Source organism: Solanum stenotomum, chromosome 7, assembly GCF_019186545.1.
Source record: "Solanum stenotomum isolate F172 chromosome 7, ASM1918654v1, whole genome shotgun sequence".
In the NCBI taxonomy this organism is placed as follows: domain Eukaryota; kingdom Viridiplantae; phylum Streptophyta; class Magnoliopsida; order Solanales; family Solanaceae; genus Solanum; species Solanum stenotomum.
In genome coordinates this window covers 20,736,427-20,808,515 of record NC_064288.1, presented here as the reverse complement: position 1 = coordinate 20,808,515, position 72,089 = coordinate 20,736,427, and the positions used below count along the sequence as shown (strand labels likewise).

At 35.1% G+C, this 72,089-nt stretch overlaps 2 protein-coding genes across 4 annotated transcripts; one reads left to right on the top strand and one right to left on the bottom strand.

Moving 5' to 3' along the window:
* The first annotated feature begins 20,407 nt into the window (after nucleotides 1-20,407).
* LOC125870764 (vacuolar-sorting receptor 1-like) lies at nucleotides 20,408-26,377 on the top strand. Of its 2 annotated transcripts, XM_049551269.1 has the most exons (12): nucleotides 20,409-20,929; nucleotides 21,384-22,076; nucleotides 22,769-22,857; nucleotides 22,954-23,023; nucleotides 23,108-23,191; nucleotides 23,661-23,737; nucleotides 23,848-23,929; nucleotides 24,053-24,135; nucleotides 24,362-24,428; nucleotides 24,871-24,999; nucleotides 25,293-25,399; nucleotides 26,022-26,377. In XM_049551269.1, the coding sequence occupies exons 1-12, from the start codon at nucleotides 20,641-20,643 to the stop codon at nucleotides 26,115-26,117; spliced, it is 1,866 nt and encodes a 621-aa protein (XP_049407226.1). In that variant the 5' UTR covers nucleotides 20,409-20,640; the 3' UTR covers nucleotides 26,118-26,377. The 2 variants fall into 2 exon arrangements, with proteins under 2 accessions (XP_049407227.1, XP_049407226.1); XM_049551270.1 differs by lacking the exon at nucleotides 24,871-24,999 and having other exon boundaries at nucleotides 20,408-20,929.
* An 8,251-nt stretch (nucleotides 26,378-34,628) lies between these two features.
* Nucleotides 34,629-45,250, bottom strand: LOC125870767 (transcription factor GTE6-like). 2 transcript variants are annotated; one of them, XM_049551277.1, is made up of 9 exons: nucleotides 45,049-45,250; nucleotides 44,401-44,517; nucleotides 40,401-40,616; nucleotides 40,224-40,301; nucleotides 39,695-39,919; nucleotides 39,456-39,554; nucleotides 39,241-39,299; nucleotides 35,111-35,261; nucleotides 34,629-35,018 (listed from the first exon to the last, which is right to left on the bottom strand). In XM_049551277.1, exons 2-9 carry the CDS (start codon nucleotides 44,515-44,517, stop codon nucleotides 34,812-34,814), a joined length of 1,152 nt encoding a protein of 383 aa, XP_049407234.1. In that variant the 5' UTR covers nucleotides 45,049-45,250; the 3' UTR covers nucleotides 34,629-34,811. The 2 variants fall into 2 exon arrangements, with proteins under 2 accessions (XP_049407234.1, XP_049407233.1); XM_049551276.1 differs by lacking the exon at nucleotides 45,049-45,250 and adding an exon at nucleotides 44,973-45,024.
* Between the last annotated feature and the right edge of the window lie 26,839 nt (nucleotides 45,251-72,089).

Sequence of the window (72,089 nt, the reverse complement as noted above, 5' to 3'; positions counted from 1 at the left end):
TTAAGCTTGTTTTAATTTTCTCTTGATATTTTGCAGATATGGCTAGACCTAAGGTTGCAGGAAGAAACATGTCACCCCGAAACAAGGCTAAAGGGATTAAACTCAATAAAGGTGCAGCCGTATCAAAGAGCAAATCTACTAAACTTTCCACAACTGGTGGGAAAGGCAAGGGTAAAGACAAAGCACCTGCGTCACCAGAGGCAAGCTCTGACAGTGAAGGCATTCATGCCACTTACCTCGCCCCATCTTAGGGTGAGGATGAGCATCAGGAGCCTCAAACTATAGAGTCTGAGGATGATGAGTTTGTCATAGCACAGAGGGCGGAGTTACAATCTAAAAAGATGAATGATCCATCTAGGATCAGGAATCCTCAGCCTACCGCTCCTACTCCTCCATTCCCAGAACAGGCATGGTGCTGGCACCCACAATACAAGGTCCTCGGAGCAAGTCAATCAACAGAATAAAGACTGAGGGTCTGAAGACTATCCTTGAGAAATAGCGTCTATCCACAGATGGGGTCATCGACAGGTACTCGGAAATAATGAATTGCTTGAAATTGCACAAGTTCCAGATCTTCACAAAACCACGTGGCCCGTATATTCCAAATTGGATTAGGGAGTTCTATGCCTCTTATGGAGCCTTGATACCACAGAGAAAGAAGCAGGCAGCTGCTTTCAAACCAGTAGCCCACGTGGTCGTTTGAGGTAAAAGAGTGAAGTGTGATGCTGGTGCAAGCAATGCAGTTCTGGAGTTCTCAACGGACATTGAAGACAACTATCAGCAAATGATTAGAACAAAGACTCTAGAGAACATGAAGAAGTGGTTAGCCCCGTTAATATGAGACAGTGCTCCAAAGTGGCTAGATATTGGGGCACCTATTAAGAAGAAGGATTTGAACATCACTGCACGATTATGGTTTGGCTTCATCAGCAGTACCATTATGCCATCCCAGAATGAGTCCATACTCTTCCATGCCAAAACAGCTTGTCTGGGTTGCATCATTGATGAGACAAGACTAAATCTGGGGATGATCATTGTTTCAGAGATTCTCATGTGTGCCAAGCAGTGCCAGACCTCTCTTTCCTTCCCGGTATTGATCACCAAGTTGTGCAGACGGGCTCGGGTGCCAAAAGATACCAAGAAAGATGTGGAAGTGATTCCCATATCTTCTACCGATATCCGGAGGATCGAGGCAGAATATTTAAAGGATTAGGCGAAGAAGAAGAAGGCAGCCTCGGTGGACCCTTCCTCGACTGTAGACACACTACATACAGAGGCATCTTTGCCTACTCCAGCCCACGAGCATTTAGGTACATCTAATGACACTGCTACTCTTGCTGAGACTCCAGGTTCTTTTGTTGTTGCACTGCCTCCCAGATCCACTGTTGTTACTGTCTCCCGGGTTCCTATCACTAAGGTGTCATTACTTCAGATGGGACAGCTTGCCTATTATGTGGATCGTAGGGCAGTCAGGCTCGAGACCTCCATTTCTGACATGATTTAGGCTTTTTTGAGTGATGTTGTACACCATTGAGTGTTGCCATTAATACCCTTGCGGCAAGGATAGCGGTGTGTGAGCATGGTTAAGGAGCCACTGAAGAGGTGACGGCTTTAAAAGCTACCATTGTTGAGCTGAGAAAAAATGTGGACTACCTGAAGTCCACTGATATGTTCATGGTCTTTGGAATAGTGGAGATTCCAGATGTGCCCGAGGTGCCTCCAACTACCACCGGACATGAGGATATAATGGAGTAGACAGCCAATCCTGAGTCAGAGGCAGAGACTGATGAGGAGATGCTTGAGGAGACTAAGGGAGATACAGATGAGGACCTGACTGAGACTGAAGCAACCATGATAGATGCAGTTGTGCAGGCTTCCCTGGAAAATACATTATTTGTTGTCTCTAGTGGAGTTGGCTCTTCTGGGGTGACTCCGAGTATTAAGACCCAAGTATAGACGGATACACCGGGCACTGATGCCCAAACAGATGGAGCGACTGCTTAGAGAGGATCGCCTCTTACCTCCCTCTCTGTCTTTATTTCTTTTCACTTTTGGATATTTTTATTTGCATTTGAGGACAAATGTTTTTATTTGTGGTAAGGTGAGGCCCACCTTTGTGTGTTGATTATGACTCTTGTTTTGTTTATCTATTTGGGTTTTGTGCTAAATTTGTGTTGTACTACTTTTTGTGGAAGGTTTGAGCTTGTGGCTCCTTGTTTTTAATTAAAAATTATTTTTGACCCTTCCAAAAAAAAATTCCCACCTCTTGTATGTGTTGAATGTGGTTGTTCTTTGGCAAATTTGAGTATCGATTTTGATCAATATCGATGACTTGAATAGTTCTCATAATCGAATAAACATGAATGTGCAGCTACGATAAGGCCAAATAAAGTTGCATAGACAATATGTGAACTCTTTGCATCTCGCTTTGACTAGACAATTATCGAATCGAGTCTCTTGTGATGAGCGTTGCACACTAGCAAAAGTGTGGAGTCTTGTTTGACCTTGGTGTCAATGCCTTGTGTGATGAGCTTACTGTGAACCATGCATGATAACACCTAGAATTTGCACCGTTGGTACGGTCGACTAAGTAAGGTTATCTCTTGATATGATCTTAGGCAACTTCGAAGAGTATGAGCCAATTTGACATATACCTCTTTTGTGACCTACCTTGTGAGTGTGTGAACCTCATTTGAACACCCCTTAACCCTTACCTTTCTTTGGAAGAAACTTGATGTAAACATAACCTTTCTTAAATCCACTACCCATACCCTCTTGATTTGTAGTTGATTGAATAGCCAACTTAGGCCAAAAGCCTAAGTTGGGGGTGTGGTGAAAAGAGAAGGCAAGTCAAGAAGTGCAAGAAAAGTCTCTTTTAACCCATGGTTTTGAGAAAAATAAAACCCCTCCATATAAAAAAAAAGAGAGAAAATAATGAAAAAGAAAAAGAAAGAAAAAGTTGTGGAATAAAGTACAAAATAAATGGGGTTTCCGAACAATCCATGGAAAGTGAATAATGGAATGACTTATGAGCACTAAAGAAAATGATGAAAGAAAAGGAAAGGAAGTGTTGTGAGCACCACATTTCATGAGGATGAAAGTCACTGAGCCTAAATAACCATACCTTTGCACTCAGCCCCATTACAAGCCTTGAAAAGACCTTTTGATCTTGAGTGAGCTGAAGCAATTGTCAATTGGAAAATACGGGCAAACCTATGGATGAAAGCATGCATTGTGTTCTTCTTTGTGAGTGTGAGCGTTGCATTTGATTCCGGAACTTTAAATTGTTGAACCATTGTGTGGGAATATGGAATCATTCTTTGTGTGAGGGCATTTGAACACTTTAGTGGAGCTTGAACTTGCATTTGAAGCAAGTATAGTGAGCTTGAGATTGTTTGATAATGGTGTGTCACAACTTGAAACTTTGAGTGCACATTTGATCTTCGCATGAGTAAATTGAGTCTTTTGTGTGCATTCATGATTGAGTCTTGTGCAGCACTATTCGAGACATGCTTTTTGAATTGCCGAACTTGAGTTTTACTTGAGGACAAGCAAAAGTTTAAGTTGGGGGTGTTTATGAGTCCATAATTTGGACTCATTTAGGGCTTCATTTTAATAGAATTAGTGTCCTCAAATGCATATTTTGCGTAAATCCTTAAGTTTCAGGTATTTGGAGTTTGACGCAAAGCATGGACACTACTTGGCAAAAAGGAACAAAACGGCTGAAAAGATGAAGAAACGAAGGCATGAGGATCGCCTAAACCATTGGTTGGGTTATATTACTATTGTACAATCATAGACACTTGAATTGGAAGTTGTGTCTGGATTACGCAAACAACATGAAGTCGGCGTAGGCACTCCCCATTCTCTTTCGGACAGCCTCCAGATCCTCTTCGACCCGTGCACTTGAGAGTGGGTCATCATCGTCTGAATTCACGGCCACTTTACTACTGCTAGCCCTGCCCGTCCTCCTCCTCTTGTTCCTAGAAGTAGAGCCATGTCTAACCAAAAGAGGGTGAAAGGTAGGATCCATAGGAAGTACCTCATCGGTGTCAAAAAATGGCACTCCCGCCCGCTTGCACAGCGCAGTAATATGCCTCGATAGGAAAAAAGGCTTCTTGTTGCCTCGGTAAAACATCTTCCATTCTGAGATGATCTACGCCCACACATTTAACGGTATGCCCTGTATAGCACACGCCGCCACCGGAGCCCAAGGAAAGGTCACGTCTCTGCGGTTGCCCGACGGGCGGATCCTCTTAGTCACCAAGTGTAGCCACCTATTAGCATCGGGTGACCAATTTGTGCTACTAATACCCTACGCAGTAGCCCAGTATACCTGATCCCTACGCGCGGGCTCAACCAGAATGTCTCTCAGCCACTCTAGATCCATCTCCCATATCTTGGCCTCGAATTCCGTATTTGGGACATTGGAAAACATTAATACTTCATTAATAGTAGTGGCATTCAAGGGGATGTCAACTCCCCAGACACGGATGACAGGGTAAGAGTCATCCCAACGGACAGTAGGAAGAATGGCATAAAACTCCCTCACCCAAGTAGAACGTCCATTTGGGGGAGCCTCAGTCAATGGAGCCCATCTGAACTCCATCAGGCGAGTATAAAATGCAGGCACCTTAACCTCTAGCTTGTGCAACACAAAACCTCTCTCGCAACAGAACCCTGTTTTACGGTTGTCGTGATGTCTCTCCCGACTGGCGGCATCAGGAAACGGGATGAAAGGTAAGTGTTCATCATTTTGTCCTGCCATTAGAGAGCCTGCAATAAGTTGGAAATCAGTTAGAAATGCAATAGGATAGTCGGTGTAAGGCTGGAAAATTAAGAAAGAAATATTTTGTGTTAAGGGTGCAGGCCACTGGTCTGGCGCATCCCGCCACAGTGTCCAAAATCCCACCCTAGCGGGATTATGATGGCTGTCATAGTGGGATGAAGGCCTACAGAGCAGACTTCATCTGGGACGAACAGCAGACACAATTATGGCATCTTTTGGTCCCAAAAGCCCCGTTTTCGATAGAATTCCAGTAGATCAGAGTATTATAACTATCCTAGAATGTAGATATGCAATCATTTTAGCAAATAAACCCCTAAAACAGGGCCAAATTCGAGTTTATTCCAAAAAGACCTTTTAACTTCCCCCACCCATCTTTGTACCGATTTACTCGTATTTTTGCAAAATTCTTATGCCCAGGACGTTGTGGGAACGTTTGGGACGTAAGGGAAGTACCCATGCTACGTTTATTATATCAATCTACCAACCTAGTTAAAATTCAAAATAAACAACCCCAAAAACCATCTTGTTCGATCAATTAATCAGCATGCAATCGTCATTAGTTAAGTAATTAAGTAAGGGGTGAAGGGAAACGAGAATTACCTTGTTTTCGACGTCGGAGCAAGGGGTTTGAGAGGATTTTTGGGAGGATTTAGTGAGAAGAGGGTGAAAATGAGGAAACCTTTCCTTTTTCCCTTTATTGCATCCGATTTCCCGATACAGCGGGAGATATCACGCCACAGCATCCCCGCTATAGCGGGAGATATCGCGCCATAGTGGCCCCTCCACAGCGACCCCGCCCCAGCGGGAGGGCTATCGCTCTGGCGGGCCAAACTGTGTAGTTAACCACTTTCGTTTCCTCGTGTGTTGTCTCAGTCTTCTTTCAATCTTTGAGTATAGTACCTTACTAGTATCAGCTATTTGAAAAGTCACCATTTGTGGTGGTGGTATCATGATGACGTTACCCATTAGTTTGGAAGTACTCTGCAAATTAGGGCATGTGATTACCCGAGCACTAGTCGTTCGGGGACGAATGAGGGGTAAATTGGTATCTATTGTAACGACCCGAACCATCATTATTTAGGAGGAACAAAAATCTGGGAAAATTCTGGGCCACTGTCCCGTCACAGCGGGCCTGATGCCGCTAGGGCAGGATAAGTTGGCGCCATAAAGGGATAGGCGAGGCAGAACATAAATTACGAGAAATCTTATTTTCTCCATCTTCCTAAAATACGTAAACAAGTCGTAAAACACCCTAAAAACCTAAGAAAAGCTGCTCTAATCTTGGAAAGAAAGAAGAAGGAGATTATAGGCGTAAGGATGGTGAAATCTTCCGGATTCTTGGACAAATCCACTGTCACAGAGCTCGAAAAACCCGGATCGAAGTCAAAAACTCCGTGCAACTGCTTGGTGCCTATGTAGGCTAGGTTTTATGAATTTAGTAGTTTAAATATATGCTCCCCACATAATATATGTAAATCAATGGTAGGGTTTATGTGTAGACCTTCGTGCACTTAGTGAATTCCCTGGGTAATTTCTAGAAATCAAAGTAATTGGGTTTATGCCTTGAGAAGAGAAATTGATGACTTGTTAGGGCTTCTAGAATTGCTATCTTGGATAGAATTGTTTTCAAGAATAAGAATATGGAATCATAATGGAACTAGGATTATGAACGTATACTAGACCATAAATTGGGGTGATTGATTGAGGAATTATATAAATTGTGATTAAACCCTAGAAAGAAGTCTTAGATGATGAACTAGGGGTAAGCATGACAAATTGCGTATGTTGATAATGTTGCAGTGTTGATCACACTTGTTGTGAATAAGATGGGGTGAATTATCATTGACATGAAATCATGATTTAAATGTATGATCTTGAGGATATACTTGTGTTTTGTGATTGTGATGTGTTGAATGGATCGGTTGCCATGTTCCGACATAAGTAACTTGGATTGGTTGCCACGTTCCAGCATAACTATTGGATCGGTTGCCACATTCCGGCATAACTATGGGATCGGTTGCCACGTTCTGGCATAAATAACTTGGATAGGTTGCCACGTTCCGGCATAACTAACTGTTTGGGTTTGGGTTCCATGAGAGGACCAATGATGTGGCTTAATTGTGTGACTTGAGAAAGGTGTTAGTCGTTCGTAAATGTTGATGATATCGTATATGTTCATTATACATGTGATTATATTGTTCTTTGACTTATACATGTTAGACTTGTTGGGTATAGTGGAAGGGTTAAGTGCCTAAGGGGCGAGTAATAGATAGTAATGGTTGTTCGTGTGTTGTAATGGCGAGAAGTAGAGGAAGCATGGGTGATGAAATATGCTTAGGTGGATTTCACCATGGGGGAAAGAGATTGGGTTTAGTGTTAAGGGAGCTTGTTGTAATGTATTAGGTGACTATGGTTGGGTAAGGTGACTAGGAAGTAGGGGTATGACGTCAACGGTTAGTTGAAATGTTGGTGGTTGTAATTGGGGAATTTCTCTATGTGTTAGAATGGTTAGGCTATGATCAAGTACTTGGTAGGTAGGTTGATTGAGAAGAATGTTAGTGGTCAGAATACTAGTGTATATTGGAAGTACTTCAAGAGAGAGTAAAGGTGGAGAAGCGAGTGGTCTATCATATATTTGTACTAGTTGGTTTCTTATGTTATGTGATGGGCGTCGGGTTGACCAATGATGCCTACCAGTACGTGTGTTTTGTACTGATACTACTCTTTCTATGTCTTTTAACATAGTCTGGATGCAGGATTGGGGACATTTCATTAGTTGAAGACAAAGAACTCTCCAGCAGCTTATATTCTTCCTTCCGCATGGTGGGAGTTGTGTCTTTATTTATCTTGTCCAGATGTACTCTTAATAGCTTTTGTACCTGTTTAGACTAGATTCATGGGAGTTGTTTAAATTACTTACAACTTAAACCAAAAAGTGTGTCTAAGGATATTATTTATAAAAGAGAAAAGACATAAAGTGACACCTGAAGTTGTTTCGAATTTTCAAAAAGACACTTTAACTATCAGAGTGTCCTATTACCCCACAAAAGTATTAAATACCTTTATAAACAGAGCATTTTGAACCATTTTCTCATCTATGAACAAGTGCGTGATTCTTACCCCTTTTAAGTAATAAATTTAATCTAAAAAGCAGATTAACTTGATCCGAATCGTTTCATAAACAAAAATTCTTGGTAATACTTAAAAATAGAAAAACCCATAAAATTTTCCTTCAAACTTCCAATTTTTAATCAACAACCCACAAAATTCTAACTCAAATTCCTCAACCCACAAAATTCTAACTCAAATTCATCAACCCACTTCACAATTTTACTCCTTAGATCGATTAAATTGACTCAAAAATATCTAACTATTGCTCCTACAATATACAACAATGACGGCTATTTCCCTTTTTCCCTCTGTGGAACAACTTTTCAATGTCACCATAGCTACCTAACTGGTTCTTCTTCTCTTATTACTATTTCTCCAACTTTGTTATCAAATGGCTTCTAATTAATTTTTTGGATTGAAAATTAAATCGAATTCTTATCTTTTTTAGCCGATTTCACCAGAGGGAGAGTGTTAGTTTTTTCTATTAAAACCTTCAACCAAAGGCTCTCTTGAAATTTTGGGGAAGATGGTGCATTTAAAAATTAATTAATTAATTAATGGACAAAATAACTAAAATGTGTCGCTTTTTAATTGGTTTTTGGAAGTAAAGTGATACATTCACGTGTTGTCATCAGCGTGTTCACAAACATAGGGAGAAAATTGATCTATTTACAAAGATATTTAATACTTTTGGGGGGTAATAGGACGCTTGCATAGTTACGGTGTCTTTTTGAAAATTCGAGACAACTTCAGGTGTCACTTTATGTCTTTTCTCTTTATAAAATCTTAAGTATTATATGTATTTCTATTTTCTTTAAATATCCACATGTTTTTACTATTGGGATATGAAGGTTCTCCTACTTAGGTGTTAGAGTGGGTGCCCACATGATCCGATGGGTTGGGTTGGGTCGTGACACTTATTTCACATTTATTTATTTATTTTTACAAATAAAATTAATACATGATTATTAATGCAATTAATGTCTAATAAAATTCATAACTCATGTCTCTTCTACTTACTTGTAACCTCTACTTTTAAATATTATTATAACTTTTTCATGTTTCTTTTTCATAATTTTTATAAATATTTAATTAATGTTTAAAAAATTATAATAAATAAATTTAATAATAAAGACACAAGGAAGAACTTCAAAAGTTTATTTTAGGAAATCAGAATTTGTATAGAGGATCATAAAAAATATGTAATACAATATATTTTTATTTCAAAATATGATCTCTTATTTCATTTACTTCACCATGGTAAATATTTTATTCTACTATATACATATGAATAGTTTGCACTTAAAAGATGCAAAAAAATTCTATTTTATATGCTTAAAAAAGATGAAAAAATGTATCATATTACAGATGAAGAGAATATCAATATTGTCTATATATTTGCTACTAACATGAATATAAATATTAGAGCTTATTGTCCAATAAATATTTCTTATAGCAGCGCGAAGCACATACAATTTCACTAGTATGACATTAATCCATTTGAGATCATGGATGAGAGATGGGAGTAAAACCTATAATTAATATAATTAGTGGGAGTTTTATATATATATATATATATATCTATATTCTATATTACCATAAAAGCATGAACTCCTAACTTGAATGTTAAATTACTATAATATCCCTAACTTAGGTTGTGACATTTTTGATGAGTTGTGACTTTTCTGATAAGTTGTGACTTTTTTCAAAGGGTTGTGAGTTTTCGATGAGTTGTGACTTTTTCAAAGAGTTGTAACTTTTTCAATAAGTTGTGACTTTTCCAAAGGGATATGACTTCTCGGAAAGGTCATGACTTTTAAGATAAGACACAAAATACACTTGTTCATACTACCCTTTGTTGACTATAAATAGAGGAGTTTCCTCTCATTTTTCAACCACTACTTTTTTTAATCTTCTACTCTTCTTCTGCTTCTTTTATTTTTAAAAATTACCCTTTTGTTTTACTAATTTACTATTTCTTAATTTTTATCATTTCTTAATAGCTAATTTTTATGACATAAATTGTGATATAATAATTCTGATGATATAACAATTATTTTTTTGCTTAGTATATACATTAGTATGTAATGTTCCAATATATGAAGTTAACATGATTAGTCTAAATTCATTTCTTTTTTTTTAACAATTTCTCTTGTGCTGTAGTTATATGCTTCTGAATATCTTTTTAAAAAATTACTAAACTTCTCAAGTGTTGGAGAATTGTCACAATTTGTTATTTTGATGCTCAAGATAAAAGAATGACTTAATTTATCATTATTACTTATGTGATTAAGATTGTCAAGAAGTTTGCTTCAAAATAGTTCTTACTATATAAACATTGCCCTTTTGTTTTACTGATTTAATATTTCTTAATATTTAAGTATTTTTCGACGAAGAAAAGTTTATATGACTTGTAATAACGCCAGTTGAAGTTTGTATTAGTTTAATTTTTGTTGTAGTCTAAATTCATTTGCTTTTGTTAACAATTTCTCTTGTGATGTAGATATACGCTTCTGAATATCTTTTTCCAAAATTATTAAACTTATCAAGAGTTAGAGAATTGTCATGATTTGTTTTTTGATGCCCAAGACAAAAGAAGGATTTTATTTATCAATGTTACTCATGTGATTTAGATTGTTAGGAAGTTTGCTTCAAAATAGTTATTACTATATAAACATTGCCCTTTTGTTTTACTGATTTACTATTTCTTAATATTTCAATATTTTCGACGAAGAAAGTTCATATGACTTGTAATAATGCCAATTGAAGTTTGTATTATTTTAATTTGTAGTGTGATGTAGATACATGTTTCTGAATCTTTTTCCAAAATTATTACACTTTTCAAGAGTTAGAGAACTGTCATGATTTTTTTTTTGCTCAATAAAAAAGAATGACTTTATTTATCAATGCTACTTATATGATTTATATTGTCAGGAAGTTTGCTTCAAAATAGTTACTTACTAATTTTTGTTTTACTAATTTTCTAAAGGGTTGTGAGTTTTCGATGAGTTGTGACTTTTCCAAAAAGTTGTAACTTTTTCAATAAGTTGTGACTTTTTCAAAGGAATATGACTTCTCGGAAAGGTCATGACTTTTAAGATAAGACATAAAATACACTTGTTCATACTACCCTTTGTTGATATAAATAGAGGGGTTTCCTTTCATTTTTCAACCACAACTTTTTTTAATCTTCTACTCTTCTTCTGCTTCTTTTATTTTAAAATTTTCGTGTGATTTATTATCCTTGCGTGAGTTCGAAGTTTAGTAGAATATGAGGTACCACTATTCTGATGAAGTAAATTGTTCTATCCTAAGAGGATATATTCCTTAACCTCCAGTACTTGAGGAAAATAATTTTGATGATACAATAATTATTTTTTTGCTTAGTATATACATTAGGTATGTAATTTTCCAATATATGAAGTTAACATGATGTAGTCTAAATTCATTTCTTTTTTCTAACAATTTCTCTTATGATGTAGCTATATGCTTCTGAATATCTTTTTCAAAAATTATTAAACTTCTCAAGAGTTGGAGAATTGTCACAATTTGTTATTTTGATGATCAAGATAAAAGAATGACTTTATTTATCAATGTTACTTATGTGATTTAGATTGTCAAAAAGTTTACTTCAAAATAATTATTACTATATAAACATTGCCCTTTTGTTTTACTGATTTACTATTTCCTAATATATAAGTATTTTTCGACGAAAAACAGTTTATATGTGACTTGTAATAACGCCAACTGAAGTTTGTATTAGTTTATTTTTTATTGTAGTCTAAATTTATTTGTTTTTGGTAACAATTTCTCTTGTGATGTAGATATATACCTCTGAATATCTTTTTCCAAAATTATTAAACTTCTCAAGAGTTAGAGAATTGTCATGATTTGTTTTTTGATGCCCAAGACAAAAGAAGGACTTTATTTATCAATGTTACTCATGTGATTTAGATTGTTAGGAAAATTGCTTCAAAATAGTTATTAATATATAAACATTGCCCTTTTGTTTTACTGATTTACTATTTCTTAATATTTCAGTATTTTCGACGAAGAAAGTTCATATGACTTGTAATAACACCAGTTGGAGATTGTATTAGTTTAATTGTTATTATAGTCTAAATTCATTTGTTTTTGTTAACAATTTTTCTTGTGATGTAGATATATATTTCTGAATATCTTTTTCTAAAATTATTAAAATTTTCAAGAGTTAGAGAATTGTCATGATTTATTTTTATGATCAATAAAAAAGAATGACTTTATTTATCATGCTACTTATGTGATTTATATTGTCAGGAAGTTTGCTTCAAAATAGTTATTACTATGTAAATATTGCCCTTTTATTTTACTAATTTATCATTTCTTAATAGCTCATTTTTATGAGATAAATCGTGATATACTAATTTTGATGATATAATAATTATTTTTTTGCTTAGTATATACATCAGTATGTAATGTTCCAATATATGAAGTTAACATGATGTAGTCTAAATTCATTTCTTTTTTTTTAACTATTTTCTCTTGTGATACAGATATATGCTTCTGAATATCTTTTTCAAAAGTTATTTAACTTTTCAAGAGTTAAAGAATTGTCACGATTAATCTCATAAAAATTAGCTATTAAATAAATAATAAAAATTAGCTAATTATCAAATCTTATTATTCAAATCTTTGCTTAAATTTTATGAACTGATAATCACGTGCAACGCACAAGTCAAAAAACTAGTGTGTGTGTGTGTGTGTGTATATATATATATATATATATATTCTTTTTGTGAAGTGCAAACATAACCATTCATTTTTCCAATTGGAAAATGAAAAAAACAAAAAAAAATCATGAATTCCTCCAACATGGAATTAATACAAAGAATAGATATTCAATCGTGTACTAATATGATGATTTGCTATTTAATATTCAGAGAAAGGCCTAAAATGTCCCTCAACTATTTGAATTGGTACAAAACTATCCTCCATCCACCTTTCGGCCCCAAATACCCCTAATGTCAACCTATTGGCTCAAGAATACCCTTATTTCTAACGGCTCACACGCATAATGAGGATGAAGGGTAAATGTATACCAAATCTCATAGTTTAAGGACATTTTAGGCCCTTCTCCATTAATATAATTTGATTTTTTTTAATTAAATGTGGTATTTTATTAATGAACTAGAAAGAGAAAATTACACCACCATACACCTCCTCGGGCAAAGCCCAATCCCATCACAAGCCCAACTACAAATAACGAAAACAAATAAACTCTAATCCTCTTTTCCTAAAGTCCAAACCCAACTTAGTTCAGTCAAAAAAAAACTAGGTAGGTTTCCTAAATCAGAAATCCGCATCATTCTCCTTGTCTTTCTTCCTTCATTTCTTCCACTTTCCCCTAGGATGATGTTCCCTCTTTGGATGAACAGTAGTCTTCGGTTCCTTCTGTTGTGGATCATCAATAAGCTGAGGTTTCCCTGTCCCCTTATCCCTTTATTGGTGAAACTCTTAAGTATGGGCATTTTAGTTTATCACTGTTGATGATCTTTCTTCCCTGCACTTCCATGCTATTAAAGTTTGTATATTTGAAATTTCCATGATCAATGGCTTTATTAGCTAGATAGTCTGCTAGCTTGTTTCCCTCTCTCATTATATGCTGAAAAACATGATGTTTACCCTGCATGCATGATTTGATTTCATTCCATTCACCATATCTGAAATTAACCACGGAACAACCCATGTACCTTCTAGTACCTTGCACAATAGCAATGAGTCCGTCTGAATGATTATGTTGTTATACTGTGACTTCTTGCTATGGTTACATGCTTCTAGAATCGCTTTAGTTTCCGCAACTGTGTTAGTAGTGTTCTCCAAAGTAGCTCCTTCTGCATAGTGAATGTCTCCTCTGTCATCTCTTAAACAGAAAGCATAGGAGCTCAGACCTGGGTTTCCCCATCTGTGTTGTATTTTACCCATCCTTCTGGTGGAAATTCCCATAGTACCTTCTTGACTTTCATTTTAGGACAGTATGTTTCCATTCCTCTTATCATCCCTGGCCAGTCACTGGATCTTGTCATATTTGGCTTTCTTAACTGCAACATCACGAATAAGCATCTGGTGACATTGTGTATAATTCTTGCCACTGAAATCCTTTTTTCCTCATGCTTCATTTTATTCCTTCTTCTCCACAGCTCCCAAATGATAAAGCTGGGCAAAGCTCTATAGTATGGTCTCATAGCGTTTTTAACTTCTGCTCCCCACCACAACATTATAACTTCTCTCAAGTTAAGTCCTTCCGTGCTATAACCTGCAAAAGAATAGAAATAGGACCAAGTCCTGTTAGCAGCAAAGGATCTTAGAAACACATGTGATAGTGTTTCTTGTGCAAGCCTATCACAACACCAACATTTAGATGGACCTTCCAATCCCCATCTCCTCACTCTATCATCCACCGGAATTTTGAATTTCCATAGTCTCCACATTGTAATACTTGATGCATGAGCTCATATGATTGCCCTAATTTTTTATTCTATAGTGAATTTTAAAAAGAAGATTAATCCTCTACTATCTACACTCCCCCGTCCCCCAACTTCCTCTCTCTTCCACTTTTTTATTCTTCTTGAATCTTGTCCAGCATTTTAAAATTATTTTTTTTCAACTAATGACAAATTAAACAAAATGATTTACTAGTAAAAGAATCTAAATGTTATTTCAGCTTTGGTCAACTAGTCTGTATCGGCTACAATCCGTGTTTATGAATCATCAAGCTCTAGTTAACTCAGGCTATATCAATCTTTATATAATAAATAGTGTACACATCCGCACTTCGCGCGAAATTAAATATATTTTTTAAATAATTGATATTCTTAATTGAGTATTTCTCTTTAAAATAGTGTATAAGAAAAAAAAAAAAACTACAAATCGAGTCACGACCTTGTTGTTGTTTGTTCAAAAAATTGCTAGAGAGATATTTTCAAACTGTAATTTTCACTTAATATTATCGATAAAAAGAAGAAGAAAAATGTTAATCTGAAAATTTTTGGTAAATTGATTATCATAGTTTCTTATTAAATTCAATGAATTTTATAACAATAATATTAGTTCAATCAAAGTAACATTAAATTTAATTCATTATAAATTACATGACTTTATTCATGTATAAACCACTTAATAAAAATAATTTAAAATATATTTGTGACGCATAAAAGTAAGAAAAATACTTGAACTATGATTCAACATAGTTATACATGAAATTAAGAAGTTAGTGACTTTTAAGCTTTTATAATATGAAACTGAGAATTTTTTCTTTATTCTTTCATTATATAATTTGTTTATTGATTAAAAGTTTTAAAAATACTAAAAATATAATTTATTATTTACTTATTTATGTTGTGACTGTTTTTTAATATGATAAATCATATCATGTATTTTTAGAGGCAACAATATGCAATAGCCATGATAAACGTATCATGGGTAATATAATATCTTTCAACCGCGACAACTGATAAGTCCGAGATTTGGACTCATTTAGGGCTTTATTTACAATGACTTAGTGTCCTCAAATGCTTACTTTGTGTCAACAACTGATGTAAAACCCTTGATTTCCAGGTATATGGATTGATGAACAAAGCAAGGACACTAATTTGCAAAAAGGACTGAAGCGAGCTGAAAGAATGAAGAAAAGCAAATCTGGTGATCGCCGAGTCCACTTGGCGAGTCGTCGAACAGCTACTTGACCGCCTAAAGTTCCAGTGTGCCAAGCCCTGAAGGAAAGAACCAAGTAGACGAGAGAAAGGAGCAGTCAGTGGATCGCCGAGTGGTTCCGCGATGCAATGTTGAATCGCCCAAAGTTACAGACCTTAAGGATGCTGAAGGCCAAGGTAGAAAGGCGATGGAAATGACCAAAGGGCGGATCGTCGAGTGGTTCGACTAGCCTGACTTACTGCGCCGAGTGGCTCTTTGCAACACATTTTTGGCGATTATAAATACATCTTTGAACATTTAGTTTAGTATCATTATTCATTCTGAATAGTATCTGAAATCATAATTTTAGTCTATTATTAAGTTTTGAACTGAGACACAAGTTTTCTTTACTTTTTCTTAGTTTTAAAGAATTGAAGTTTTTCAGTTTTGAGAAATTGGAAGTGGGTCTTTGAGATTCTTCAACTTAGACCATTGTAACGACGAAAACAATCTTACCTAGTTGATGGAAACTCAATTTGGTAACAATTTTTATCTTTTTATAATGTCTAAATAAAACCCCAATTCTTGGGTTGTGATTATGTGATTATGGGCTGATTTAGTTTATGGATATTGCTAATTGTTAGTTTAAATATTGTTTAGAAGTGAGCTCAATCATTAATTGTGGTTTAATTTAAGAATTGTAGTTGCAAATGCAGTTCTACCCTTGTGTTTTTGGCTTGCTCGCGAGAGAGGTTTTAAAACTAAGATTATTGATTGATTGTCTCTGGGTATTGGGTTGTCATGGGTTCAGCTCGAGAGAGTGAATCCTAAACCCAATTCCACACATCAGCTCGAGAGAGTGAATGGACTAAGGTGTGGGTTGTTCTTATTTTGCATGTTTGTCGATGTTCGAGAGAAATCGACTTGATTCGGGGTAAATTGTTCGAGAGAAAGCTAACCACTTCTATAGTCTAGCTTACTCACTAATATCTACCTATTTTCTAATAGTTGCAATTACCTATTTGTCTATATTTGCCTATAATCGAATCACATCCCAAGAACCCGTCTCACTATTGTTATTTCGTATTGTTTGTTATTGTTGTAGTTGATAATTTCAAATCAAAACCCCCCATTTGACATTCGTGTCACCCCCTGATTTGAATAATATTTTTATTCGATAATTTCTATTCCTATGACTGATTTGACCATGTTCTCACTTTCCTACTGAATTTTAAACACGTATCGCTCCCTGAGGAATTCGACCCCAACTCATTTAGTTGGGTTTTATACTGACTAGCGATTGTTGACACTTAGAATTGGATGAAGTGTCTTTGAAACGTTTAATCAAAACGACGTCGTTGCCGGGGAGTGGTGTTGGTTAAGATTCTTTTGGTGAAGTTGAATTTTGTGTTATAGTTGAATCCACTTATTTTTAGTTTTGGTTTGTATGTTGCTTGTTTAGAACAGAAGAAAGGAGCATGTCTTGTAGCAACGCTAACCACGTGGACCACCCTCTTTCAAAAATTATGATTCTTAGGGATAACATCCTAAATTTCAGGCAATTTAAGAGTGAGTCAATTCATGAGTTGTCGCTGAGATTTAATACAATAATGCTACAATGTCCAATTCATGGAATCTCAGATAAAATGTTACTGGACTGCTACTATAGAGGTCTTGGTCCTGAGAACAGAGGAGTGGATGACCAAATTTCTCCAGGTGGTCTCACACGACTACCCTATGCAATAGCAACCCAACTCCTTGATCACATGACCAAGATCAACAAGGAGACAAAGAAGGACCAAGAATTGGCCACATTGTTGAATCAACTGGATCTCTTGGCCAAAAAGATCATGAAACTAAAAGTAATGTACAAGAAAAATGATAGGTACATTCCCCCTCACGAGCGTAGAATACCCAAGGAGTATGAGGATGGGCAAATAGAAGAGGTGCTCTTACTCATTCATCACAAAGTCAAAGAACACGATAGAGTATTGAAAGAGATAAAAGAGAATGTCTCGATGCTAAATCAGATGACTGCCTCTCATTCCATGTCGATTCAGCTACTGGAGACCCAAATGGGTCATATGCTATCTCATCTCTACTCGAGACAAAAAAGGGGTTGCCTAGTGGTCCTAGGGCAAACCCCAAAAATGAAGCTTGAATGAGGACTTACGTCATGCCACGACGTTAACTAAGGCGCTTCTTGGGAGGCAACCCAAGTTTTATTGCTTTCTTTGTGTTCATAGAATAATCGTGTGTTAATTGTGCAGGTAAAAAAGTGGAATGTGTTTGAAATATGCAGGTTGACGAGCAAAATGTCTAGTCAGCGACTCATCGAAGAGGTCGGCGAGCCCGACTTGAACTGTTGTTGAACTCAAGAAATTATGAAGTTAGAGTCTGTAAAACTCGTCGAGCCATGGACTAGTCGGCGGATCGCCGAACAGGTCGGCGATCCCGACTTAGTCTGTCGTTTAGACCCCCACATTAACTGGAGGTCTTGTAAAACTCGGTGAGAAAAGTACCCACTCGGCGTGTCGCCGAGTGGTTCAGCGAAGAAAATTAATGTCGCTGAAAGGGAGAGAACTAGACGGTTTTTAAAAAACCAAAGGTTTAAAAGTTCAAACTCTTTCACATTCCCTCACTTTTTTACTTCCTATAATCACACCCGAAATCTATATTGCCTACTTTTCCCACATTTTCTTGCTTTTTGGTTGTTGATCTTGTGTTTGGAGTTGGACACTTTGCCGCCTAGTGTTTCAAATTCTTATATTTGGCATTAAGGATTGGTTTTCTGAACCTCGAACTCGCATTTAGCGGTTATACTCATTTTCAATTGTATTGTTTTTAATTATGTGTGTTGGGCCTCTCTGAATCCTTGTTTGTGTGCTGATTTAATTTCAATATCATGCCTAAAATGCTTAATTGATGATTCCCAAATTTTGTGCTTTAAAATTGATCTAAATTGTTGGGTTGTGCTTAATTGTTGTTGGGTCTAGTCAGGTGAAGTCTGAGTAACCCATATTTGTGCTAAATGATATGCTTAGCCCAATGATGGAGCGTTTGACGTCATTCCTAAGGGCTTAAGTCGTCAAATGGCCAATTTTGGCCAAATCGGAAAAAGTCTGAGTACCCTAGTGGCATGGGTCTTATGGGTCTGAGCCTAATGGGAAAAGTCTGAGTACCCCTCATTTGACATTCGTGTCACCCCTGATTTGAATAATGTTTTTATTCGATAATTTCTATTCCTATGACTGATTTGACTATGTTCACACTTTCCTATTGAATCTTAAACACGTACCGCTCCCTGTGGGATTTGACCCCAACTCATTTAGTTGGGTTTTATACTGACTAGCGATCGTTGACACTTAGAATTGAATGAAGTGTCTTTGAAACGTTTAATCAACAACAATTTTGAAATATTAATTAAAAATTGACAAATAGATATACACAAAAATAAACCGTATAACTTTTCATCTTCAAAGTTAAATGAGTAAAAGAAATGCTAATTGAGCTTTCTTAAGTTTGTTAGGAGAGTTTCATAATTTAATTTTTTGTTCAAATTTAATTTTTTCTGAACAAAAGGAATTCAAAATATTTGGAAACCATTCAAAATCTTGTACTGATGTGATTATCTCTCTTGATGAAATCTTTCAAGATAATTAACCTTCCTTCTTCATTTTGATGAACTTGTACCAAACTAATGTGAACATCCATGTGATGAATCTTGCAAAAATATATCTATAATCTATGTGATGAATTTTTGAAGAATATATGTATGATCTTTATCAAAATAAAGACCATGTGATGACATTATTAAGTACATGATGATGAAAAAGATGAAAAAAAAATTAAAAAGAGAAAAAAAAACTATTCTTATAAAAAAGAAAGAATGAGAAAATGAATATGAACATTCAACATATCTATATATAATTGTTATTTGTAGATGGTGTAAATCATAAGAATAGTTAGAAAGGAGTTTAAGAGACATGTTACTTAAGTAGGGAATGTAAATAGATGGAGGTTATTTTGTAACTTATTAGATATAATTAGAATAGTAAATATGATTGAATTTTTTAATTAATAAACAAATTATTTAATGAAAAAATGAAGAAAAAAACCAAAAAAAAGAGAGAAAAAAAAACAAATAGAAATGGAAGCCATAGAGAGGTGTCACATCACCTTATATATATGTGTGTATGTGTGTGTTTGTGTGTGTGTGTGATTGCTTAATTTTTCCTCTTCATTTTCAGCATTATTCTTTTATTTTGTTGCTTCAGACGAATTCGATTATATTATCCTCAAAACCTTACTTGTAAATAAACAAGCTTAATATCACAAATTAAAAAGAAATAGTAGTATGATGCTAAATTGAAAATGACATCCTTAAAATTATTCCTATATTTTTACAACACGTGTAAAATTGAAAATAATATCTCTAAAATTATTAACACATATTTTACTACATATTCACTCCAATCTAATTCAAAGATCGTAGAAAAAAAAATTTGTTGGGAGTGTCACCCTAAATGGGTCCTATAATGTAATATTCGAATTTAGTTGAAGCTTCAACTTGGATATATAAACATAAAATGAGAAATTTCAAAAAAATAAAAATTAAAAATTCAATAATTATAATCTTAGTATAACGGTTTATTTCTTGTGGACGTAACTAATTATGACTCCAATCTTGAACGACTATTTTCATCCACATCCAAACGTTAATTACTGCGAAAGCGAAAACTTTAAATATAGACAAAAGCAAATATCTGTGTCTGTGATGATATTTTCTTATATATATTAAAAAAAAAAATTATATACATGTAGCTTTCCTCAGTTTAGCACATTTTACACGTCTCAGAGTGCTTTGGTCATTACCATTACATCCCTTTTGTAATTTCTTCCCTTTACTTGTTCAAAGACTGGAGCTTTTTCATAGTATTAATTAATTATTCACCTGAATGCTTTGATCTGGGTGACATCAAGATTTGATTTTTCATGTAAATTTGCAGTTTTTAGGGGTTTAGCTGATCTGGGTCATCTTTATTTTTCTCCATCTGGGGGAGGAAGTGAAGATGAAGGTAGGGTTTTTAGTGTGTATATGGTTTGTGTTGTGTGGTTGTTGTATGGGAAGATTTGTGGTGGAGAAGAACAGCTTGAGAGTAACATCACCAGACTCAATCAAAGAGGTGTATGAGTGTGCAATTGGCAACTTTGGGGTACCACAGTATGGAGGAACCATGGTTGGTAATGTTATGTACCCAAAAACTAATCAAAAATCATGCAAGAATTTCTCAGATTTTGATATCTTCTACAAATCTAAGCCTGGTGGCATGCCTGTTTTCCTTCTTGTTGATAGAGGAGGTAAACTTTTGATGACATTCCTACTTCCTTTTAAATCACATTTCTGCCTACATAATTGGATGTTAATAGAACATGACAAATTTATGCTGCCTGTTTTAGGGAAGAATTGCCTCTACTTTTTTTTCTTTTCTAAAAATTGCCTAACCCCAAAAGAGAAAAAGGAGACTAGTGCTCAGAGAAACATAAATCAGAGGTCTTTTGAAGCTAAATAGTGTAATGCAGCTGTGAGCATGTATTTGTTTGGCTCTTGCACTGAACAATCGGGGAGTATTATTTATGCCTGTTTTTTTGTATTTGGAATGGTTTTGCTTGTTAACTTATTATAACTTGAAACAAATTTACACAATGTATCCACTTACATAAACATATAAGAGTATATACTATTTATCCTCTTACATTTCACTTGTGTTTTCTTGTTCTTTGTTGGTGCCTATGGTTTTTCCTGTATTGGCAGATTGCTTTTTCACACTGAAGGCTTGGAATGCTCAGCAAGCTGGAGCAGGTGCTATTCTTGTTGCTGATGACCGTGTTGAACCTTTAATTACCATGGACACCCCTGAGGAAGAGGATGCAAAGGCAGATTATTTGCAAGATATAACTATTCCATCGGCTTTAATTAGCAAATCACTTGGGGATAGCATTAAGAAGGAACTATCTAAAGGAGAAATGGTTAACATTAACCTCGATTGGAGAGAGGCTCTTCCACATCCTGACGATCGAGTGGAGTACGAATTTTGGACCAATAGTAACGATGAGTGTGGCCCCAAGTGTGAAAGCCAGAGAAAGTTTGTCAAAACCTTCAAGGGGGCTGCCCAGATACTTGAGCAGAAAGGTTATACACAGTTTAGTCCCCATTATATAACTTGGTATTGCCCGGAAGCGTTTATTTTGAGCAAGCAATGCAAGTCTCAGTGCATCAACCATGGAAGATACTGTGCTCCAGACCCTGAGCAGGACTTCAGTAAAGGTTATGATGGAAAGGATGTTGTTTTGCAAAATTTACATCAAGCTTGCTTTTTTAAGGTTGCAAATGAAAGTGGAAAACCCTGGTTGTGGTGGGATTATGTCACTGACTTTGCAATACGGTGTCCAATGAAAGAGAAGAAATACACAAAAGAATGTGCTGATCAAGTAATCAAGTCACTTGGTAGGTCGGAGTTTCTTTCCTTTCATATTTCTGTTGGTGTTTTTCACTTGATGCATCATTGCTTTACTGTTGTACATTTAGAGTTGATGAAGCCATAAGTTTAGCACAATCCATATTTCCTCTCTCTTGTAAGGTTGTGGTGCTGATCATTCATTGCTACTGGTGGTGTTTCTGTCTTTCCATCCTTCTGTATGAGCTGTGAGAGCTAGAAAATATCATTATTATTGTGCACTGTTTATAATATATTCTACAGATCTTAGTTTTGTTGAACTTGGTCTCATATATTTTTTATCTTGCTTGAACTTAGATGGATTTTTTTGAGTGCAATAAAAAAAGTATACACAGTTGAATAATTGTTCTTTCTTGCATGCTATTTTTGATTTCATATTAATAGTTCAATTGACAATAGTATACCGAAAAGTTATGTATGATAATAAGAGATCACGATAGCACGTGATAGTTTTTCTATGCACTTTTAATACTAATTCCTTTACTTAACCATTCAAGTATCAAAAATGGGCCACATGTTCACCCTCCATTTTTTCTCTCTGGGCTAAGGTCAATGTTGTGATGACTTTACATTTTTTTTTCCTTGTTATGTGGTTCTTCTGCATTAATTAATATTCTTTGCTCTTTATAGGAACTTGAAATGATGTCTTGAATTTTCCTTTTTGTTTTAATGGACTCTGCAGGCTTTGACGTCAAACAGATTGAAAATTGTGTTGGAGATCCTGAAGCAGATACTGACAACCCTGTTCTAAAGGCTGAACAGGACACCCAGGTGTGTGTCCTACAGAAGTGATAGAGCAGATCTTCTATATTGCCTCTTGAGACTATGTTGAGTTGAATTTTCACTTTTCATATTGCTTCTTTCCAGATAGGTAAGGGCTCTCGTGGAGATGTGACTATCTTGCCAACTCTCGTTATAAACAATAGACAGTACAGAGGTATACCTTGTTTGATTTAGAGGGAAATTGTGTTTTGACTTAAATAGAAAGATTCTTATTTTGGCATATTTGTCTTCATCTTAGGTAAGCTGGACAAGGGAGCAGTCCTCAAGGCAATTTGTTCAGGTTTTGAGGAGACAACCGAGCCTGCAATTTGTTTAACTGAAGGTCATTTTCCTTGATCTTTTCTCTGTCTTGAAGGCTAGCAATTATTTGGTATCAGCTTGTTGCTGTTTGTGACTTTTCTTTAAGATGGGACAGAAGTCCGAAAGAGATATCTCTTACTGGTGGAATCTTCCTCGGTTCTTTTTAATCTCCAATGGTGTTGAATCGTTTTCTTGGTTGCAAAGACTAGTGAAATTATAATATATGAGAAACATTGCCGGTATAAATACTAGTGAAATTATAATATATGAGAAACATTGCCGGTATAAATTCTTGCAGATGTGCTTGCCTACCCGACATATTTCAACTTTTAACCTGATGAGACAAAAACTACATTAGCTACTTTGCTACATAAAACTCAGATTACCTGATAAAAAAAAATAAAGAACAGTCTTAAGGACCAGCTAGTCTGTAGTTTATGCGTTCTTCCAACAAGGTGATTCAAAAGTTGATTTTAATACTTGTTTTGCAGAAATAGAAACAAATGAATGCTTAGAATCAAATGGTGGGTGCTGGCAGGACAAGACTGCTAACATTACAGCATGCCAGGTAGAGTTATTTGTCTAAAGACTGTTTATACGATAAGCCTCATTTTGTGAAGTTCCAGATTTATTTGCTTCTAGTTCAATTTCCAATCCATGTACAAAATTGTGATGCAGGATACTTTCCGTGGTAGAGTATGTGAATGCCCAGTAGTTCAGGGAGTAAAATTTGTTGGTGATGGTTATACTCACTGTGAAGGTAAGCTTTTCATCCACTAATTGTCATCTTTTTTTCTCACACACAAATTGGTGTTGTTGTGATGCATGCATGTTGTCTTTATAGACTAATCTTTTGAGCTTGTGGTTTGACATGGTTTGACAGCATCTGGAGCATTGCGGTGTGAAATAAACAATGGAGGCTGTTGGAAGGGAACCCAAAATGGCAGGGCATATTCTGCTTGCATTGTAAGAGTTTTTTATTAAAGCACGATTAGTGTTACCTTTTGAACTGTCCTCCATAGCAGCTCTCATTCTTTTGTGGGAGGCCCTAACCCTTTCCTTTCTTTTTTGTTTTTTACTTGAGCAGTGCTCCAAAGTTAAAGATGTTTTTTTTTCTTGGGTTCATTAGGCATTTATCTCAAATGACTTTCTGTAGACAGAGGCATTATTTGTCATATCCTTGTCTTGTCAGGACGATCACACAAAGGGTTGCAAATGTCCACCAGGATTCAAAGGGGATGGAGTTAACAGTTGTGAGGGTATGTAGAATTGTTCATTATGTATCAATCTGTCGACATATATTGTTCCTGGAAACATTTCAGCGTTTAATTCTTTATTTCTTTGGATTTTGTCTGTGTCTGTTTAATTGCCCCAAAAATATTTGCACCTTTTTCTTTCTAAGAGACCAAATCTTTCAACTTCCTGTCTATGTTGCTCGGACTCTTCACCAAAATGTCAGCGGGTGCGTGTTGGATTCCTAAAGAGATTCTCCAAAAGTAATGTATTGTTGGAGAATCTGACACTGGTCCAGTATCAAAAGTGAAGAGTCCACACAACTTAGCTTCCTGGCATAGGAACATATTAATCAATATAAGTGATCGAGGTGGAGTTTGAGTAGTTTTGCTCTCTGTTTTATAGCACTTCTGTTGAACAATTATCTTGTTATTCTTAAAGTTCATTTCAATTTTGGCCCTTCTTCAGATATTGATGAATGCAAGGAGAAGTTGGCTTGCCAGTGTGCTGACTGCAAATGCAAGAACACTTGGGGTAGTTATGATTGCAGTTGCAACGCCAATTTGTTGTACATGCATGAACATGACACGTGTATAAGTAAGTTTAGAAGCTGTCAATGTAATGATCAATGTAATGAAAATATACTTGTAATGGTAGACATAGGGTTTCTTATATACTTGGCTTTAGTGAAGGTAGTTAAGTTTCATAATATGATGTTTCTTTAAAATAGGTTAGTTTTTATATGTGATGTTTCTGATATTAGCATGATTTAGCTTATTTAAATGTAATAGAATTTTGCCAACTGCATACCGAAGAATTTGATCTACTTTTTTCCAAAGTTGCATGTCTGTCGATATCTTCTGCGACTAAGTTTGTTGGAGAAATTGCAGGCAAAGATGCCAAGTCAGAGTTCAGCTGGGGCCTTGTTTGGACTATCATCTTGGGTTTGGCTGTTGCAGGGGTTTCGGCATATGCTGTGTACAAGTATAGAATCCGGGTATGTCATTGTACAATGTTCTTAATTTCATCAAAGACAGACAACTGTTACCTGTTGAAAACACAGAAGTAAAAGCATTTGAAATGTTATGCTGGTGCTAATTAACCAGTTTTTCCATAGTAATTAACGTATGATCTTCAGAACTAATGATGTTAGAAAGTGATTTGGGAATTTATAAATACTTAGACAAGACAAATCTTCTAGGATTTTGCATTTGAGTTACCTGTTGAAGTCGTTTGATCCTTAAATATACATGGTTGATGGGAAGGCCAGCAAATTCCTTTTGTTCTACCACAAATACCAGTTATAATCTTTCACTCAAGTCTAGTGAAAATATCCCCAGAATGAGATGTGCCTCCAAATCCCACCACATAATAAAAGCAAGAAAGAACTTTTTGAGTAAATATCAAGTTTTTGGAGTGGGGTTTCTTTCTTTGATTCTCAGAGAGGTGTTTAAAGGTTTCTTTCTTATGTCGTATTTCTCCCCGATCACCATCTTTGGGACAGATTCATCTTTTCTGTTCAAGCAGTTTTTTCCTTTCTTGGAATTAGCATGATATCCATTTTCTTGTTCAATGTTGCTTTCACCTTTTCATTAAATCCTGGAACCTTGTATGTGCAGAGATACATGGACTCAGAGATTCGTGCCATCATGGCACAATATATGCCTTTGGATCAAGGAGAGGGGGCAACTAATGTTCCCCACGGGAACGTCTAATGATAGACCATTACTGAGGAGTGATGATGGCTTGGGTAGAATGCAGCCTCCACTGGATGTCTGCCACCAGTTAGTCAGCCTAAAGTTCTTTGTACCAATCATCATCGAAACAAATTACATCTTATTTATGTACATGTATGTCCCAACAATGCACATAAACCCAATAAAAGGAATTGTCCTTGAATTGGATTTGCGCATGATGTTTGACTTCTAATAATAAGGAAATGCGCAATATCAGTTTGTATTCCACTTGAAAGCATCATTTTGCATTGCACAATATGGTATGAATGGATGGTAAGGTGTCATATTATGCCATCACTTCCTGTTTTGGAGTGAGGCATGATTAATTAATTGATTGATATCTTCTCTTTTGCTCTTGTAAAAGATCAATTTTGATTTTCCAACAACAGAATTTTATATACCAGTTGTCAGATATGGCCACTGCCACAATGTTCTCAAGCGGCACGCTGAAGATTTGATGGGTGATTACACTTGAACTTTTGACCTCTGCATGATAAGTTTTGAAATCTAACAAGTTGACTTTAAACCTTTTCTTTTTTGGTTTTCCATTCGGTGTTCGGTATTCGTATTGAATCCTGACTATTCTGATTTGCGCTGCGTAGGGTCCCATTTAGAGGAAGCACTCCATACCAAGAATTTTTTTATATTTAGGGTTCAAATAGTATACTTCTGATTGCACCACATCCTTTCTTTGGTGGTCATTTAAGTGTAGTTTCCTGAGATTTGATTGGTCAATGTTGTTAAAACATTTTAGCCAATATCGATTACTGTTAGAAAAATAATAGGAAGTATAAATTGAAGAAGATAACTTTGAGGCATGAAGAATCATTTTCTTTAAAGAGATATTGCTTATATACATATTGGGGTAACTTCAAATAAATTCCTTCTGGATACAGCAAAGCCTTTAAATTTACTTGCAGATTTTTCTATTGGCCACTTCTAGAGAGTCTTTATATTTATAGAACTTAATAATTGACTTTTCATAATACAGTCTTGTTCTTTCATGAACATATGACTTTTCATAATAGTCATATTTTTTCATGAACATATGACTTCATAATAGTCATATTCTTTTATGAACAAATTTGTTTGTTCAATTCAAGACTCTATATATTACAAATTATCCAACAATCTCCCACTAGTTTCTAATATTTCTCATATATCATGCATATTTGAGATTATCTTATAATAGATTTGAACTTTCCGGTAGTGCAGGTACTTTAAAGTTCTGACGAAATTATTGGTATCTTAAAAGATTTGAACCACTGCTCCATGTACCAAAATCAAAAATATGTAATGACCCGATCGATTATTTTTGGAAAGTTTCATGAATTTACCTTTTTGCCCCTCCCAATCGTGACCCCGAGTCTTTTATGTTTAAGTTTTGAAAATTCGCTTTCGAAATTTGAGTAATAAATTGAGAACTTGAGTTAGTTTGTGATTTTGAAAGGCTGAATTACTTAAAAGTGATTTTGCAGTCTTTTGGAGTTTCGAGTGTTGGAATGGAATTTCGTCGATTTCATTAATTCTTGAATATGGGATATGGTCGGTGAGAGTTTTCGGTTTCAGATTCAGAGTCTTTTTGAGAATTTGAGGTCCTAAGTTATGAAATTTTGGAAATTTAGCCTTTTACTTGACTTTGGTCAACATTTGGGGTTCAGATGCTTGGATCGAAATTTCGAGTGTTCCGTTGGATTCGGGGGATGATTTTAGTCCTAGGCAGGGGCGGACCCACCTTATATCAAGGGGGGTCAGTCGACACGGCTTCGTTGAATTTTTTTAGTAGTTATATATATATATATATATATATATATATATATATATATATATATATATCTGAAAAAATTAAAACAAAACTGTAAATATTATAAATGACACTCCTTGAACAAGGAAGCGCCTTGGCTCGTTGGTTCACACCGCGAACGAAGTTGTCATGTCATTCAACACACCCGAGTTCGAATCTCATTAGGTGCTTTTTTTGCTTTTAATTTTTGAGCGTTTTTTCAGAGAAAAAGAGAAAAGTTTAAGAAGGATTCCAACCTCCAACCTCCATATTCCTACTCAAATTAGGCTAAAACAACCTAGTTAAACTAGAATACTACATATAACCCACTATAGAAATTTTATTACTTATTCAAATCAGAATTGGATACAATAATAAGTTATAAAGTAAAATTTAAGTTGAAAAGAAACCTTCAAATTTAAGTGTTGTTGCGGTCTGCGTTGATAGCTTGATGCTACTGTCGTTTTTTCTTTAATTGTAAGTTCTCTTTTCTTTTTATCTCCCATCTTTTTACTTTTCATTGAAATTTCTTGAAATATCAACTTTTATAGATTTAATTTCTTGAAATTGTTTAGAGTTATCTAATTTATTTAAATTTGTAATTCAGACCAATTCAATGGAGAGATATTATTCTAAAGTATCTTGCAATCTTTCAAAATCAAGTTCAACACCTCAAAATTCTGTTAACTTAGAAGAAGAAAACGGTAATGAGGAACAAGGTCGACAAAGTGAAAGAGTTGATTTAACTTCCTTAAAATTTGACCCGGAGAAAGGTTACCAATTTGAAAGTATCATCCGAATGAGCGTGATGCAGTAAGAAGAATGTATCTTCAAAATGGTCCTTTTCAACCAAAAAATCATCAATTTCCTCAGTAGGATTTTTATGGTGACTTATGTCGTTTTAATGCTGAATGGTTTCATGAGTATGATTGGATGGAGTATAGTGTAACAAAAGATGCAGCATTTTGTCTCTATTGTTATTTGTTTCAAGATGAAAGCATTAATCAAGGAGGAGGCGATGTATTTTCAACCATAGGGTTTACAAGTTGGAATAAGAATCACAATCTTGATGTGCATATTGGTAAGCCAAACAGTGTTCATAATCAATCAAGACGAAATTGTGAAGATTTATTGAGACAAAAGCAATCCATTCAAAGTGCATTTGCTAAAAAATCTTATCAGGAAAAGTTAGAATATCGTACTCGTTTGGAAGATGCAATTAATGTGATAAGATATCTTTTGAAGCAAGGATTTTCATTTCGGGGCCATCGTGAAGATGTATCCTCTTCTAATAGAGGTAATTATATTGAGATCCTTACTTGGTATGCGAAGCTATGTGATAATATTGACAATGCATTTAAAAAAGCTCCAAAGAATAATCAACTAACTTCTCCATATATTCAAAAAGATATTATCAATGCATGTAAGATTGAAACAATTAAGTGTATAATTGAGGATTTAAATGATGATCACTTTTTCATCTTAGTTGATGAATCTCGTGATATTTCATGTAAGGAGCAAAAGGCTATTGTCTTACGATATGTTGATAGAAGGGGAAGTGTGATGAAACGATTTCTTGGTATTGTTCATGTTCGTGATACTACTGCTTTGTCTTTAAAGAATGGAATTATTGGTTTACTTACTCAACATTCTTTAAGTAAGTCTTATATACGTGGACAATGTTATGATGGAGCAAGTAATATGCAAGGTGATATAAATGGGTTAAAAAAATTGATGCAACAAGAAAGTAAAGGTCCTCATTCTATTCATTTTTTTGCTCATCAACTTCAATTAACTCTTGTTGCGATTTCTAGAAGATGTGATGAAGTGCAAGAGCTTTTATTATTGGTTTTTGATATACTAAATATGGTGGGAGCTTCTTTCAAGCGTAGAGATGAACTTCGCGAAGCTCAAGCAAAAGAAATTGAAAAGTCATTACATAAAGGTGAACTTGAAACTGGTAAGGGCTTGAATCAAGAATTAGGTCTTGCTAGAGCAGGTGATACTCGGTGGGGATCTCATTACAAATCTTTTAACAATTTTATCCTCATGTTTGGTCCTATCATTGATGTACTTGATGCTATTGCTGTTAATACTCGTTTTGAAGAGAAATGTAGGGCAAAAGGATATCTTATAGAATGTTTAACATTTGATGTTGTCTTCATGTTGCATTTCATGCGCATTGTTTTAGCAATTACAAATGATCTAAATGCTGCTTTTCAAAAGAAAGAGCAAGACATTGCAATGCCATGTTACTCGTTAGAGTGGCAAAGAATCGATTGCAACAACTACGAGATGAAAGTTGGGATTCACTTATGAATGAGGTATCTAAGTTTTGTATCAAATATGATATTTTGATACCTAAATTTGATGAGTTTTATGTTATCCGTGGAAGATCACGTAGTAGAATTATTGAGTATACTATTTTACATCACTATCGAGTTGAAGTATTTTATAAAATTATTGATTGGCAACGTCAAGAACTCTATAATCGCTTTGATGAGGTGACAATTGATTTGCTTCTGGGAATAGATTGCTTGAACCCAGTTGATTCTTTTTCTAACTTTGAGATGGAAAAGATATTGAGATTGACTGAGTTATACCTTGATGATTTTGATAAATACTCTATAGTTGACCTTCGCTTTCAGCTTGAAAATTACATTGTTGATGTTAGAGATCATGACAAAAGGTTCTTCGGTCTTAAGGGACTTTCTAATCTTTCCAAGATACTCGTAGAGATGAAGAAGCACAAAACTTATCCTCTTGTATTTTGCCTAGTTAAATTTGCTTTACTTTTACCGGTGGCTACTGCTACAGTTGAAAGAGCTTGCTCGGTGATGAAGTTGATTAAGATTGATTTACGAAATCGAATGGATGATGAGTTTTTGAGTGGTTGTTTGGTGCCTTATATAGAGAAAGAAATATTTAGTACTATCCCCAATGAAGCTATTATGAATACATTTCAAAATATGAAAACTCGTCAAGGAGAGTTGTAGTAGTTTACTTGATTTATATTTTATTAGTACATTTTTAATTAATTTTTATTAATTTAATATTTTTATATCAATTATTTATTATTTATTTATTTTTAATTATCGACACCACTTACAAAAAATCTTGCGTATGCCACTGGTCCTAGGTGAGGTCTTGGTTGATTTTTGAGAGGTCCCGAGTGTCACGCTCCAAGCCTACACCCTGAACGTGACCGACACTCGAGAACCATTTCTAATCCCCAAGCTAACCCTTAGCTTCTCTAACTATTTAGCAGAAGACTCACTCAAACAGAAAGAAGCTTTATATGTAGAGCTTAACTCATACATCTCAAATAGACTTAACTCAAAGACTGGAAGTACTCAATGTTATAAATAAAACTGTTTGCAAAACATCTCAAAATAAAAGAGAAATATTGAGAAACTCCTCAACTCTAACTATCTATGAAGCCTCTAATACTAGGATAGATATCGGGACAAGACCCACGACAACTCAACAAGAATAGGAAAATAAATATGAAATCCTCCGGAAAGCAAGGAGGCACACCAAATCTGAAGCGCAAAGTGATCTCAACGAAATGCCTATTGATGATCCTGAACACCTGTATCTGCATCATAAAAGATGCAGGTCGAATGACATCAGTACATTAAATGCACAAGTATGTCATATAGCCGAGACAAAATAAATGAATGAAAGGACTGCAATAGATATAGCATAAACTCAACTGAATGTAAAGAATTAAAGGAATGAAATCACTTAACTCTACAAAATACTCTCATCTCTGAACTTCAACATAATAAGTGATATATTTAAACTACACTTTAACTCTACTGAGAGATTCTCAACCGACAACCATCACTATGAGCTACGTGATGATACATCGTCTTGTCCACGCTGTCAGAACTGTCATATATCGTGTCAGGATATAGAACCGCTCAATTAAGTGGATTCACTAAGCTTTGCCCGAAGGCACTAAGGATTCATCTAAAAAGTATGATCATGTACCCATGTTGGCAAGATATGGTTTATGGGGGGCTGTGAGTTGTCTGAACTCTCTCCCATATCGGTGTTCAATAGTACTCTCAATATTATATACTATTTGCTCAAATGTATAAAAACATATTCTTTCTCTGGCTTGATATAATTGTTCAAACTATCCTCTAAAAAGAGGTAAGTGCTCTGAAATATCTCTGAAACTCATTGCTCATTTAGAAAATAAGGGTTCTCTTTGCTCAATGTAAAAATACATTCTGGGTTGAGATAATTACTCAAAAGGGGCCTCTTTAAGAGGTAACTACTATGTATTCAATCTTTCTGAAAACTCTTTTAACTTTTCTAAAAGAAAGTGTACTCCTTTTCTTCATGTAAAAAATAAAACATTTGGGAAATACTTAGTTCCCTTACACTCTTTCTCAAATTCCTCTTTATTACTTCCTCAAAACTCAGTTTAAACAATTATGTTTTGCTTAAAAGATTCTCATTAAGAATTCAATGAATACTCAAGAATAGGGTTCATGCTGAAAAATAGACATAAACAATCAACTCAATAATGGCAATACAAAATGTACGACAATTCATTGATTAGAAATAGGAATTTAATAATCAACAACTCAAGAACTCCATATCAACTCATCTAAAGAATACTCAAATCTAAGTATAGAACCATAGATTATTCTTTTACTGATTTGAAAGTAGATGTAGGGGGTGTGAGGACGAACTAGTCCAACACTATGATAGCCTTACATACCTAGAAGAACGAAGTTCTTTAGTGAAATCGACGAAACTCGAAGAACGCTTGAACCCTAGCTTTTCTCCTCTTGGAACCTTGCTCTAATGACTTGAAGCGTTAATGACCGTAAAAGAACTTTCTACCGTCCGTACTAGTCAACCGTAGAACCAACTTTAGAAATCCAAATTCACATAACTTTCCACGAGACCTTCCTACAATGGAAGTTTCTACGGCTCATACAGCCAATTGGTAGAATTCAAGTTCAAGATCAATATTTCATTAAGTCTGGGACCCTTCTACGAAACTCATCTACAACCCGTAGTACAAACAACGACCCGTCTTGTTCACTCATAGGTCAAACTTCATAAACTTGATTTTCCCTAATCTCAACCTCATTCCTACGAGTGTCATCTACGACTCGTAGAAACTTCTATGAACTGTAGACTGATTTCATAGGATACAACCAATAGCAAAAACATGAAGTTCTTCCCTTTTTCAATTTCTGAGGTGTTATATATGGAAAAAAAAAATTCTTAGATAGTGATTGGAAAGAAGTGCTCTCGTGGAAAGCTTGTTTTGATACAATTCTTTCAAAGATCATGACTTCATATGATTTTTGGTTAAACTTGGAGAGTAATAAGAAGACTTGTCAATGTTAAGAGATTGAGAAATTGCTCTTTCTAATAATAGAGGAAAAACCAATACTAACTGTAGAGGAAATAGTAAAAGTATGGATTGATGATTTTCTATCATTGGCAACTTGGGATGTGAGTGGGAACAAGAAAACAATAATGTTGAGGATGAGAATGTATGACCAATATGATGTACCTTGCGAACTGGCACAATGTTGCACATTTAGAAGTCACCAATTATCAAATTTCTAGTTTATATTTCGTTGTTAAGAACAAGGGTGATCTCAAGGGGAACGGATGCACTCAATTTCTACCGTTACAGTTTTCTACGCCTTCACTTGAAAAGACACGAGTCCGACTGTCGAAGGGGCTGCATCTTTTGGGCTCTACCGTTACAATCAATTGTTTATGTTATTCCGCTCTCCGTACCCTTTATTCTGAAACACGAGTCCGACTGTCGAAGGGACTGCATCTTTTGGGCAGAAAGGATGACCTTTTTGCAGGTATCAATTGCTCCGAACAGGCACATGAATACTATGAAAATGACTTTAACCTTGGCGGAGCAGGTGGGAAAATTATAGATCCTTGAGGTCAAGAATCTCTTATAAATGAGTATTACATCATATAATATTATAGTTAGTTAGCTACAGAAAGTTAGTTCGGAGCAGTTAATTGGTAACTGATTGTGTTATTAGCTTAAGAGCTTAATTTAGTTCAATTCAATTACTATATAGCTTGTAATTAACTCATTGAACAATCACATATGAAAATACAAAATTCTTCTCTTCCTAGAACTCTCTTCTTCTCTCTTAATTCTTCTTCCTTACTAACTATTTTCTCGAGAAACTCCTGAATAGTGCTTCCATCCTCGAATTCATTGTGAATTCCTGCAATCAAATAACATACGACCAATGTGGAAAAAAAAATGGTATCCTTTAATACCCTCCTACACATATGACTCATCTCTTGGGATTTCAACCTGAGGTTGCATCTTTTTTTTCAAAATCATGGTTGAACATTAAACTTGACGAGAGAGGGAAAGAGAGGGAGAGAGAGAGAGAGAGCAAATTAATAGGTTGAATTGAGGGGGAAGCTTAGAGGAATAAAACATGTAAAGGGAACATTGTAAAAGTGAGCTCACTACAGTTTAGCTCCGATACCGTATGAAATGATCTAAGCATCCAATAAAGATCTTAAGGTGGTGGTTGAATGACCTAGGAGATTATAAATTATTTTCTGTTGCACAATTATGAATATCAGTGTATTCTCTAATAGAAAGACTAGTCCTCTTTGTAAAATAGCTTCACTGAGGGCAAGCCAAATACGAAAGAATGGAAGTCACATATTCACAGAAATATTGAACACCAACATCATTTCATTTCCTCCTACAGTGCTTGAAAAATAGTCAACTTTTAGTATCAAATGTCTCATTCATTCTTTCATTTGAGAATGAATGCGATAAGACAAATAAACCTTTTCTTCTGATGATGATACACATGAACTAAACACCAATACTGCAGCCCGTTTCATAAACAAATTCATTTAGAGGGTTTTTTATTTCGTTTCTTGGCATTCTTCACAAGTGCATCACAAATCTCCCTTTTTCTTCTGAAGGCAGCACTAATATTAAGATTAGCAGCAGCAACATTGGCTGAGTTACTGTTGTCACCTTTGCTTGAACTCTTACCATGAACTTCTAATGCATCCTTGGTGAAGAATTTTAGCCTCCACAGTGTCAATTCGCTCTACAGAAACCACAAAATAAACTACTGATAAGAATATTGAAAAGTGATATATAAATTTTTGAATGGGGGAGATGTTCAAGTCTTATGAGAACCTGGGTATCAATGTCAAGTTCCACCTCTTCTGCTGAAGCTGGAAATAGTGGGTTATTTTGTGCTACTATCTCCAGTGCCTTACTAAGATCATCAGGAGATAACTTCGTGAGAGCTATCCCTAGATTTCTCTTCTCCTCTATTGATATTTTCCTGAGGTAATGATTTCAGAATTAGAATAGGTGCCATACACGAGCAGAACTAGCATTGGTGCCACAGAAAAACTAGAATCAGATGAAGTTTACAGTAGCAGGGTCACAGAAAAAGGTTTAAGCATGAAGAGAGCTCTCCAGACGAATGGCACCAAAAGATGAAGCTTTCTTCTTTTTAATCTGGAGGTTATGTATAACACACATCCAGCACCAAGTCAGAGAGATGGATAAATTGCTAAGATCGACCCAATGCTTATTAAATATAGATGCTGGAATAAGAAATTGATATTGGAAAGGTGAATTTAAACCTACATTCAAATTGAAAGAGAGATGCACTTTTTACCAGGGAATTAAGTACAGAAATTAGATTCACCTATGAAACAGCACTAACACAAGATAAAACCAACAAATCATCAAACTCCCATCTTCAACATAGTCATTCAAGCCGTTGACCTGCAAATTCTGTTGCAAGACAAAAACTGTCTATAGAAAGTCTTAGCACCAAGTGAAACATATCCAAGTTGACCGAGGAGAACTATACCATTTGCAGACAGAAAAAATCACTTGGCCGCCCAGAAGAGTAACTTAAACCCAATTGAATACATTTAATACCAATTTATTAGTTTCAGCTTAAATCGAGATAAACAATTGTTGCATTTCACATCTCACAGGAATCCATGAAAGTACTTGTGGATCAACACAGGCGAAAAGGAATCGGCACAGAGAAGCCCCTGGTGTCAAGGGATCAATTTAGATGGCTAAAGAAGGAAGAATTATCATACTGCAATGGAGAAAAAGGCCATGTTTGCCTTGAGCTTGAACACACATAATAGGCTGGCCAACATTGTGTGGTCTCGAAATCAATGAGAAATGAACTTATCAAAATTTTGCTGCAACAGAGAAATGAGAGTATTTATAGGGTTAGTTATGTCATGGTGACTAAATTGCATAACATCCATTTCTATTTGCCACTTTCAAGAGCTGCTATATTTGCATATCCCAGAAAAATTCAAGATTTCAAATGAAGTTCCAACTTGGTTAGTCCAGAGTAAAAGCAACTTGGCCCACTGAATAGCAACCAGTTTTTGGTGATCACATCTCACTAATACTGAAATATCAGGGGAAAATAACCACATTTTAAAAATGTGACAGGTACGGTTCTTATTGGTTTCCAAGCATGAGAATCTCATGTCCTAATGCAAGAAGAGTATTACATAGCTACTCTCAATAGAGTTCTATAAAAAATTGTATCCTGGATCTTCAGCTGAAAGACTTTTACCAAGATTTTTCTTCTGCATGATGCTCTCAGCCTCTCACCAATGGCACTGTAAGGTTTTGAGAACTATGGCTGGCTCAAGAGACTCTTATCTAGAACATAAGATTGTTTTTATTTTCGGAAATATCGTTTCAGTATGCAATCTGGTATTTCTGTGGACCCGGAGGATATCTCTATAAATGCACTAAAATGGAGCAATGTTATGTCCTAAATAATAATTTACTGTTGTTGTGATACAAATATTTGGATGACTTGACAGATTTACCCTTTCGCTTACATCATTAATTACCACCACATTGTCTTTTCAACTGACAACTCACAGTCAGTTTTGTCATCCTAACTAATTGTAGCTAGAGTCAATTTGGCTAGACCATAATCTGTCTCGTTTCCAACTAAAAATATTGAAGTACTTAAGTTAATGAAAGCATTATTTATTTACCCAACATTGTTTTGCCATATTACTATCTTGATACTCTTTATTAATTTTATGTCTCCTTGTGTGCTAACTTTGTTTTCTAATTATCTAACAAAAAAAATATTGTAATTTGTTATAAGTATTTGGACAATATTTGATTGAGTTTGAAACAAAAAAAAGGTGTGAAATTGAAAATAAAATATTTGGAAGTTAAAGTAATTGTCTTTGGACATGAATTTCCTTTGAAATTAAAAGATGAATATTACAGAGGGAACTTTATTTCAACTAAAGTAATTCTCAACAGAGGCGGACCCACGTGCACCCGGTAACTTTTAAGAAAATTTTGTATATATATGTATAGATAGTTGATAAAACGATAATATATTTGATTGTGCACCCTTATACCCAAAAGTCACTTTGGTGCACTGGTCGAAGTCGCCATATCGAACCGCGACTGCGCGAGTTCGATTCCCACGAAAAGTAACGTTTTTTTAACTTTCTAATCAGTTTTTTCTTTAGAGTTAACCTTTTTAAAATTGCTTTTATTAAAACTCATTTTTGCCACCTCATCTGGCCCCACCCCCTTTCTTAACCACCCTATTATTGCTTGACCCCATTCCTTTCTTAATTGAAATTAAAAACAAATAAAAGCCCTAGCACAATTCTAAACAAAATATAGGACTGCTAGAAACTCTACAACTTACAATTTACAAGTATTCTTCACTGCATAATTGAAGTCCTACTCCTATTATCTCTGCATAAATTGGTAAGTTCTTTTTAAGCGTATTTTTTTTGTAAGAATTTGTTGTTGATTCTTCTGATTTGAAATGGATAGATTTTTGACGAAACATAATTCTTCTCAACCAAGTGCTAGTTTTAGAGACAATTCTTCGCGTTTTATAGATGAGTTTGATTTGCAATCACTTAAACCAGATCCGAGAGAAAGAATATCCATTGAGGCCACAAGTTCTGTGCTAACCTTACCCTTGCGTCACTCTTAATAGTCCCTCCCCCCCCTATCTTCAAATCCTGGGTTCGCCTCTCCTTCTCAAACAAGTTTTTCAATAATTAATCAGTATACAATGTAACGATTATTGATGGTTGTTTGTCTACAGGCTTTTAACCGTGAAAAATATATCTAATTCGTAAGGAAAGCTGCCACAAGCAGATTGAAAATTACATTTGATAACTATACAAACAATAACATACAAACAATAACATACCCAGTGTAATCCCACAAGTTGGTCTAGGGAGGGTGGTGTGTACGCAGACCTTACCTCTACCTTGTGCAAGAATTGGAGACTATAATTGAATAAAAGTTGAAGTCATTTATGGAGAAAGGTATAATACAAGAACTTCCAAAATAACAAATGGTGTCGGTAGAATATAGCTATGCTCAAGTAAACAATATAAAACCAATGGGGAAAAACAACTTTTCAAAATACCATAATAGTGAGTATAAATAAGAATGAACCTTGCCAACCATATGCAAGGTTGAAAGAAGTTTAATATTGATCGAGCAACAAACTGAAATACCAAAACTTATTAACATCATCTTAACTATTACTCCCTCGGTCCCAATGTTTATGACTTAGTTTGACTTGACAGCGAGTTTAAGAAAAAAAAAAGACATTTGAAACTTGTGGTTTAAAATAAGTCATAAATGTTTTCGTCGCTATAAATAATTTCATTAAGGGTAAAATGGACATTTAAAAGTTAAATTGTTATTAAATATAGAAATGTGTCATTATTTATGGGACTGACTAAAAAGGAAAGTGAGTCATATAAATTGGGACAGAGGAAGTAGTAGTGTCACATCCCCTTCTCCTTTCTCCCTCCCCGCCCATAATGTCATTGAAAAAAGGCATATAAGAACATATTCATAGACAGAAGATAACACACTTTGACTGAATCCAGATTGTTGGGTCCATGCGTAAGCACGGGCATAGATAATCTAGTTTGGAATATATGGGAACAACATCAGTTGGTATATGTCAACAAGGATTAAAAATATAAAGATCTACTTAATCAGATTTTATATTGAATGGAAAAGCCACCTAATCATATCATGACATAAAAAAATCGAAATTATATGTAAGAAACATTTGACCAGATTTTCTCTTTTTGGGTTGCCAGATTTTCATGACATAATTTTTGAAGCTGTCATGCAAGACAAAACCTCAAACCCTGGGAGAGAGAAGCCAGGAGGCAGCAATCGTAAAAAAGAGAATAAATCGAGCAAATAAAAGGTAGCAATTATAGATTTGAATATCAGTAATTCAACTAAACCTGCATCTTCTGACCACCATCTCTCTGAGTTCCTCCACGTGTGTGTCAACTTCATAAAGCTGTGAATAATTACATAATTTCAGACTCACCATAGGCCAGATCAAGCTCTAATGAGAGGCAGAGGATATCATTATGAATTATCAAAGCTTGTTTGAGGGAATTACTAAGCCATCATTTTTAGAAAAGCTAAGCTTCAAGAGTAGGTTGGATTTTACCTCGTTACACAAATCCCTGGCTAGTTTGGCATGAGCAGACTCCTGAGCAAGCTGCATATTCAGTTGGGCTTCAGCTTCCTCCTCTTCTCGTCTTTTTTCCTGGAATAAATGGAAAGATTTAAGAGATGATCATGCAATATTTACAGATAAAAATATGGAGTATTGAAACACAAGCATCATTATATTAAGAAATTACGGAAGCCATACCAATGACCAGAAATGTCCAAAGTAATAGTTACCTCCTCATTAACTTTTGGCAGAAGTTGTAACCATTTCTCCTCAAATTTTTCGAGTAATGTTTTCGCCATCAGATGAACATCACTCTTGTCATCATTGTACTTCATTGCATTCTTGAACACCAGCCTAACATCAGCACTAATCTCTCTGACATGCTTATACCCGGTGCCATCCATGGCCTCCATTTGGTTCTTTATTGTACTAAAGTCCATGGGTCTGTCAATAATCTGATAGACAGAAATCAGTTCAACTGCATAAATGAACCTTGAACAGAAACATCGTTTTTGACAGAAATGAATCCAGAAATTCATAGAGATATTTTCAGACTAAGAAAACAGGTGGGATAAGTCGGAACCATATCTGAGACCTCCGAAAGAAATTCCCCCAATACCCCACATTAAATTTCAAAACATTGCCAAGCAGATAGCAGATATATAAAAGTATCACAAAAATAAGAAAATCATAATGTAGAAAAGAATCAAAAAAGATTTTTTAGTTGCAGAAAAAAGAAAATGAACCAAAATATTTTACCTCATAATAGTCATGCAACCCAAGTCCTGCAACATCAACGGGCTGCATAAAAGGCCAAGCCCATTTGTGCTGAGTGATCTGGCATGCACATCAAAAACAGAATATACTATTACTATGAGGTCAATCAAGAATTCAAAAATTATCGACAAAATTGGAACTGCAAATATTAAGAATTGCCTGGCGCAATATTGTGCCAAACTGGCGCATAAGCTCCTGCATCCTCTTAGCTGCAGCAGCCTCTCTGCGTGATGCTTCCTGTTGTAGCTTCTTAAAGCCAGGAACATGTTTATCCTTATCTTTGTGTTTCCCTGAAGAAGCATTCTTTGAGGTGTTTGGTTGCTTTATACTTGTATTCAAGTAAAACTTCTCAACTTCATTCACTCTTTGTTCAAGCTGAAAGTACAGCATCACGCAGTTAACTCACATGAAAAATTATGGAAATTGTTTTTTTTTTTTTTTTTTTTATGAAGTAATTAGTAGTTGAAATTGTTTTTATACAGGAAGCAAAACCTGTTAATGCACCAATGAGTGACTAGAAGTTGCAGGGATTTTGAACAAACCTAAATTGTAGCAGTGCAGAAAGATTACCCAAGGGGATAGCGCAACTATGACTTTCAGTAGACATGGTTTTCAAAAAGTATGAATTTGAAATTCATGAAAGTCAAAGTTAAGCAAATATTGGACTTAATTAGAAGTTTGTAATGTGTTTTAACTAAGAACCAGAGGGATTTCATGGGCTATAACTCCTAGTTAAGTACCACTTATGTGCATCAACAATATAAACCAATATTAAAGAAATGAATGCACATTCCAAAAAAGCAGGTCTTAAAAAGTGCATTAACACTTCGGGTTTAAAGGTTAATTTAGAATCTCAGCATATAGTCTTCTCTTTTTCGTTCAGACCACAGTGCAATTATTGGAAAATTAAAAAGTCTACAGTGGTATCTGCAGAATAATATGGATCTGTGACTATAGTGTGGTGCTATCAAACGTGACAATAATTTCTATCATCCTATCACTAGCTCCAACTAACTAAAAACAAGGAAAAACTAAACCTTTTTTAATGCTATGATGTCCACATCCAACTTATTGTTCACAAGAATATCTCAAATTCTGAATATTGAAGAGATCAGCTATCAGGGAATTCTGTTTCAACTTTCAACAAGGATGTACTTGAAAGTTCAACCAAGACATCTTCAGAAGATTGAGAAGACAGAGTACATATCAAATATCATCACCTAGAAAAATAGATGGACAACTGCAACACATGGTGAGTACATCACAAAGTTCATTAGACTGCATATCTACAGAAGTGTTGACAGTCTTGCCTCGTGAGGTCTATTCGCAACACAAAAATTGCCAAAGATGAAAACCAATTAAGATATTGTTGGCTTAACACATTTCAAAACCAAATGGCTTAAGATATGTAAATGAAAACTTGACCTGCTTCCAAAACTATATAGTTCCTTGTCATGCTAAAATATTCTGGCAAGGAAAATGATGAGGTTGTAAGTAACCCCAGACTTCCTAAACCACCTGGTTCTTTAGGGTGCCCCCAAGGCCTAGCTCAAGTGGCAAAAGGTGGAGGATTTGTGGCTTAGGTCGCAGGTTCAAGCCCCACACCATGCAAAGCGAAGCCCGGTATTTAAGTGGAGAAGGGTAGAGGGGCGGGCCCATTATCCACCGAGTTTAGAAGGCTGTGATTGGTCCAATATAGGAGTAACAATATAGGAGGAAGAGTAGACAATGGGCATAATGGCCACACTTATGTTTACCAGTGCTGGATGAGGGGGGTAGGTTTTTGATCTCTATATGATGTTTCTATGGCTTTATACTGCAAATTTTGATGGAATTTTAGGACTAAGTCATCATTTTTTTTAATCAAGGACTAAGTAACAAGTACCGCAAAAAGGTGAATGCAGTAGCGGCACAATGGAAATATGGATCCCAGACATGCAAGAAGTTATTACAGGCAAGAGTTAATTGAACATCAGTTTTGGTGGCAAACAAAGATGGGGAATACAATTTTCTGGTTTGATAATTGGACAGGTCTGGGTGAACTATATTACGCTACATCTGGTGACTACTTTGATGAGAGCATACAGAAGTTTATGAGGTGATGAACAGTGGAAGATGGAATAACGACAAGCTGGCAGAATTTCTACCAGAGGATATAGTGCAGCACATCACAAATACTATAAAGGCCCCATGCTTAGAGAAAGATATGGATACACCTTGGTGTTTACAGGCCACAAAAGGGGAATTCTCAGTGAAGTCTGATTGAGAATATCTAAGGCTTAGAGAACAGAAAATGGAGATACACAAATATATGTGGATCAAAGGGCTTCTTTTCAAAACCTCATTCTTTATATAGGGGTGTTAGAAATACACGTTACCACTTGATGATGTACTGAGAAGGATGAGATACAATATAGTATTAGATGTTGGTGTTGTACAAGTTCTCAGGAGGAAACAATACAACATCTATTTGCCACATCAATTTCTGCTAAGAGGACTTGGTCCTATTTTTGTTCTTTTGTAGGTATCAATGTGAAATGGACTACAATTACAGCAAATCATACTGAAATGGTGGCAAGCCCATGTAACAAATGAGCTTAAACTAATTTTTCAAGTTGTACCTGCTATAATCATTTGGGAACTTTGGAAGAGGAGAAATGCTATAAAACATGAAGAACAGAGATCAGTTGGCAGATGCATTTACCAGGTCTATGAAACAATACAAAGATTAACACAGTTCAGGAATCCATCCATCAAGCAAATACCAAACAGATGGTCTGCTTTGATTCAGAAGTTAGAGAGATGCAAGCCTAAAGTGAAAGTCACTGAGGTGTTGTGGAAACTGGAAACTCCCTCCAACAGGATGGATTATAGGCAACACTAATGGAGCTTCAAGAGGGAATCCAAGAAGAAATGCATATGGATTTTATGTGAGGAATTCAGAAGGTAATTTTGTATATGCACAAGCAAAAGAGATAGGGCACACAACAAACACTGAAGTAATGGCAATAGTGGAAGTTATCAAATATCGCTCTAGCAAACAGCTAGATCACATCATCATACAGACTGATTCAAATTAATACAAAAGATACTGGCAAAAGGATGGGAACACCATGGAACATTGCTATCCGGATAAAAGAAAGGGAAAGGGGGCAAATATACCCCTCAACCTTGCGATTTAGAGCGGATATACCCCTCATTAAAAGTTGGTGCACATATACCCCATCGTCTAACAAATGGTGCATATTTACCCCTTTTGTTAACAAACCTATATTTACTAAATCAATACATCCTAAAACTGGTTTTGTAATTCCAAAAATGTCACATGGCTTTAAAAATCACCTCACCTATTCTTTTACCCAACCCAGACCCCACTCAAATGGAAAAAAATGAATCCCTCTTCTACTCAGTAATAAAATGGGTATCGGTCCGGTCTGAATAAGAGAGGAGCTGGGTTTTTTTAGTTGGATCGAGTCTGAAGGGGTAAAGAAAATGGGAGAAATAATATTTTAAAGCCATGTGACTTTTTGAAATTAAAAAAACAGTTTTAGGGTTTCCTTAATTTAGTTTGTTATCAAAAAGGGATGCACCATTTGTTAAACGGTGAAGGTATATCTGCACATTTGTTAAATGGCGAGGGTATATATGCACCACTTTTTTAACGAGGGGTATATCCGCTTTAAATTGCAAAGTTGAGAGGTATATGCAACCTTCTCTCTAGAAATTAGAGAAATCAATAGCTTTATGCAGATCACATATACACATCATGAGAGAAGGAAACAAGTTGGTTGATGCTTTGGCAAATCAGGCCCTTGATGAAGGCACTGTCAATAAGTATGATACTCCGTCAGTAGATACTAGAGTATGGATGACCAGCATATTAGTGAGTTGATAAGCTGAGAAGTGGGAACTTTACACAGAGTCAACACATTCCCTGCTACCATGCCCAAAGAATTTCTCAGCAGGACGCATAATTGTTGACAGATAAGGAGAATGGAAAGTGGAGCAACAACCTCTCCGATACTACACGAAACTAACTAAAAAGTAAAAGATACTAACCCGGGATTACAATATGTATCCTGCACAGAAAAAGGGACGGAATAGACAGAATCGAGAATCGCATAAGGTAGAGATTCTCACTTTTATTCAAGAAATGTACCTTGTCAATTTTCATGAGTAGCTCATCAACACTGCATCTAAAACCATCCACTTCCCCACCATTAGCTCGTGGTCCTACATTTTCTAAGTCCAAATTGGATGCATCCGCACATTCCATCTGATAAGAGAACAAGCAAATTACAGTTTATCAAGAATATCACAACTATCTGTTTTTGATTAGTAGGAACATCACAACTAACTTGCCAGTGCCTTGAGCTAATGGGCAATAATAGCAATAAAATTCTTAGAAGCTTAGCACCCTAGTGTGTGGCCTAGTGGTCAATGAAGTGGGTTGAGACCATCACGTGTGACAAAAAAACACTAGCTGATTTCCTCCCATCTATCATTAATGTAGACGACACTAGGGTTATCCAATAAATATCAGAAACTTGAACACATTTAGTAGTTAAGGTTGCAGATACATGAAGCAAGCTAATTCACAGAAATCAATAGTGTGTACATAATTTGCTACTCCCTTGGTTCCAAGTTTAGGTCGTATAGCAGCGGAATCAATCAATCTTCAATCCGAATATGGAATAAAAATGGAAGCACAGCAACTTAACCAAAACAGACGCTAAGCAGTTGCATTTGAAAGACGATCATGAGTCATGGAGTTGTTAAATCAATTTGAGGAATAGAACAACTGTACCGTTAAAATATATGGTAGCGGTCGACTGGATGGAGGAGATTACGGCGCCGGCCGCACTGCAGTAGTCGTTGCTTTCTCTCACACAAATAAAAATATTATTCTCTTCATCTTCTACTTTGACCCCCTAACCTTTCAAAACTTCCCAATTTTCATAGGGAACAATTACCACATTTCTAATTGAAAAAGTTGTCTTCCCCCATTTATATATACGCCCTCTGCTTCCAATTTATCTCTCTCTAAAACATAAACTACAATGTATTTTCTTAATTTATTTAAAATTATTTTATTGCACAAATTAAAAATAACATAACAAGATAAAGGCGCAGTGAGCAAAAGTAATCTCCGAAAATTGGTATTACCTTCTTATTTTTCTCTCTTTAACATTGCTTCTCCAATTCTCCTTTGATGTAGTTTTTTTTTTTTTAAATGTAAAGTGTGGGACAGGCCCATTTATTCAAAAAATCTGATGACTTGGGTTCAATAGTGACCCAAGCCTAAATACATAATACCACATCTTATATTGACAAAGTAAACTAGAAATGGAAAGTCTTCTCCTTCGATGCTAGTTCCAGTTGATCCGCTTCCTCTCCGACCGACGTCGAGCTTCTTCGATGGTTTTTCTTTGATGAAAGGGCGATAAAAAAAGTCATGAGCTTGGGCGGTATCCACTTGGGCATTCAAAAATTCTCACAAATGCCATGGATCCAACCCTATGAAGACTCTTTCAACTCATATCCTTCTTCCTACATATCCAATCTAGGTAATCCCAAAGACTGAAGCACACATTTGGCTCAATCAATTTTGAGAGATGTAACTGATAAACCCCCAATTTGTGCAGGTTGAGCTCTGAAGAGCTGATACCACTGCCTCAAATCTCTTGTATACCAGGTAACCTCTCCTTTTTGATCTTGTAAACAAATATTCGAATTACATTTTTCAGTAGCTATGAGTTGCAACTATTATATTCAAGCATGTTTTTATATGAACTAGTCATTTGTTATCATACACTCTTCTATGCTTCATTGATTGTTGAAGTTTCCGTTTTGGCATTTTTCGATTCTGATATTAGGAATACCCTGCTTATCTATATGTAACAATTTTCGTGCTTGTGTTGGTAGTTCAGTGTTAGATAAGAACTGGATCATTGTTGTACCTGCAAAACAAAAAACATGGTTAGTTAAACAATCTGCTACACAGTTCCCCTTTCTAAAGATATGAATCACCACCACATCCTTATTCTTCAACATCTTCTTGATGCACCTTACGTCCATTGATATGCTCCATGGTATTCCCATATTTCATCAATGATTTTCTTCAGAATAAGAGAGTATGTTTCCATGATTAGAGGCATGAGGTTGTTATTAACACAATATTGTAATCCTTCTTTAAAGGCTCTTACCTCTTCTTCTAATATACTGCATAACTCCACACTTTCCGTCTCTGCATAAACCAAGTCTCCATTGTTGTTTCTCACACTAAATGCCTTTGAACTAAGGTGTAGTTGATCTCTGCAAGATCCATCAGCGTTGCATTTAAAATGACCTTCAGGAGGAAAAATCCATTTCACCACTTTACAAGAAAGGATAGAAATGTAATCTTCCAAGAATTTGACAATTATGAGCCACTGAGTAGGCATGTTGGATAGCCAAGGATATCTAGTTGTGGCCATTAGGTAGATATTCCTATTGACCTCTCTTACCATAGCCTGTCTAGACATATTTCCTCCATGCTTGACTCTATTCCTTTTTTTCCAAATCTGCCATATAATAAATATAGGAACTGATCTAAACAATGATTTTAGCTTGGGGTTGCATTCTTCCCCCCACCATTGATAGATAGTCTTCTTCATCTGAATGAAAGGTCCTTGAACTCCAGCAGCTACTGAAAATGTTTGTCATAAATACTTTGCATCTGGACAGGACATAAATAGGTGATCAAATGTTTCCGGTGTAGAGTTATTACAACATACACAATTAAATGTGTCTTTTATGTTAAACCTAACCAGAATCTCACCAATGGGAATTCTCTCAAACCACATTCTCCAAAGTAAGAAGGAGATACCGAAAGGAATGCCTTTTTCCCAAATAAGCATGATGTCTTGCTGAATTTCCTTCCTGTCTCATTAGATCCCAAGCACTTTTCACCGTAATCTTTTGCTATTTGGCATCCACCAATGTTGATCTCTTTATTCAACTATTTGACCCATACCCAGTACCTTCTTCACCTGCTCACATGTCTCTTCATTGAACAACTCTTTTAACAAATTTTGATTCCACCCATTAGTATCCATTACACAATGTACATCAGCAAATTCATGATTTCTGGTATGTGAAGTAGGCATCAGGGAGTGTAGGGCCCCTGATTGAGTCCAATTGTCATGCCAAAGACTGGCCTGACCACCTCTAGCTTCCCACCATATGTCTTGATCTATATAATCTCTAGCCTGAAACATCAATTTCCAAACTTGAGATCCTCCTTTCCATTCTATTGTCTGTGGACCATGTCTCTTACAATATTTATTCCACATGTAATTTGAACACAAAGTATTTTTGGTCCAGAAATTCTACCAGAGTTTAGCAAATAAAGCTTTTGAGACATCTATCAAAGACCTAAAACCAAGACCTCCTTCCTTCTTAGGAACAAACATGTCATTCCAAGAAATTCAGTGTTTTTCCCTCCCATCCTCTTTAAAATTCCATAGAAATTTAAAAAACATTCTATGAATATCATTTATGATACTTTTAGAAGGGACAATAACTTACAGGAGGTATATGGGCATGCTCTGCAACACATGGTTAATGAGAACTGCCTTACCCCCAAAGGACAATAACTTTCCTTTTCAAAAATGAAGCTTACTTTGCATCTTCTTGATCAGTTCTCTAAAGTCAGATTTCCTTTTCTTGGCATGTCCAATTGGACATCCAAGATACATCAAAGGAAATCTACCTCTTTCAAAACCAGTAGTATCCTCCACTATCTTCACACACTCATTTGCAACTTTATTGAACATGTAAAATAGGCTTTTTTCCTTGTTGATTTTCTGACCAGATTGATTTTCATATTCCTGCAATACATTCTTTATCAAGTCTAAAGATTTCTTTATAGTTGTTGCAAATATAATAGTATCATCTGCATATGCCAGATAATTTAACCTGTCACTCCACTTAGGCATTCCAAAACATTTAAAATCATTGTGATCAAATAGATGATTTAAAGCCTTAGATAAAACCTCTGTAGTTAAAATAAATAAAGCAAGAGATAGAGGATCCCCTTGTTTTACTCCTCGTGTAGAGTGGAAGAAACCCTTAGCTTTCCCATTGATGAGAATAGAATACCAGTTATTTGCCACAACTATCCATATCATATCTATAACAACAACATCAAAACTCATTTGAGCTAATACACTTGCCAGGAACCTCCAATTAACCCTGTCATTATCTTGGCCATATCCAGTTTGATCACAAAATTATCTGGCTTCCCCCTCTTTCTAATATCTAAAACAATTTCTTGGGCCAACAAAACATTTTCAGCAATATTTCTTCCTTTCACAAAACCTGATTTGTGAGATTAGTTTGGGAAGAAAACCATCCAATCTATCATGAATGACTCTGGATATGATTTTATTAATAAAATTACCAAAACTAATAGGTCTTAAGTCTGAAAAGGTTTGAATAAACTTCTTTTTAGGCAGTAAGACCAGATTAGTATGAGTAATCGATTTAGGTAGAGTCTGACCCTTAAAAAAAGCATGAACAATCCCAACAACATCTGGACTTACTATTGACCAACACTTCTAGAAGAAATGACTTGTAAAGCCATTAGGTCCATAGACACTATCTCCATTTAGTCTAAACACCACTGATTTAATTTCCTCTTCTTCAGGTATGTCTTTGATCAAAGAAATTTCCTCTCTATTGATAGTTGGCTTAATAAAATGGATTAAATTAAGATCCTCTCTACAATCTCTCCCAGTAAACTGATCTTGGGAAAACTTTACTACCTCTGTTGCAACCTCCTCCTCCCCTTCTGCCAAAATGCCATCTGATCTTAGCACTCTCTGTAAAGCTAGTCTTTTCCTTCTTCCTTTTACCAGACTATAGAAGAGTTTAGTGTTCTTGTCCCCCTCATTATACCATTGAATACTTGCCTTTTGTCTCCAAAACTCTTCTTCATAGTGCAAATATAGTTTGTATTATGCCTGAGCCTGTTGGAGAACCATCCTATTCAGAGATGTAGGATGTTCTTCAAATAATTGTTCTTTCACTTAAACAATTTCTTTTTTGATCAATAATTTCTTAAAAATGTCCCCATACTTAGCTTTACTCACCTAGTTAAAGCTAATTTGGTATTTTTAGTCTCAATTTCCACTGCGTAAATATGTCATCTGAAAAGTCAGATTCCCAGTTTTCTTTCACCACCTCTACGAAGTCATCACTCTCTGCCCAAAACTACAGGAACCTGAAAGGTTTGATGTAGTGTTGAGTAGATCCTTCACATGTCAGTAAAATAAGGGCATGGTCTGATCCTATTCGAGCTAGATGCTAAATCTCCAGTTGACCAAATAAATCTTGTAAGGCCTGGTTAATTACCAGCCTATCTAGCCTTTTGAATATACATTCTCCATCCGCTCTACCATTCCACCAAGTAAAAGGATTACCTGTGAAATGAAGACCAAATAATTCACAGGAACTAATACACAATGCAAAATCTTCATACTCTTGTGGATACACAGGAAGTCCACCAATTTTCTCATCTTCCTCCATAATAACATTAAAGTCTCCTCCAACCATCTAAGGCAACGATAAGTTGAGCCTAATAGAGTACAAATCCTCCCATAAGCATAATCTTTCCCAAGCTGTGCATTTAGCATATATCATGGGGACCTGCAACAACCTGTTCCCGTCGTTATAGAAAAGCCAACGGGAAAAAATTTAGGGCCAGAAAACTTTTTGGTAGTAACTTGGAATTGCCTAACCTAGTACAGATTGGGACGAAATCGAAGTCAGTGAGGTCTAGGGAAATCTGGTAACAATTGGGAGATCTAATTATGATTTTGATCACATGACTAGATAGCTAAGATGTTAAGGAAATCGTCTAACTTTACGAAATTGAATTCGAACGAGTAGAACTCCCGAAACTAATCTTAGCGTGAACGAGTATTTTTTGAGTGTCATGGGATGAAGGTGTGTTGTGAAATGGGGGTTTGAAACTCTTAATTTAGCTCTCTGTTTCCATGCAAGCCGCTAGGGTGGGATTATTCGCGCCACGGCGGGGCCACTGTAGCGGGATGAAGTCCGTTGTGGTGGGATAGTCGCAATTTAAGTCAGAAATGAACCCCAAAAACATTTTATTCTGTACTTTTTTACTTTGAGAGCTAAGGAACGACCCCAGGGGTTTTCTTGACAGTTTTCACCATTCTTGAGACGAAAGGTAAGGTTTTCACTCCCTTAATCCATTTTTCGATCGGTAGAACTTGGTTTCTAGGGTGATTATTATTTGGGAAGGGATTTTTGAACTGTTTGGATGGTGGGAAATGCCCTTATTTGGTTAATGGGATCTTGGGTTGGCCTAGGGTTGATAATGTTGATTATAATCCAGGTAATTAGGTCTTGTTTATTGATCCTTGTGTTAATTGTATGTTTTTAGACCACGAACAAGCGGGAAGAATCTGGAAAGGGAAGATTCAAGTGTCTTAGGGGATTCAAGCTTGGATTCGAGATAGGTGATTGTTGTGATTTTATATTGGTGTGATATATGTTGTAATTGCTCATTATAATGCATGTATGTATGTGAATGTTGCATTATTGATCACCCTAATCGTACATGAGGATAATTGAATTATTGTATGCCATGAATCACCTCTTGTTGTATGATTGTAAGAATATACATTGTGATTGTGATTGTGGTTTGTTGAATGTATCAGGTGTTACGTTCTGACACACTAACTTGGGATCGGTTGCAATGTACCGGCATAAACATTGGGATCGGTTGCCACGTTCCGGCATAAACATGGGAGCGGGTGTCACGTCTGGCACATTAACTTGGATCGGGTACCACGAACCGGTACACTAACAGTTTGGGTTTGGGTTCCATAAGAGGACCATTGAATTGGGTTCCGTGAGAGGACCATTGAATTGTGTTATGTATCTACTTGTGATGATTACATTCATATTTAATGGTGATTGAGGTTGAAAGACTGTTGTTGCTCTAAAATGATAACCAATGGGTATTACTGAGAAAGTAGAATGCTACATTGATCCTAAAAAGATGACTAATATTGTATATGTTTGGTATATGCCTGTTTTATAATGTTGTGGTTACTTGCATATGTTTTCACTTATTGGAATAGCCTTGTGATCCTGCCAGTACACTGTGGTTATGTACTGATACTATACTTGCTCTTTCTTTGTTGACTATAGGGCATCTTCGGGAGGCTATTGATAGACCTCAGTTAGGTGGTTATTGAGCGTGACCGGATTCAAGGGTGAGCCAATTCTTTCAGGCTGCCATGGAGCTCTCTTGTTTAAGTCCACTCTTTTTGGACTCAGACTATTTGTTTAAGGTGTTTTGTTTAGTTTCGGGGTTGTACCCCTTGTTCTTAGACTTGTCATTAGTAGAGTTTTGGTACAATGACTTTCAGGTTCTAGGGGTTGTTCTTCCGCATTAGTTTTGGTTAAGTTATTTGTTTAAACCTTTGGAGTTTATGGGAACTCCATATTTTTATTGTCATTTAAACCAGATTTCGTATTTTTAAATGCATAGTTTTTGGTTAAATTGTTTAGTCTGGATTGTAGTAATAGTTCTCTCACCAAAGGGTTAGTGTAGGTGTCAATCACGACGGTCTGGGTCGTGACAACGTTGGTATCAGAACCCTAGGTTCGTTGATCTCATTGTATCAAAATGAGTCTAGTAGAGTCTTGCGGAACGGTACAAAGACGTCCATACTTTTCTTCGAGAGGCTATAACACTTTAGGAAAAAACTCACTTCTTTCTACTCTTTCGTGCTATGGCATGAATCCAATTGGTATCTGGGTGATACAAATTGGTATATTTCCTCCTTCACTCTATGGTACGAATTAGAGCAACAAAAGTGGTAACATCATCACTAGCAAGAGAGGATGTGTATAAACTACCGACAGTTGAATAGGGTCACCATTCGGAACAAGTATCCGCTGCCTTGGATAAATGATCTTTTGACCAGTTGCAGGGTGCATCAGTTTACATTTTTCTCTTGTACTGGGAGACTGGTAATAGTCATCTATAGAACAAACTAATTAAGAAATCGGGCTTGTCTGTGAGTTGTAACTTGAAAATTGTGAATGTGTGTTCCTTGTTGCCTGAATTAACGGTGAATGTGGAAGTTGAATTTGCTTGGATGTGATGATATGATCAGGTGCACAATAAGTGTGGGTCTGAATTTTGATATGTACAATATGTTGGCTGAATTGATTGAAGCTATGCAAGTTGTAACTGTTGAGTATTGTGAAACTAGTTGTGAAAAGAAGGTCACGACTAAGTTCGATGCAAGGGTCTCGATAATGTACGAGGTGATTCGTAAGAAAGATCTAGACATGTCTTGCACTTGAGTAATAACCGCATGAGTGTCTGGGTGTATCCTGGGGATGTGTGGGTTATGGTGTTGAATTAATGAGAATGAGTTGGATTGTGTATCGTTGGATTGACTCGGGGTAGACAATGATTATCCTAGTTTAGAGGATTATCCTAAATTTCTCAGTAAAGATGAAAATCGTAGAAAAGATACGAACCCTAAAAAAATTTATTGGCGGGGTATTATTTCCGTCTGAGCCGTTAGGGCGGAATTTTCTGCTAGCGTGAGCCTCCAGAGTGGAAATTCCCTGCCAGAGCGGGATAGGGCGAGATAGAACCTCAGCCATGTCTTCTCTGTTTTTCCCAGATCTCCTTCTAGAACCCAAATTTAATATGAACTAACCCCTGTAATCCAATCAGTGTTCAACAAATTTAGGTTAGAAGATATACTGCGAGTTCATGGATTGATTGAATTTCAAGAAGGGTCAGGATACGATTGCTCCAAAAACATCGAGGTTTATTTGATTAAGTTATTAAGTGTGTTACAATTGTGGAGAACCTGGGCATATGAGGAGGAAATTAGCGAGGTCGTGGAGGCCAGGGAAATGGTAATGCGGGTAGACGAGTAGTGCATCCAGGCAAGGAGGTTGCTCGTCAAGATGACAGGGCTCAGTTTTATGCCTTTCTGAGCTAGACCTATATTGAGGCGTCAGATGCAGTGATCACAAGTACTATTATTGTTTGTGACCGGATGGCTAATGTGTTGTTTGATCTGGGTTCTACTTATTCTTATATGTCCGTGTGATTTACCTCAGAATTTGATATGATTTGTGATAAACTTGATGCCTCCATCCATGTTCCTACCCCAGTTGAAGAGTCAGTCATAGTCACCCATGTATATCGTATTGTCCTATTGTGTTTATGGATTTGGGTTGATTTGGTTATGCTGGATATGACTGACTTGATATATCTTAGGCATGACTCGGTTGTCCCCCTATTATGTTGTGCTTAATGGTAATGCTAAGTTGATAACTCTAGAGATCCCGAGTAGGGAGATGTTAGAGTGGGAAGGGGCTACAAGCCTAAGTCAGCTAAGGTCATATCTTTCGTGCATGGTAGGAAACTGGTGGGGCATGATTGTTTGGCGTAATTGGCTCATATTCGGGATGTTGAGGTCGAGTCTCCATCTATTGAGTCTATTCATGTAGTGCCTGGGTTTAAGGAAGTGTTTCCTACCAATTTGCCTGGTAAGCCTCCGGATAGAAATATAGATTTCTGCATTAACTTGGAACAGGATACTCGCCACATTTTCATCCATCCTCGCATGGCTCTGGTAGAATTGAGAGAGCTTAAAGCTCAAATCCAAAGGCTTCTTGATAAAGGTTTCATCTATTTTAGTTCTTTCCCGTGGGGTGCTTCTGTCTTGTTTGTTAAGAAGAAAGAGGGTAGTACGAGGACCAGTGATTTTATCTTAAGCCATAAATGGGTGGATTGATACCGGAATGTCAAGCTTATGGATAAGGAACGTTCCATGAGTATACTTGGGGGAAGGAAATTGAAGTATTTTAGTAAGAAAGTGCGTATAAATTGGGTTAGTACTTTGAATTTGATAAGTATACCTGAGTTTAAGGTGTCATGTCGATGAAAAGGTTGACTTCGTAGTAACATCCAAGGCTAACGGAGCATAATGGTAATATGAGTTCGTGGTGGATTGTGACGGTATGCAAATATATAATAAGATTGTTGGTTAAGCGAAATTTGTACAGTAATTATGACTTGTGAGTATCTAGGGTTGTGGTTTCTAATATTTATTAAGTAATGTGGTTGTATGGAAAGTTTTTAGAGATGGTGGGACACCACTCGAATAGAATTTAAAGAGCTAGAGTCATAATGAAGAAAAAAAATAGTGGGATATAGTACAACATTTAGAGAGAGGCGAGAGCAAGAATATTTTATTTGATTGCAAAGGCTAAAGAGGTATCTTCAGAGGGGTAGGTAATTAGGTTCAGAGGCGCGTGATTTATTTCGTGTTGATGTGGCTATGGTAATAGTGTCACAGGTCCATCAGATTGGTTGACAACTATTGAAAAAGACTTGAGAAAGGAGTGTACAGACATTAGCTCGAAAGTGATAATAACTGCTATGTTTTGTTTTTCAGTTTTGTAACGAGTACGATTGATTTTTTAGCGAAAGATATTGTAAGATCGATGGAGATGCGATCAATGATAAGCGAAAATCTACGAATTCATAAGAATCTTCAAGGTACAAGCTAATGTTGATAGATAAGGGGATTGTGTTATACAGTTGAATTTACAATTCAGATTTTTCATTATAAGTTTACATTCGTGGTGATATATTTTTTCAAAGTATGAATTGGCAATGTGAGAAATGATCAATTGTATCCGATATTGAGCATTTGAAAGAACTTACACCTAGGTTGAGTTGTAAAGTTTATTATTGTTAATTTTTAAGTACCGAAGAAAGGTTTTCATTTAAAAGTGTTGGTTTATAGTAAGGTAAATGGTCGGAGTGTTCATGATGGTTGTTAGTATTGAGAGTGTGGACTTCGGTGGAATGATGTGAAGAGTATGTAGAGTCAACTCAATGGAAATGACTGGTATCGAATCTTCAGAGGAAAACCTTTAGTGTTATTCAATATTTATTTCATAAAATTGGTATGTGACCATCTATTTCATTTTGTATATGGTTGTGAGTATGAGTCGCTAGCTATGATCACGTGTGTTTTCACTTTTGTGAGTGGATTCATAGTGGTGGATCAGGTGTACCGATCCTGCGATGTTCTCTTGGTTGAGTGAGATGATTGGGATAACTTGGTTATTTCATATGACATATTTGGTGTTGTCGTGGAGTTGTTAAAGTATTTCAGTGGTTCTACATGTATCACCTTGCTTACGAGAATTCATAAAAGAGTTACCATTTGTATTTGTGGTTGTCTGACAATCTTAATATTCCTCTAGTTTCGAGGTCATGTATCAATTATGTGTGGTTGAATTTGGGGATCATTGAGTCCAATTCTACTGTTCTTAAGAGGTAAGCTACAATTACTTTATCTAACATTTTGATAGTGTTATTAGAGGGTTTATATGTTTGGACGTATCCCTCAAGGAGTATCTGATGTCTAAAGATTGAAATTTTTGTAACTTAAGCTCATGGAAATTTATGTTGGGAGATGGAGATGTTGATAAGAACTATGATTGTTGGGTATTATAAGTGTGCGTTGGTTGTTTCAGGTTCACTCCTAATTGTAACGAGTATTGATTTGGAATTTTATCATGCTTAAGTACTAAAGGATTCGTCCGGATGATTGTGTCAAGGTCCTTGATAACATGTTGCAGACGTGTGTACGATCAACTTTAGTGGTTGTTGGGAATCGCTTTGTTGTTAGTTAAGTTTACATACATCAATATTTATCACTCGAGTATTGAGATGACTTCATTAAGGCATTGTATGGAAGGATGTGTAGGTATTCAATAGGTTGGTTTGAGGTTGGAGATGGGAAACCCTTAGGGGGTAATGAGATTCAGTAAAAAGGACATGCGGGACAAGTATCCTTGGTTATTTGACGATTCAGATAATACTATATTCTGGCTTTAGCCCTTTTCTCCTAATTTGTCACTCGGGGACGAGTGATGGGTAAATTGATATCTATTGTAATGACTTGTTCCCGTCGTTATAGAAAGCCAACAGGGAAAAATTTAGGGCCAGAAAATTTTTTGGTAGTAACCTGGAATTTCCTAACCTAGTCCAGATTGGGATGAAATCGGAGTCAGTGAGGTCTAGGGAAATCTGGTAACAATTGGGAGATCTAATTATGATTTTGATCACATGAATAGATAGCTAAGACGTTAAGGAACCCATACGACTTTACGAAATTGAATTCGGGCGAGTAGAATTCCCGAAACTAATCTTAGTGTGAACGGGTATTTTCTAAGTGTCATGGGATGAAGGTGTGTTGTGAAATGGGAGTTTGAAACTCTTAATTTAGCTCTCTGTTTCCGTGCAAGCCGCTAGGGTGGGATTATTCTCGCCACGGCAGGGACGTAGCGGGATAAGGTCTGTTGTGGCAGGACAATCGCGATTTAAGTCAGAAATAAATCCAAAAAATGTTTTATTCTACACTTTTCGACTTTGAGAGCTAAGGAACGGCCCTAGGGGTTTTGTTGACAATTTTCCACCATTCTTGAGGCTAACGGTAAAGTTTTCACTCCCCGAATCCATATTTTGATCTGTAGAACTTGGTTTCTTGGGTGATTATTGTTGGGGAAGGGTTTTGGAACTGTTTGGATGGTGGGAAAAGCCCTAATTTGGGTAATGGGATCCTGGGCTAGCCTAGGGTTGATAATGTTGATTATAATTCGGGTAATTAAGCCTCGATTATTGATCCTTGAGTTAATTGTATGTTTTAGACCACGAACAAGTGGGAAGAATCTGAAAATGGAAGATTCAAGTGCCTTAGGGGATTCAAGCTTGGATTCGAGGTAAGTGATGGTTCTGATGTCATGTTGGTGTGATATATGTTGTAATTGTTCATTATAATGCATATATGTATGTGAATGTTGCATTATTGATCACCATAATCGTACATAAGGATAATTGAATAATTGTATGCCATGAATCACCTCTTGTCGTATGATTGTGAGAATATACATTGTGATTGTAATTGTGGTTTGTTAAATGGATCAGGTGTTACGTTCCGACACACTAACTTGGGATCGGTTGCCACGTACCGGCATAAACATCGGGATCGCTTGCCACGTTCCTTCATAAACATGGGATCGGGTTTCACGTCCGGCACACTAACTTGGATCGGGTACCACGAACCTGTACACTAACAGTTTGGGTTTAGGTTCTATGAGAGGACTATTGAATTGGGTTCCGTGAGAGGACCATTGAATTGTGTTGTGTATCTACTTGTGATGAATACGTTCATATCTAATGGTGATTGAGATTGCAATACTATTGTTGCTATAAAATGAGAAGCAATGGGTATTACTGAGAACGTGGAATGCTACATTGATCCTGAAAAGATGACTAATATTGTATATGTTTTGTATATGTCTGTTTTATAATGTTGTGTTAACTTGCATGTGTTTTCACTTATTGGGATAACCGTGTGATCCTACCAGTACAATGTAGTTGTGTACTGATACTGCACTTGCTCTTTCTTTGTTAAGTACAGGGCATCTTCAGGCGGCTATTGATAGACCTATATTAGGTGGCTATTGAGTGTGATCGGATTCAAGAGTGAGCCAGTTCTTCCAGGCTGCCATGGATCTCTCTTGTTTAATTCCACTCTCTTCGGACTCAGACTATTTGTTTAAGGTGTTTTGTTTAGTTTCGGGGTTGAACCCCTTGTTCTTATACTTGTCGTTAGTAGAGTTTTGGTACAATGACTTTCAGGTTCTAGGGGTTGTTCTCCCGCATTAGTTTTGGTTAAGTTATTTGTTTAAACCTTTGGAGTTTATGGGAACTCCGCATTTTTATTGTCATTTAAACCAGCTTCTGTATCTTTAAATGCATAGTTTTTGGTTAAGGTTTTTAGTCTGGGTTGTAGTAATGGTTCTCCCACCGGAGGGTTAGTGTGGGTGTCAATCACGACGATCTGGGTCGTTATAGGATCATGAATTGATACCCATTATCTAGAGTTAATTGCAATGTCAATTGTTGATGTGTCTGCGATAACACCTACACTAATGCATTCTTTAATAAACACCCAGATTTGCCCATTAGTGTTGTAGTTGACATATCGCATACCCAACCTTCTTTTGTAGCTTTGTAGTTGTCTAGTATCTTGAAATAGTTCCATCAATGCAATAAGAGTAAACTTATGGTGTCTATTTAACATTTGAACTCGATGAAAAGCATTTTGAGTTCTCAGAGACCTAATATTCCAAAATAATGCTTTGTGTAGCATTTAACAATATGTTTCCCCATCCTCTTAGCTTGTATCCTTGTTGGCTTCAAGTCAGATTCCTTCTTGCTTTTTATCTTTCTCCCTTTAGTTAACACTTGAGGAGAAATTCCAGCTTCTTTGCATATTAGGGAGTCTAACCGGCCACTATCATTTTCATCACTATCCTCCACTCCTTATTCCAATACCTTTGCTCTTTGTACAATCCCTAGAGTGCTATCAGAATTCTCATCATGTAGTACTTGATGTGACACTATAGAATGAAGAGTTTCAATATGGGTTATTTTTTAGGCCCAACTTGTGCTATACTCTTCTGACAGTTTACAGATGCAACACCAATATTATTTTCTATTTGCATTATCTGTTTATGTTTATGTTCTGATATGTTGCCCTCACATGAAGCCACAGCTAGAGGCTCTGTATAAATTACATGAGGCATGTTTGATTCCTGTTGTTGGTGCATAACTATCTTCATGCCATGATTATCCTCTTCAGATTTATTGGTGCCGCCCTCATCTTCCCTTTCATTGTCTGCATTACTAATAGCTTGTTCATGTACAAGTACCATCATACCCTTGTTGCTTGCAGCTTTTTCAGTGGACAAATCTTGATCATTATCCGCATCTGTAATGTTGGTGCTGCTTAAAACTTTGGTTGGTGTTTATGTACTATTGCTGCTATGTTGTAGGGTTGCTTGCATTTGTTGCTTACCAAAAGATTTTGTTATCCAGTCTTTAGTGGACTCTGATTGCTTGTCTTTTGATACTCTTGAAATCCCATGGGATTGTACCTTCTCTCCCTCCTTATTATGTGCTTGCTCTTGTGTATCAGTCCTCCCATATTGAGTATGATGCTCCTCTTCACTATCTTCCTCCCCCAAAGCGGCAAATGAATTTCCCGTAACTGCCCCTTTAACAGGGGTACAAGTTTTCTCACTAATGCTAGCACCATTTTCCTTCACAAACATTTTATTGGTCGAATGCCAATATCTCTTAGTATTCCTTTTCCTCCTATGTTGATAATTCTCCAGTTCCTTTTTTGCTTCCTTATTCTGTTGTTCCCCGTATGCCCCTTGCTGACTATCGAGTCCCTTATCTAGAAGCTCCTCTCTTGTAAATGATCTCTATAGTTTAGACTATAGATTTCTAAATTCATCTTGCGTATGGCCTTGAACCTTACAGTGCAAGCAATATTTGGGCAATATGTCATAATGGATCTTGACTCGTTCCATTCTTGATTCCTAAGTGTCTTCGTTCACTATTTCCATCTCCACAAACTTCGAAAAAACAACTAACAAATCAACCTGAACCTTTACTCTAGCACAACTTGGTCTAGTTTTGTTTATTGCTGCCATGTCTAGATGTAGAGGCTTCCCAATTGCAGTCGCCAAAGGGAATATAGATTCGCTTACAAAGAAGGTTGGCTTGAGATTCAGAAAGGATATCCAAGCCATAGCATGTGTAGTTTCTTCTTCTACTTTAAACTTAGCATCATAAATGAGATGTCTCATAGTGTACGAGTATCCATCTTTAGCAAGAAGATAATATATGTGTTTTGCCATTACATTGATAAAATCTTCATGTTGATCAAACTTTATCATAACATGCTTATTCCTAAGTAGGCCTATCTTGCAGTCTCTGTTAATGCTGCATTGTTGTGGAATTATAGCCTTGAGTTCCTTTAGGTCAGTCCATCCATAGGAAAATTTACCCACCACCGCATATTGTAAATTTTTTATACAGTTCATCCTATCTACTTCCTCTTCCGTCCATTGTACTCTAGGAACACCGTTTGTGTATGAAACTTGTTTCATGGGGATAGGTACAACCTTCTTGTTGGCTACCATGTTATCCTTCCGGTTCTTTACTATGCTTGAGTACGGCAGTTGTGTGCTATTATTGCTCACTAACTCGATAGGAAGAATAGGCCCGATTGGCAAACTAGGTTTGATAATATTTGGATTGCTACGTAGATTCAAGGGTGGAAAGTCATCGTATTGTAACAAGTGAGGTTGGCCAGTCTCAAGAGGCACCTGCGCCACTTAATTTTCCTTCGATGTAGTTTATTTTCCTCTTTTATTATTTTTATAATAGCTCTTTAAGTTTATTTATCAAAAATTAAATAAATTAATGTTAATTCAAATTTAAATTGTTATGTATTTATAAAGAGTTAAATTAAAACATGTGCTCTTAAAAATAAATTGTACTATTTTTAAGATAAACAAAAATAGTTATTTAAAATTACTTGTCAACTAGGTAAATTACCATTGCGAACTAGTTTATTAAGCTTACATATGATCATTTGGTAATATTCATATTTTCGATACATACACTATATTGTCAAGAACATTTTATCTCCGGGCAAAGCGTTCCTCCGAAATGTTAAAGTGTTGTATTTTTTTAATTTTTACTTTTGTTATACAAAAATTATGAGTCATAGAGATATTTTAAGCATAAGAAAGATGTCTAAGAAAATCTCCATGGAAATAGTTGGTCAAAACTCAGAAGTAACGAAATTTTTTAAATTTCGAGAAGTTATAAAGAACAACATCATACATTAAAGAAGAGACGAAAAAGCCTCAAACAACAACACTCCGAAGTAAAGTGAGACATCACGTCCATGCAAGAACATAATTAACTAAATTCAAATGGAGGACCTTCAGCTTCTTTCTTATGAAGCTCCATCAATCTCTTTTTTATTATAGTATGTTGTATCATGTATATGTTGAAAATGACCCTAAAATTGTTAGTATCATAAAGGTTTTTCCTCATTGTCTCAGAATAGTCATTACTATTGCTTAGAATTCATATCACCGGCCCCAACTTATTTGGAATTTACCCAAAGTTATTGTTATGGTTATAGTATGCAATTACAAAGAACTAATGCAATGATCAACGAAGCAGTAGGTGATATCTGAATGTACTGTTTACAACTGGATATTCTAAACAAAATTTTTGATATATAACATATTAAAATCTCACAGCATAATTTTGTGATCACTTGAACTCACAAATATCCACAAATAATAATAAAGACGGCCTTACTTTTCCTAACAATCAAGAAGAAAAAGGCATGTTGCTTAACATATTTTCAAAAAGATAGTCTATCGTGTTGTATCTAAGTTTACAGTTCACAAATTTAATTGAAAGAAGCCAAAAGAGAGAGTTATCACTACAACAAAAATGATCTTTAGAGGAAATTAATAGTTTAATTGTCGCTAAATATGTATTTCAGAGGCAGTAAGTACTCTCTATAAATGTCCCTAAAGTCTATACCGACATTGAATCTAATGACAATTAATTAATGTCGGTAAAGACTCTAACACTCTTCATTAATGTACATATTTTTTGCCGATAATGTTTTTGTTATAGTGTATTTTGGGCATATGTTAATTTCAGGAAAAATCTTATTATGCCAAAAAATAAGAGAGGAAGAAACATGGAAAATTAGTCAACTTGCAATAAAAGAAGTGGACTAATTGTCTCTATACTAATATTCTAGGAAGAGTGCAATGGCATACAAAATGTTTGTACCTAATATAAAACAATCAAAATAATATACTAATTGTGGCAAGTAAGAATAATCTGTTTGGTTCTTTAAACAAACTTCACCACTGGTTCTGTATAAGTTATCAGATATTTGTTGTTGTGTACTATCAAATATAGCACAACCCACAAGCAATTGTCCTAAAAAGTATATGCAAAAACTTGTAGAAAGGGACAAAAAAGAATATCAATTTTCAATCATCCTTACTGGAATTGTTAACAGAGTTAAAAAAAAAAGTCATTAAAATAGCAAAAAGAAATTGCAATAGTTACATGAAATAAGAGGAAGAAAACTTTGAGAAAGGAAACACATTTCATAAGAAGCTTAATTAATGTATTTGAATTCGACTCCCCTATAGTGGAAAAAACCTACAAATAATTGTAGCAGAAATAGAAGTTTTATTTTCTAAAGAACCAAATTAATGAATCCAACCATTCAAGTAGCGTTGTGAGTTGTGGATTGAGAGGTGCAAGAGTAGTAATGTCGCATTGCAATTAAATCAATTTCTTTGTTTATTATTTCTTCTTTTGGTGACTTGGAATTAAGTGTTGGGTTTTAAAAGGTGTGAATGAAAAATGAAGAGTTGTGACTTTTGTGAAAAGTTGTGACTTTTATTGAAAATTGTGACTTATGTGAAAACTTGTGACTTTTATGAAAAGTCATGACTTTTATGAAAAGTCGTGACTTTTATGAAGAGTTCTAACTTTTCTAAAGAGTTGTGACTTTTATGAAAAGTTGTGATATTTCCGTAATGTTGTGACATTTATAAAGGGTTAAATAAGCATTTTCAATTGTGAGGGCGCCACATAGTCGAGTCCGCTGTTGTAAATAGGCACAACTTTTATGAAGAGCTGCAAGTGCAGGAGAAGCGGTGGTTGAAGGCTGAAGTGGCGTTCTTATTGTAGAGGGGAAGGGCAATGTTGGAAATAAATAAATAAGAAGAGAATCGTTGCTTCTGGTGGCACCACGTCACCGGGTGAGGGTTCTCTCTCTCTCTCTCTCTCTCTATATATATATATATATATATATATATGATTAACAAATTTAAAATATAATTAAGCATTTTCTCCTATTTTATCGTAACAATTAATTCTTCTTAAAAATGTAAATTTTTTTTGTAAATTTGCAAAACAATTCTTAAGGAGTAAATTATTACCTACATATATACATACTCTCTTCCTCATGAATTTATTCGATATTTTTTTTCTCGAAATTCAAGTTATAAAATAAAAAAAATTCACAGATAAATTCTCTCACAAAGTTGCAATTCTTTTTGTGTTAATACAATGAATAAAAATATCATATAAATTGACAGAGAGTGCATGTATATATGTAGGTGTTTATAGATGTTTTTTGAAGTTCATGATAAATAGAGTCAAAACTTACTTAATTATTTGTCAAGATCATTGATGCTCTTTCCGTTATATTTTCTTCTGGGAGAATATTTTATAGATTTAAGTGTTTAGAAATTATAAAATTGTTGAGAGATGAACAAGAGAACAAATTAAATTTATACCCCTAGAGTTTCACATATTATTTGTCTTTTTTTCCTTTAATGAGTCCATTAAGAAATTATAAATAAAAATGATCATTTTTGTTGATTGGCAAGTAATTTTAATAACTATTTTTAATAATGTAGATAACAAATATGAATTAAAAAAAAACAATATCAAAAGGTTTAAAACAATAATAATAATAATAATAATAATAGTAATAATAATAATAATAATAATAATAATAGTAATATTGTAATAATAATAATAGTAGTAGTAGTACTAATAATAATAATAATAATAATAGTTAAAATAATAATTAAAAATATAAAAAATAACAAATAAAGAAAAGAAGATAAGTGAGGAAAAAAGAGGAGATTTTCTCTCCATCCATCTGTCTATATCTATATCTATCTATCTATATCTATCCTACCTTAAAAGCATGAACTCCCAAACTTCAATGTTGAATTACTATAATACCCCCAAATAAAAGTACTTAAATTATTTTATATATTATTTAATTAATTGTATTATATTAAAAGTAGATACCTTTTCACATTAAAGAGTTGTGACTTTTCCAATGAGTTGTGACTTTTCCGAAGGTTGTGACTTTTTTGAGGGGTTGTGACATTTCCGATGTGTTGTGACTTTTTCGAAGGGTTGTGATTTTCGAAAGGTTGTGTATTTTTCAAAGGGTTGTGCGTTTCCGATGAGTTGTGACTTTTTCAAAGTGTTGTAACTTTTTCGATGAGCAGTGAATTTTTCGAAAGGTTGTGACTTTTCTAGTAAGGTACCGCTTCATACTACTATTTCTTAGTTATAATAGAGGGTGTTTCCTCTAAATTTTAATGTATGATTTTTAAAGTTTTCTACTCTTCTTCTTCTTAAAAAATATGAAATGTTATTTGCAACAATTGATTAAGGTCAAAATTCAATGAAATGTGAGGAAACACATAAGAAAGAGTTGGTGAACAAATTGTAAAAAAATCATTCATCATTTCACACTCGTAAATTCCTATTACGATTTTCATCACATACATACTTCAATATTATTTATATCATTTTAGAACATTTAAACCCTTTTAGTTAACCTGCATATTTTATTTATTAAAAAAAATACTTATTTACTACAAATAGTCACAATAATTTCAACCTTCATGTTTCTTCGGTCATTAATCACAACCATTCACTTCTTATAAATTCTTAAGGATTTATTTTATGCGTCAATTTGAGATCATTAAATTTTTTTGTAAACGATTAATCTCCAATCCGTTGATATGGTTCGCCGAAGTTCATAGCATGAAAATTTAGGTATTTGCTTTCTATTAAATAAGAAGAAGAAAAAATAGAGAAATGTGCAATTAAGAGTGCTTTACTTCACACAAAAAACTTCTATATATAGTGCACCAGAGTTTTCATCTCTTTTTTTTTTTTTGGTTTCTTTTGTGTTTTCATTGGAGAAAGAATTTTATAATTAGTGTTAGCATAACAAGTGAATAGTGACGAATACACACATTGTGAATTATTTTTTCTAATAAAACTAATAGATCAAGTTGTGATAGAGACAATAATAATACTTTCTCCGTCCCATTTTATGTGGCACCATTTCCTTTTTGGTCAGTCCCAAAATGAATGTCACATTTCCATATATGGTAAGTATTTAAAGGTACAATTCATCTTTTACCCTTGTTGGTCCCACTTAATCTTAAAGATAATACTCCAATACATTTATGAGGAGAGATAAAAGTGAGTCTACTTTTTAATATGACTATTTTTTGAAGGTCAATTTGGTAAACATTTCAAAGTCTTCATTTATTTCTTAAACTCCGTACCCGGTCAAATGTTGCCACATAAAATGGGATGGAGGGAGTAATAAATAAATACAAAAAAGAACATGATCTTCTTTATTTATCCATTTTTTATTCTTTTACCCTCAAACGAAGGAGTTTCTTCCTAATTTTTCTAAAATAACGGGCATCAATGTAGTCCATTGAATTATTACTTTTGATGTTAAGTCCATTATTTCAAAAATAGATTTTCCCTTTTGCTTATAATATGAGAATATAGCCATGATATTAATTTTTTTTAATAGATATGTAAGTAAAAATAAATGGAGAAAGTAAAGTATTGTTGGGAAGAGATTTCAATCTAATGGAACACTAGAGTGAATATAACATGAACATATATTTTCGTCTTCCTTCTTCATTGGCTATGAATTGTGTTCCATATATTATTTCATTTTTATATGTTTTTATATTGAGTATAAAAATTTAGGTATGAATTTCGTGTTATTTTGTGTTCATTTTAATCTAGGAAAATGTTATGTCACAAGATACACTCCTTGCTAGCTATATAAACATAGATAAGAAAATAGTGATTGATCATAAAATTATCTTAAATAAAATTAATGATTCTATAAATAATACTTTAAATTTTATTCATATATCACTTTTTTTATTGAAAAAGTTTAATGTTTTATATCACGATACAACTTCTATAATATACCAGATACTTTCATTAGACAATAACTATATGATATGTATGCAGTAGAAAAAGGAGAAGACTACAATTCCGCAAAGATAAGTTAAGAAACTTAAAGAAATGAAATATTTTTCACCATTGGTGATGTTGTTCATATATTAACATTATATATATATAAAACAAAGAATTGGTCAAGCTAAATATTTTGACATACATTATAAGAACATTTCACTGTAACATCCTAATTTTTTTTTAACTAATTTTTGATGTTATCTTTTTTATCTATATAAAATTCTACTTATAACAGTGTAGACATCCACTATAGAAGTGCACCTTTTTGTAAAATTACCTCTCTATAATAGCCTTACTCAAATATTAATTGAGTAAAAATATTTTCTATATATATATATATATATATATATTGCGTATAAAGATAAAATATTGAAATATTTGTGGCAATCGTCAGGGGAGGACCCACCTTATATCAAGGGGGGTCAGCCGACACGGCTTCGTTGAATTTTATTAGTATATATATATATATATATCTGAAAAAATAAAAACAGAACTGTAAATATTATAAATGACACTCCTTGAACAAGGAAGCGCCATGGCTCGTTGGTTCATGCCGCGAACGAAGTTATCATGTCATTCAACATACCCGAGTTCGAATCTCATTAGGTGCGTTTTTTGCTTTTAATTTTTGAGCATTTTTTCAGAGAAAAAGAGAAAAGTTTAAGAAGGATTCCAACCTCCAACCTCCCTATTCCTACTCAAATTAGGCTAAAGCAACCCAGTTAAACTAGAATATTACATATAACCTACTATAGAAATTTAATTACTTATTCAAATCAGAATTGGATACAATAATAAGTTATAAAGTAAAATCTAAGTTGAAAAGAAACCTTTAAATTTAAGTGTTGTTGCGGTCTGCGTTGATAGCTTGATGCTACTGTCATTTTTTCTTTAATTATAAGTTCTCTTTTCTTTTTATCTCCCATCTTTTTAGTTTTCATTGAAATTTCTTGAAATATCAACTTTTATAGATTTAATTTCTTGAAATTGTTTAGAGTTATCTAATTTATTTAAATTTGCAATTCAAACCAATTCAATGGAGAGATATTATATTAACGTATCTTGCAATCTTTCAAAATCAAGTTCAACACCTCAAAATTCTTTTAACTAAGAAGAAGAAAACGGTAATGAGGAACAAGGTCGACAAAGTGAAAGAGTTGATTTATGATCTTAGGCATATTTATATACCTAAGTAGTCCAAATTGGCCTACGAAGTGATGATGTTTGATGACAATCTTGATTTATTAGCTTGAATTCTAGTTTAAATTATTATGATTGCATACTTACACACGTGATTAGTTGTTTCAGGAAATATTGATGGAATATGAATTGGGAAGAGGGAAGAAGGAGCAAGGAGATGCAGGAAAATGGCTAAGGCAGCAATCACCAGTGGTTGGCGCACTGGTTGGCGCGGCGCGCCACTGATGGTACGTCAGAGAGCCTGTTGAGGCGTACTGAGAGGCGCGACGCGCCAGAAGGGAAACCTCAGAGGCACTGCTCAGGCGCGATGCGCCAGGAGCAAAATGAGGAAAGAAACCTTGAGGCGCGATAAGGTGCGCGACACGCCACCTGTTCTCCGACGTTTTCAAGTTTTTAACATAAGATAGGATTTCTAATTTGAGTGGGATTGGTTACCAACTTGTCCTACTAGTATAAATAGATCCTTAGGGATCCAAAAAGGAGAACGAGTTTTGATTTAGTGTGCAAGGGCAAGAATTCAAGTTTGTAATAGGCTTTGATCCTTTAACTCTTCTATTTTTCGGAAATTGCATGAAATATAGTATTTTCTTGTTTTCTAATAGCATGAGTAGCTAAACGCCTTAGTTCTGGGGCTGTAGCTACGAATTATGTGTTGAATGTTTGAGGCTTTATGAATTGATTTTCGGTTGTCAATCCAAATTACTTCTATATTCTTGTTTTACTATTTTATGCTTGCGCACCATAGAATAAATCTAGTGTCTAATATTAAAATTGAAAGAGGAGGGATTAGATAGACCAGAGAATATAGAGAGCTCGGTCCACCCATTAAATTGAGGTGATTAGTGTTCAGGAGTGACACCCAGACGAACACCTTGCTTGGTTACGAAATAGGATGAAATATACATGCTCGCCAGTTAGTTTATTTATCCCCGCTCAACAATGTAGTTAGATGGCTAACTGGGGTAGGCGGCGAGAGGCGAACCACCCGGACCATACTGTCAACCCTATAAACCAGTAATTTGACAACTGAAGTGAATTCTAAGCCGATGATATGATGCATGATATTCAATGTATGTTGCAGCCCTGGAATTGTTTTTAAACTTGCTTGAATCATATTAGATCAAAGTTGTTCACAATTAGTTAATTTCAATTAGTGCATAATTATTCGTAGATACTTAACTAAATCACAACTCTTAAAAAGGTTATTTGGTTACTTTTAGTTGTAGAATTGAGTGAATATAAGTTGATCATAAGTCCCTTGGGAACGATAACTCGTTTCTTGAATAATCTATACTACTTATACGACCATGTACACTTGCGTGTATTTTGGGAGTAACAATTTAACTTCCTTAAAATTTAATCCCGGAGAAAGGTTACCAATTTGAAAGTATCATCCGCATGAGCGTGATGCAGTAAGAAGAATGTATCTTCAAAATGGTCCTTTTCAACCAAAAAATCATCAATTTCCTCAGTCAGATTTTTATGGTGACTTACGTCGTTTTAATGTTGAATGGTTTCGTGAGTATGATTGGATGGAGTATAGTGTAACAAAAGATGCAGCATTTTGTCTCTATTGTTATTTGTTTCAAGATGAAAGCATTAATCAAGGAGGAGGCGATGTATTTTCAACCATAGGGTTTACAAGTTGGAAAAAGAATCACAACCTTGATGTGCATATTGGTAAGCCAAACAGTGTTCATAATCAATCAAGACGAAATTGTGAAGATTTATTGAGACAAAAGCAATCCATTCAAAGTGCATTTGCTAAAAAATCTTATCAGGAAAAGTTAGAATATCGTACTCGTTTGGAAGCTGCAATTAATGTGATAAGATATCTTTTGAAGCAAGGATTGTCATTTCGGGGCCATCGTGAAGATGTATCCTCTTCTAATAGAGGTAATTATATTGAGCTCCTTACTTGGTATGCGAAGCTATGTGATAATATTGATAATGCATTTAAAAAAGCTTCAAAGAATAATCAACTAACTTCTCCACGTATTCAAAAAGATATTATCAATGCATGTAAGATTGAAACAATTAAGTGTATAATTGAGAATTTAAATGATGATCAATTTTCCATCCTAGTTGATGAATCTCGTGATATTTCATGTAAGGAGCAAATGGCTATTGTCTTACGATATGTTGATAGAAGGGGAAGTGTGATGGAATGATTTCTTGGTATTGTTCATGTTTGTGATACTACTGCTTTGTCTTTAAAGAATGGAATTATTGGTTTACTTGCTCAACATTCTTTAAGTCAATCTTTTATACGTGGACAATGTTATGATGGAGCGAGTAATATGCAAGATGATATAAATGGGTAAAAAAAATTGATGCAACAAGAAAGTAAAGGTGCTCATTCTATTCATTGTTTTGCTCATCAACTTCAATTAACTTTTGTTGCGGTTTCTAGAAGATGTGATGAAGTGCAAGAACTTTTATTATTGGTTTCTGATATACTAAATATGGTGGGAGCTTCTTTCAAGCGTAGAGATGAACTTCGCGAAGCTCAAGCAAAAGAAATTGAAAAGGCATTACATAAAGGTGAACTTGAAACTGGTAAGGGCTTGAATCAAGAATTAGGTCTTGCTAGAGCAGGTGATACTCGATGGGGATCTCATTACAAATCTTTTAACAATTTTATCCTCATGTTTGGTCCTATCATTGATGTACTTGATGCTATTGCTGCTAATACTCGTTTTGAAGAGAAATATAGGGCAAAAGGATATCTTATAGAATGTTTAACATTTGATGTTGTCTTCATGTTGCATTTCATGCGCATTGTTTTAGCAATTACAAATGATCTAAATGTTGCTTTTCAAAAGAAAGAGCAAGACATTGCAAATGCCATCTTACTCATTGGAGTGGCAAAGAATTGATTGCAACAACTACGAGATGAAGGTTGAGATTCACTTATGAATGAGGTATATAAGTTTTGTATCAAATATGATATTTTGATACCTAAATTTGATGAACTTTATGTTATCCGTGGAAGATCACGTCGTAGAATTGTTGAGTATACTATTTTACATCACTATCAAGTTGAAGTATTTTATAAAATTATTGATTGGCAACGTCAAGAACTCAATAATCGCTTTGATGCGGTGACAACTGATTTGCTTCTGGGAATTGCTTGCTTGAACCCAGTTGATTCTTTTTCTAACTTTGAGATGGAAAAGATATTGAGATTGGCTGAGTTATAACCTGATGATTTTGATAAATACTCTATAGTTGACCTTCGCTTTCAGCTTGAAAATTACATTGTTGATGTTAGAGATCATGATAAAAGGTTCTTTGGTCTTAAGGGACTTTCTAATCTTTCCAAGAGACTAGTAGATACGAAAAAGCACAGAACTTATCCTCTTGTGTTTCGACTAGTTAACTTTGCTTTACTTTTGCCGATGGCTACTGCTACAGTTCAAAGAGCTTTCTCGACAATGAAGTTGATTAAGACTGATTTACGAAATCGAATGGATGATGAGTTTTTGAGTGGTTGTTTGGTGTCTTATATAGAGAAAGAAATATTTAGTACTATCCCCAATGAGGCTATTATGAATACATTTCAAAATATGAAAACTCGTCGAGGAGAGTTGTAGTAGTTTACTTGATTTATGTTTTATTAGTACATTTTTAATTAATTTTTATTAATTTAATAGTTTTATATCAATTATTTATTATTTATTTATTTTTAAATATAAACACCACTTACAAAAAATTCTACGTGGCAATCGTTATTAGTGTCATGCACATACTAAATTTCAATTATGAATATTTAAGAGAAAAATTATACTTCAATGATGTCCATCATTTATGGCGATAACCTTAAAACGAAAAGCTATTGGTGACAGTTTTAATATTGATATTTTTTTTCTATTTTGTTTGTTAAATTTGTTTACAAAATTGAGTGAAGGAAAAATACTACTAAAGAAATGTCACTTTCTCCCGGTATTTAAACTTTTAATGTATGTTGAAATGTTTCCATGATTTCTGGTTATTTTGATCTCAAAAAGCAAGTAATTCTATGACAATATGTATTAATCATTTAAAATTACTTTTTCTATGTTCTTGCAATTATAATCATCTACTAAAAAAGGTTTAATATAGTAATATTAATTTCATTTTACAACATCGTGTATTATATGATACGATACACACATGCATCGCACGTGCCGTGAAACTAGTTTAAATATATACCCTATGAAAAAATTAGAATATCATTGTATTTAAAAAGTTATGATATTTGAATTCAAACTTAAATGAAATTTGAATTGTAATAGAGTTTTCACTTCTTAGCTTCTCCGATATATACTCCTAAAGTTATTATAATATTATGTTTATTTCTCCTATTTTTTGTTATTAATCATTAGTTTTATTTGTGAATTTATTTACTGCATTCTTCATATTCTTAATTGGTGAATTTATTTATTGCATTCTTCAATATTCTTCATTTTCTATTAATGTTATCTGATAATTGTATGATTCGTTGTCTATTCATGTTCATATGGTTTTGGTATGGGAAATTGGGAGGTGCGAGGGGGGAGGGGGTGGGGAAGGGGGAGTACGTTTCATTGAGAAACAATATAATAGTTTGTTTTTTTATATATATAAAATGATATCTTTTAAAATGTTTGAACAAAACATCAAATAAAAAATGCTTCAAAATAAAATTTTAATATTATATGCGCATCGTGCGGGTACGTATTCTAGTTGAACTAAAAAAGAAAAAGTTAAAAAAGAAGAGACAGGAGGGATTGACCCATTTTTCTAAA

Excerpts from the sequence above, each read along its gene's own strand:
- LOC125870767 (XM_049551276.1), bottom strand. The coding sequence starts at position 45,002 with ATGATCGTCTTTCAAATGCAACTGCTTAGC. Across the intron at positions 40,302-40,400 it reads TTGGCACAATATTGCGCCAG|ATCACTCAGCACAAATGGGC; the intron begins GCAATTCTTAAT and ends TGTGCATGCCAG. Across the intron at positions 39,920-40,223 it reads GGTTGCATGACTATTATGAG|ATTATTGACAGACCCATGGA; the intron begins GTAAAATATTTT and ends TCTGTCTATCAG.
- LOC125870764 (XM_049551269.1), top strand. The coding sequence starts at position 20,641 with ATGAAGGTAGGGTTTTTAGTGTGTATATGGTTTGTGTTGTGTGGTTGT. Across the intron at positions 24,429-24,870 it reads TGGAGTTAACAGTTGTGAGG|ATATTGATGAATGCAAGGAG; the intron begins GTATGTAGAATT and ends GCCCTTCTTCAG. Across the intron at positions 25,400-26,021 it reads TGTACAAGTATAGAATCCGG|AGATACATGGACTCAGAGAT; the intron begins GTATGTCATTGT and ends TTGTATGTGCAG.